Source organism: Furipterus horrens, unplaced genomic scaffold, assembly GCF_987537825.1.
Source record: "Furipterus horrens unplaced genomic scaffold, mFurHor1.1.pri manual_scaffold_5, whole genome shotgun sequence".
NCBI classification, from domain to species: Eukaryota; Metazoa; Chordata; class Mammalia; order Chiroptera; family Furipteridae; genus Furipterus; species Furipterus horrens.
The window spans coordinates 109427948-109499042 of NW_028327175.1; the positions used below are offsets into that span (position 1 = coordinate 109427948).

Consider the following 71095-nt stretch of genomic DNA (forward strand, 5'->3'; position numbering starts at 1 on the left):
GGAAACAGTCAAAAAACAGATAAGTAACTTCTAGGCCATACCACAAACATTCTGCTCTTTATCCTGTGGGAAAAGGAGAGTTGGTACAGAGGATTAAATAGTGAGGGCAGGTGTACATGTGATCAGACCTGGGGCTGGAAAAGACTCTGAGCTGCACCCAGTCTGCCAGCAGGCAGGGAGGAAGTGGCACCCCTGGGCCTGTCATTCCTGGGCCAGGGCAGAGCATGACACCCAGGAAAGTGGAGCAGATTGTCAAAAGAAGATGAAGCCCTCCTGTAGGTAGCCCCCAGGGTCCCTGTTCACTTGGCTGAGGACAGAGGGTACATGGGGTGAGCCCTGGACTTGTACCCAGATGGACCTCAGCTGTGCCTAGGCCTCTACTTCCCCATCTGTGAGAGGGGGAGAGAATCACTTCCTGCACACTCAGGCCAGGGTCCTCACCTACCCATTGTGTGCTAGATACACTGGTCCAGGCACGGTGGTGCAACATTCAGCGAGACACATAAGATACCCGCCCTCTTTGGCCAATGTTATAGTTGTAAATGGATGAAAACAACCAAGTTAAAAAAAAGAAGAAGAAGAAGTCATAAGAGCTTTTAGAAAAGTGCACTGGATGCCACCAAACAAAGCTGTGCTGTCTAATCTGGGAGCCCTGAGTCACTACAGGCCCTGGCAGTGGGGCGAGGCCAAATGGACAAGAGTGGTCAGTATAAAACACACACTGGGGCTGGAAGATCTAATAGGAAAAATAAAAGAATGTAAAATACCCTTTTCATGATTTTTAAATTGCTTACATGTGAAAATGATCATGTTTTGGATATACTGGGTTAAAGAAAAATTATTATAATTTTTGAAGCAAATCCCAACATCTTATCATTTCACCTAAATATTTTGGTATGCAGTTCTAAAAATGGACTCTTTAAAAGACAAAACAATTCTACTCCTAGGTAGGTACACAACATAAAACCCTGTACAGGATGTTCATAGCAGCATTATTCATAATAATGAAAAGGTAGAAACAATCCAAGTGTTCACCAATGGAAGAAGAGATAAACAAAATATGCTCTATCCATACAATGGATATTATTTTGCAATAATGAAGCACTAACGCATGCTACAACATGGATGAAGCCTGAAAGCATCATGCTCAGTAAAAGCAGGCAGAGGCAAAAAGCCACATGTGATATGACTCTGCATCTATAAAACGTCCAGATTAAGCAAACCCACAGAGACAGAAAGCAGAGTAGTGGTTGTCAGGGCCTGAGGGGTGATTGCCAACTTTTTAGGATGATGACAAATTCTGGAATTAGATAGTGGTGATAACTGCACAACTTAGTGAATATGCTAAAAAGCCACTGCATGTTATATTTTAAAAGGGTACATTTTATGGTATGCAAATTACATTAAGTCCTCATTTAATGTTTTCAATAGGTTCTTGGAAACGGTGACTTTAAGTGAAACGAGGTATTATAAAACCAATTTTCCCATAGGTTAATTCATTGAAAAAAGAGTTAAGTTCCTATGGCAGATTTCTGGCCACAAAAACATCACCAAATTTCTAAATAAAGAGCCAAAACACTGCTAATATTAAACATTGAAATCAATGTGATATATACATAAATTTACCAAAGATTAATAAAAACAAGTAAGATCATGATTTTCCAATATGCTCATTCTACTTAAGGGTCATGGGGGGTGGGTTGAGGGGAACAGAGTCTATTTCAGCAGCTCAGGGCCCAAGGAAGCACCCACCCTGGACAGGACGCCCTTCCATCACAGGGCCACTCACACACACCCACACTCACTCAGACTGGGACAATGCAGACATGCCAGTACACATCTTTGGGATGTGGGGGAAAACTAAGGTCCCCAGAGAAAACCCACACAGACATGAGGAGAAAGTGCAAACTCCACATGGATGGTGGCCCGGGCAGGGAATACATTTTTTTCTCATTAATGTTATAACAAAACAACACTGCATGAAATGGCGCTTTTTGAGAACCCACTGTATATATTAATTTTTGAAAGTCACAATATCGTTATTGTGCCTAAAAAATGAATAATAATCTTCAGTTCTATCCAAAATCCCATCAGCGTTCATTAGCTGATATCCCTCATAAATATTTTTATTTCCCATGGTTTGTTCAAATCACCTCGTAATAAGGTAAATACGTGGCATGTAATAAATATCTTTAAATCAGAAGGTTCATCTTCCTCAACACTTTCTTGCAATGTGTTAATGGAAGGACCTAGGCCCCTTGCATCTTCCCACAGGCTGTTTTGTTGCATCCCTAGGGTGGGAGACCTCACGTTCTCAGCCTACGAAGAACCTCACCTCACCCTCAGGGGCAACTGGTGAAATGGCAGATGACTTGCCAAAGAAATAGCATTGCTAGGTTAGAGCTAGGACAGAGCCAGGTGCAGGTAAATAGGAAGGGCTGGGTCTTATCTGCAAACCTTTTGCTGGATGAATTGTGGTAGTTGTCAGAGAGACCAGGAGGTCCCCAATAAACAAAACCCTTCCCATGTCCTCTTACCTTTCCACATGGATTTCACAGGTGCCACAAAACCTGAGTCTCTGTCCTCAGTCAGGTAGCTTTAACGTTCCCCTTCCCCTTCCCTTCAGGTAGACACCAAACTCCCCTCAGAGACCCATAAAGCTTTGCAGAGTAGGAGCAGCTTCCCACTCCCAGTTGGCTTCTGTGATACACTCTTCTATTGTAGGCAGGCCAGATGAGATCATTCTCAGAATGCACCCAGGACTTTCCCACCTCAGTGCCTTTGCACCTGCTGTTTCCTTTGAATCAATGCTCCCCACCACACACCGATTTTTCACAGAGCTGAAAATGTAGAGACTCCATGGCCCTTCCTGACCTCCTCCCTAATATCCCATGTAACCGCTGTCTCTACATCTTTGTTCTCTCTGTTTTGAGTTCTTGAGAGACCTTTCACATCTTTCCTAACTTTTTAAAAATTTTTTGCCAGGCTTGGTAATTCTTATTCTCTCTTAACTAGAATCTCAGGTCAGTGAGGGTGGGACCCAAGCACACAGCAGGTAGATGAGTGGTTGAGTGAAGGACCCCAGAGTGTGCAGGGCAGCGATTCTCTCCCCATCTCACAGGTGGGGAAGCAGAGGACCAGGCACAGCTGAGGTTCATCTGGGTAGAAATCCAGGTTTATCCCATGTACCACCTGGCCCTGGCATTATGAAAAGGTGATTATAACCCAGGTTTGGCTGGCTGCTGCTTGGAAGCCAGTAATAGATGAGGGCTGGTGGAAGGAAAGTAGATTTATTCAAGAGCCAGCAGCTAGAGAAGATGGCAGACTCTCATCTTAACAGGGGCAGAGGTTTCTGTAAGGATGGAGGAGAAAAAAAAAACAAAAAACCAAAACATAATGGAGGAATTAAAAAGGAGGGAGGTGAGAGTTTTCTGTCTAGTGGACTTCATGCCAGCCAACACAGTCTGTTCAGATAACTGGTTGAATGAAGGTCAGCAAATCTTCTGAAGCTGGAATGTCTGCAGGTCGGAGTCTGCTTCTTTTGAAGTTCCTAGAATTCTCAAGTAAATGGGTTGTTTATCTGTGGTTACATATTAATTAAGAGATGTCATTTATAGAAATAATGTTAAAAGAATGGTGGGGCCCTGAGGGGAGCCCAGAGGAGGGCCTTCATCCCTCGGCAATCTGCTCTGCCTTCTGGGTGTCAGCGTGGAGAAGGACAGGGGCCAGCTCAGGTGGAAGGAGCACTGAGACATGGCACAGCTTCTGCAGGAGGTGGGGTGTGAGACATCAGAGTGAGTGCCCAGGCCGCGTGGGCCTCGTGTACCCTGGCCTGGAGTTATAGGGTTGACAAATGAAAGACAGAACAGCAGGTACATTTGAATTTGAGAAAAATAATTGATAAATTTTTAAATATAAGTATGTCTCAAATATTGCATGGGACATACTTATACTAAAAATTATTGTTGTTTTTCTGAAGTCCAATTTCTCCTATTTTTACTTGCTCGATCTGGCAACCCATCCAGAAGGGAATGGCAGGGTCATTGCCAGGTGCCAGGTGGGCAGATCTTAGAGACTATCAGGATCTTAGAAATGCCACCCATAGGGAGTCCCAGGCTGAGAGTGAGGAGTGGCTGCTGGCCTGGGAATGACAGGTCTGGGGGTGCCACTTCCACCCTGTCTGATGGGGAATGGGTGCCTCCCAGAGCCTGTTCCAGCCCCAGGTCTGATAACATGTACCCCTGCCCTCACTATTTAACCCTCTGTAGCAACTGCCCCTTTCCCACAGGATAAAGGGCAGAATGTCTGTGTGGCTCAGAGCTGGGCATGGCCCAGCCATGCTGACTCCTCCCGCCTCCCCCAGCTATGCTCCAGGCTTTAATATTCAGCCACTCAGTTCACACCCAAGCCCCTGCCTCCTGGTCCAGGGCCTCTGGGGCTCCATCTGAGGAGAAGGGCTATATGTACTGTCCTCTGTCCCAGCTGTATTTGTCCTGGACACACCCAGTGCAGGGCCCATGGTAAGTACTCAGGAAACAGCCAACTGGGCTTGATGTGCAGCTCCTGTTACCCCATGAAGACAAATGCCCCTCAGTGGAAGGAGTGACTCCAGCATGAGGCTCACCCCGTGTTCTGCAAGGCCCATGGGGTTCCTAAGACCACAGGCCCCTGTGCTGATGACCCCAAGTCACTGTCACCAAGGCAACTATTTTCTGAGCCCCTACTCTGAGGAGGCATTTTACATATGTTTTCTCTAGTCAAGGCAAAATCCCTGCTATGTGGGGGTAGATACAGCCCCATTTTACAGATGTGGAGGCTGAGGCCAGAGAGTTGAAATCCCCTGTCCAAGGCCATCCAACCAAGGAGTGGTGACGCCCCATTCCCAGCCTGGCCTGTCCAACTCTAGATGTTGACCTCCAAGGGCCATCCAGAGGCCAGTGCTGTCTAAGCCTGGTGTGCCTTCCCTGAGTTGTTCCGGCTCCAGGGCCAGGGATCAGAGATGGGGCTGCTCCTCACAGCTCTGCTCCCCAACCTCCTTTTGGGCCAAGACCAGAAAAGATTGACCAGCAGTGGACATTTTCAGTGGTAATAGTGTCAGGGGAGAAGGTCAGTGTTTCCGAAAAGCCTGTGATGCCAAGAATTCCCCAGAGCCCTTAATTAAAACAGATTCCCAGGTCCTGGAGATTCAGGAGCCCGAAGTGAGGCTCTGGAATCTGCCTTTTTACCAGCAGCCTCAGGTGAACCCATGACAACTGGTTTCAGAACCAATGATGCATTCCCTGCAGAATCCTTGAGCTCTCTGCCCACACCCCAAATTCTGGAGACCTCACAGAGGGCCATCCTGTGTGCATGCAGCGAGCATGCTTTCTCCCAGGGAGGGAATGCTAGACTTCCCACGTCTGGTCCCACAATCTGCATCATCAGCCTGTGCCCCCAGGAGGACAAACCTGGGGTTGGAGAGCGCAGCATGACCTCCATATGCCTAGAACTGTGGCTATTTTTTGAGGCACCTGTAACCCTATGGCTGACAATGGCAGTTTGTCCCTAAATGGGGCTTCCAAGGGGGCTTTCCTACCTCCTCACCCCCTTGGGGACTCTCTGAACCCCTGCTTATAGAGATTAACAGATGGTGATTCTCAGCATAGGAAGAAAAGTCCCTAAATGTTCTGCAATGGCTTCTCACCTCCACCTGCCCTCCTCCCCCCAAAACGCCTCCCAGGCAGGTGGGCTCTAGCCTCTTAGTGTGCCATTCTTATGTGCCTGGAGGCAGCTTTGGTCTGTAATAGCCAACAGGCCTTTCTAGGAAACCAGGTTTTCGTGGTTTAGATCCTTACAGTCCAAGGGGTGGTCCAGAGGTCAGCAGCCTCAATGTCACCTGAAGGCTTGTTAGAGCTGTAGCATCTAGGCCCCACCCAGACCCTTTGACCCCTAAAGATGGCATTCAGTCTCCAGGAGAAAGCACCCTCCCTCTACACATACCTGGCAGGTCTTTTGTGGGGTCAGTTTAGGGAATGAAGAGGGAACCCACACAGGGATCAGAACTTAGGCAGCTCTGCTTCCTCTTCCTCTTCCTGGGCACATCCCAGGGCAATCTCCCCCACGGGGGGCCAGCGGTGTGGTTGGGTGTGTTGGGAGCTTGTGTGCCAGCAGCTCTTCTCTGGATCACCAGGGATGGTGGACAGGCACCCACTGCCTGCGGCGGGAGGCAAAAGGTGGGACTAGGGGCCTTGGCATCTAGACGCTTAGCCCTCTAATTCTGGGTGGGAGGTCAGGAGAGGGAGAGGGCAGAAAGGAGGGACAGTGACCTTGTCCTGGGCCAGAAAAGGCTTTCAGGTGGCAAGCCTTCTTTTCTGGGAGATACCTGGAAGGACTTCACAGCCGGAAACCCTATTATTATTGCCAATAATAGTTATTTTGTGCTCAGTATGTGTCTAGCACCCGGATGCATGCAGCTGTCACCGTGATCAGCAAATGATTCCCACGCTGTGGCTACAACAGAGTCACGTGTTAAAAGGCAGATTTCAGGGCCCTGCTCCAGACTTCTGACTCTCCAGGCATCTGCTTTTAGGAAGGGCCCTGGGAAATTCTTGGGTTCAGAGACTTTTGGGAAACACTGACCTTCTCCAAACCCTGAATGGGGCTGCTCAACACTGACATTCATTCATCCATCCATCCATTCATTCGTTCCTTCGCTAGCTCATTCGACATTGATGAAACACTTACGAAACATCCACTTCATTCACTGACCACACCCTGTATTCCTCTGGGTATCACCGTTCATGATCCCCAAGCCCCTCTGAGCCCGAATAGTCCTCTCCCTGTCACCGCTCCGTCTACGCCCTCATCTCTTCACTCTGAGAACCTGCTCTTTCTCTCCTAGGCCTGGTCCCCAGTGAGCCCCAGGGCCCAGGGACCCTTCATGCCCCGCCCCCTCCAGGGCCGGGGAGCCCCCCTCTCCAGCCCGCGACTGCGCTCTGGGGCCCGCGCGCCCCGCCCCTTCAGGAGCCCTGCGCGAGGCCGCACTGCGGTCCGCAGGCTCTGACCCCTCCAGGTCTGCGGCCAGTGGCCTTCGGGGCATTGCCAACTCCTTCGAGGTCAGAGTCGGAGCCGGAGCCTGGGGTTTGGGGTCCAGGTGGGCTCTACAGAGGATGAAGCAGGTAGGGCCGCAGGGATGCTGTGAGTGGAAGGATGGTGGTGAGGATGGGAGGAGCCTGCGGGAGCGATAGGAGAAACTGCGGGGAGGGATACGCGGGTCCCGGGCCTGGGCCGGACTCGAAATGCACATGAGGGTAGAGAAGGCCTCGAGTCTCAGACGCAGGGGAGGGGCCCCGCCTCCGGGGAGGGTGGGGGTGGGGCTGTGCACTGCAGGCAGGTCTGCCGATCACCTTTGGTGCCCCCTCTCCCAGGCCCTGGTGGACGATACTGAGGATGTGTCCTTGGACTTTGGCAACGAGGAGGAGCTGGCCTTCCGGAAAGCCAAGATCAGGTATGTTTGGACTGGCTTTGGGCAGGCATCCCCCAAAGCTGCAGATTCATTCATTCACGTTCATTCACTCACTCACTTATTCATTTATGCAGAATGTATTAAGCACCTATGTGTGCCAGGCATGGGCGAGGGGCACACCCTGGACCGATCAGACAAAAATCCCTGCCCTCATGGATCCTGCAGTCTGGGGGGCGGGGGAGGGAAGGGGAATGACATTGAACAGGTAAACAAAGATGTTAATAAGATAATTACTGAATGTGAGAAGAGTTGGGGAAAAATCAACAGGGTGATGAAAGAGGAAGTAACTGGGCAAGGCCACTTGCCTTAGTGCAGTCAGGGAGGGCACCTCTGAAGAGGTGATGTTTGAGCTGAGACCTGAATGATGAGAAGCAGCCAGTCATGGGAGACTCCGGAGGAAGTGTTCCAGGTGGAAAGAATAGTAGGTGCAAACGTCCTAAGGCCCTGTTGGAAGGTCAGAGGAAAGCCTCTATGCCTGGAGGATGGTGGGAGAGGAGAAAGGAGATGGCAGGAGGCTGGAGAGGTGGACATGGGTTTGAATTTTTGTCCTAATTCTTGCTCCAGTTCTAGCCAGACAGACATAGTGTCATCGGTCAAATCACTTACCTGCCTGAGACCTTCAGCATCACAGAAAATGGCAGGAATAAGGTGTGTAAAATGACCCATAGATGTGATTGCTGATGACTCAGGCAGCTGCCATATCTAGAAACACATAGCTCAGCCATACTCACCCACTTCTGCACCATTCTTCCTTCCAGCCATCAGAGCCAGCAGGCATGGGCACCTGGCAACTATATACCTTTTCTTTTTTATTCTCTCGTCCAAATTCAATAATGAAATAGGACAGTATTAGTTTCCTAGGGCCACGGTAACAAACTACCATAAACTTGCTGGCTTAAAACAACAGAAATTGATTCTCTCATAATTCTTCAGGCCAGAAGTCCACAGTCAGTGTCACTAGGCTGAAAGCAAGGTGTGTCAGCAGCGCCACACGCTCTGTGGAGCCTCTAGGGGAAAATCTGTTCTTTGACTTTTCCAGATTCTGGCAGCTGCTGGCTTGGGGTCCCTTCCTCCAGCCTCAAGGCCGGCAGTGTAGCATGTTCCAATCTTTCTCTGCTCCATTTCCACATTGCCTTTTTCCTCTGCATCAAATCTCCCTCTGCCTTCCTCTTATAGGATTACTTGTGGTTGCATTTAAGGCCCAGCAGGATGATCTGGGATAATCTCCCCATCTCAAGATCTTTAATCACATCTGCAAAGCCCCTTTCTCCATATGTGGTAACACTCCCAGGTTCCAGGGATTAGGACCTGCATATTTTGAGGGGGGGGGGGCATTATTCAACCTACCACAATGATCAGTGACTGTATTTAAGGAAAGACATTGTAAAAAAAACTGGGATCCTGGGGACAGAATCTTACACAATATCTAAACTCATTGTATGTTCAGTCTCAATTGAGCACCTGCTGTGTGCCTGACTCTGGGCTGGTGGCTGGGGATATGCGGTATAAGGACACACCCCCTACCTTTATGGAGTTGCCCAGTCCAGAGCAGAGATGGTTAATCTCAACACTGTTGACAGTCTGGGCTGAGTACTTCTTGCTATGGGAGCCACCCTGTGCATTGTAGGATGTTTAGCAACATCCCTGGCCTCGACTCACCAGATTCCAGTAGCACCCCACCCTTAATGTCTCCAGTCACTGCCAAATGTCCCCCAGGAGGCAAACTTGTCCCCAGCTGAAAACCATGGGGGTGGAGGTATAGTGTGGAGGTATGCCCATGACTGCTACGACTCCATGTTTACGTACTTGGGCATCGTTATTCAGGTCAGGGGAAGAATTGACAGCTGAGCTGAGACCTGAAGGCTGGGTAGGAGTTAACTAGGCAGGGAAGGAGGAAGGGTGTCACCTGCAAAGTCTTAGAGGTAAGATGAGTTTAGGAACTTGACAGTGGTTTCCTGAGGAGAAGTCTGGGCAGAGACTGGGGCCGTACCCTGAAGGGCTTATAAGTGAAGTTGTGGAGGTGCAATGTCCTCTAGAACTTTCTATGAGGATGGAAATGTACTATATCTGTGTTGTCTAATATGGTAGCCACCAGCCACATGTTGCTGCTGAGCACTTGATATATGGCTAGTGTGACCAAGGGACAAAAATTTGGATATTTAATTTTAATTTAAGTAGCCATGTGTGGCTACCACATTGGACAGTGCAGTTCTAGAGTTGGAATTCGTGCAGGGCAGTGACATCAGAATCTTACTTAGCTCTAAAGATGCAGGGCAGTGACACAGCATCTTCATCTCATTGGGAGACCCAGCCTCTACCCCCACACATATGAGTATTCCTGGTGTCCTCTCAACTACATGGGCCATGTTGGGCTCCAGAGGCAAAAGCCAGAGTGTTTTGAGACACCATGAAGTCTAGAAGTTTCAGACTTTTATTTCCTGCAAACTTTTCTATGATTCTGTTCACTGAGATCCATGAGATCCACGGCCTGCTTGCCAGCCCACAGTTCCCCGACCCAGGGGCTGTTCTACCCAGGTCACTCCCAGGCAAGTGTGATGTTAACCTTTTTATTCACAGTATCCTTGAACAAGTCAGGGCACCTTCCGGATCCCCCATTTTCTCATTTGTAAAATGGGGAGGATGTTAGTTTCATCATAGGATTGCAAAAAAAAAAAAAAAGAAGACTAAATCAAGTGAAACACGTGTAACAAAGACTAGTGGGATCCCTGGTCACCTGTGTGGGTTTGTGAATGGTACCTGTTATCTGGCCCTAAGCAGGACTTCTATATCCTGTCTTTGTGGGAGGACTGAGGTGGAGGCGTGGGCTCCGTTGGACCAGGATGTCTCACTAGGGTTGTCCCTGCAGCTGAAGACGTTCCCTCCTGTGGAAAGTTATGCTTATGCTTTCAAGGCATTGTCTCCACAAAGTTCATTTGGACCCAAAGGTCATGGGTTTCAGTGGCTTGCCACCTAAAGTAGGGTGCTCTCGTCTTGCCTCGGACGGATTTCTTGGGCCTGATTTGGGTCTCCGTTGTCAGGGCCAGTTTGTTGGCAGGGTTCAGTCAGTGCTGGTCCTCATTCAGCTCAGGGGGTGTCAGATGAGAGGAACACCACAGGGAGTCACATGTTAGTGGGGACCAGGTCCCGAGGCAAAAACCACACGAGATCAAAACTACCCTTGCCAATCTCTAGCTACCCTGTCAAGTTGAATCACACTTTGTCTTTCGAGTAGTCTTTTCACTGTCCATTCATCTTCCCCTGTTGGATACAAAAGCTGTATCTCAAAATGAGCTACAGATGAATTTGTTGCTTGTGTTTTAGGGGAAGTTATAGTGAATGAAAACCGATAATAGCAAGTACTTTGTAGTACTTACTACATGCAGGCACTATGCCAGGTACTTTACTTAAAATAATTCATTTAATCTGTATTACAAACCTGTGAGGTAGCCACTATGATTTTTATCAGTTTCAAGAATTAAAAAATTGAGGAAAAGAGTTGAGTGACTTGCAGAATGTCACATAGCTATTAAGTGGCAGGGTGGGGGGTTGGCTCTAGAGTCTGCATCTTCTATTACCCTGTGCTTAGGGGGTGACACTCAGGGATGATCTCCGCAGAGGGAACAGCATTCCCAGGGCTTCAGAGGGCCACCTCCAATGGAGAGCAGGCTTTCTCAGCTGCAGCATAGTTGATATTTGGGGCTGGATAACTCTGTTGTGGGGGTGGCCCTGTGCACTGTAGGACTTTAGTGGCATCCCTGGTCTCTACCCACTAGACGCTGGTAGAAGTGTGCCCCCACCCTTTCACGATTTGTGACTCCAGATGTTGCCAGATGTCTCCTAGGGGCAAAGTTGCCCTGGTTGAGAACCCTGACTTAGATTATTCTCCTGCTCTCTGGGGTGTGGATTTGGATGAGTAAAATTTGCGTTTGAAGGAACTCAGAGCATTCCTGACACCTCTATATTTGACACTGACCTGAGGGAAGCTGGTGGGTTGGGGGCAAGGGAGAAGGGGGGCAGGTGATGGCACAGACATTGCTTTGGTGGCTACGCATTCTTCTCAGAAATTAATGCAAGCGCATCTAATTGTGGCCCCCAACACACACACAGACACACAGGCATCATGCTCCAGCACACTGAGGAGAAGAATAATTTTGGTTTTCTTCGTTGTTATTCCAGGAAGTCTGTTCGCCTCAATAAGTGAGGACTCCTTGCCCTCTGGGGTCCCCCTGTCCCCAGTGACTTTGGGGAACAAGTCACCCTGCCCCTTTCCCACTCTAAAATCTATTTAAAAAATATAGAAATGTAACACATAAGCAGGTCTCACCAATTTTAAGGAAGGTCCACTATTACCAAGGAAATCAACCCACAGAATCAGGGAACTAGACAAATTTCGGTTCTCTTTGATTAAGGCACAGAATTACATGTTTTGAAATTAACTCTTTACAGCCACTTAACTTCCCCTTATTTATATTTCTTGTTAACATGAAATTGATTACATAAGCCATACCAGCTCACTCAAGGGAGATTTCTGCTGAAATGTGATCCACACAGTTCAGGGAATTTGGGGACAGCAAGAGGACATTGGTTGGGTTCCTTTATGTTTGATAATGGACAGTTTAACTGCACGAACCTGGTGGGGTTAGCTCATTCATTTATTCCAGGGTTGATGCTTCTGACATCTGGGGCTGGACATCCTTTATGGCAAGAGCTGTCCTGTGCCCTGAAGGATGTTCAGCAGCATCCCTGGCCTCTGCCCACTAGTCCTTAGTGGCAGCCCCTGAGTTGTGACACCCAGAAATGTTTCCAGACATTGCTGGGGAAGCTCCAAATCAGCTCCCTTTCAAGAACCACAGGTTTATTCTTTTGCTCACTCATTTATCCATTAAAGCAACAAAAAGGTTCAAGGACTTTTATGTCCCAAATACTGTTCTGGGGGACACAGAGGTCCCTGCCTCCCTGGAGCTGACATTTGAATTAGGGGGAAGACAGTGAACTTATAAGCAAATGTCTTAACAAAGGAACATCAGAGCGTGGTAAGGGCCATGAAGAGGAATGTGAGAAAAAGGGGTCCAGAGACGAGCTTCTTTAGAACGTGGAGGGCTCAGAGGAGACCTGAGGGGGTGCATTGGTACTGAGACTCAGTGTGAAGGAGGAGCCAGGTGTGGGGAGTTCTGGCAGGGGAAACAGCAAGTGCGCAGGCCCTATGGACTATGGGAACCAGGCCAGGGTGTAGAAAGTGGGGGAGTGGGAGGAAGAGACGCAGTTAGAGGTTTGGTAGGGGAAAGGGTGTGGAAGGCTCTGAAGGTTCCAACGGGGAATTTGAAATTTCGTCTGCTTTTGATGGGCAATCATTGCAGATGAGCAGGGGACTTGCATGATCCGGCTGACACTTGAAAAAGTTGCCCATGACTGCCGTGTGGCTTGTAGGGAAGAAAGGAAGCAGTGAGGTCTGTTAGGAGGCCAGTGAAGGGTGAAAGATGCTGGTGGCCTGTACTGGCTGGGTTCCAGGGACGCACGTGGGAGCTTGGTTCATACTGACTTTTGTCCAGATTCTGCCAGCTGCAGGTCTGGGACTTCTGAGATTGGAGAGAGATGGTAGAAGGCAAGGGGTCCCAGATGCAGGTCTCAGGATCTGCATTCCCAGGGAATCCCAACTTCATCAGCACCCCCAGGGAACACAGACAAAGGGAGGCCCAAAACTTCCGGCTCTCTGTCTGGAAGGTGCTGACTCAGTGAGTGTGAAAGGCTCCTGCTATGTGATTCCGCTCTGCTCCCAGGGACTTGGAATATTTTCCTAGGTTGTCTCTTTCCGGGTAAGTAAGGAATACTCACACTAGCGTGCGCGTATTTCACTTTCATTGGGGTGGGGGTGGGTGCTGATACAAGGCCATTTATTCTGGCAAGTGATGCCAATGACTTTCGGTAGTAAAGACCAACTTAACAGATACAGGCTGGAATCCAAGAGGAAAAGCCCCGGGGGTAGCCCTTTGCCAGCCCCAAGGAAACAGTCACAGGGGCTCCGCCTTGGGTGTTCCATGGCCAATGACTCATTCCTCGTTCCTCACAGGGGTAAGGAGGCTTCCAGAATGACTCAGAAACAGCCGCAAACCATGTGAGTGGATCCTCACGTTTTCCTGCCTCTCAATACAGATGTTTCTCTTGCCTGAATTTTAAAATACTTGAGAAAAGAAATTACAAAAAGACTGTCAGATGACTGACTCCAAGCCTCAGATATACTATCTTATTCCAAGGAGGCATTTTAAACATTTTATTTATTTATTTTTAGAGAGAGGGGAAGGGAGGGAGACAGAGAGGGTGAAAAACATCCATCGGTTGCCTCTCACACGCCCCCAACCAGGGACCTGACCCACAACCCAGGCATGTGCCCTGACTGCGAATCCAACCTACAACCTTTCAGTTTGCAGGTTGACACCCATCCCACTGAGCCAGGGAGGCATTTTAAATGAATGTGAATTTAAATCTAAAAATTAGAGCGGGTCACGTTAGAAATGTGATTCACCACGGAGACAGAAGGCAGATTGGTGGTTGCCAGGAGCTGTGGGGAGGGAAACATGGGGAGACACTGCCAGATGGGTGTGGGGTTTTACTTTGTACTGAAAGAAATGTTTTGTAACAGCACTGTGAAGTACTAAACGCCATTAAATTGTTCCCTTTAAAACGGTTCATTTTATGTGGTGTGAATTTCACCTCAATACATTTGTCTTGTTTTATTTTTATTTTTTTAAACTTTCTTTGTTAAGTAGTTTTGGCTTTGCAGCAAAATTAAGGGGAAGGTACGGAGATTTCCTGTATACGGCCCTGCCCCCCGTTATCAACATCCCCACCAGATGAAACCTTTGCTACGTTTGATGACCCCACACTGACACATTGTAATCACCCAAAGTCCACAGTTCACATGAGGGTTCACTCTTGGTGTTGAATGTTCGATGAGTTTGGACAAATACAATGATGTGCATCCACCATTACAGCATCATGTAGACTGTTTCCACTGTACACCGCCCCCATCCTCTGTGCTCCACCTACTCGCCCTCTCCCTGCTCCCTGCTCCCTGGCAGCCAATGATCCACTGTCTCCGTAGTTTTGCCTTTTAGTGTATGGCCTTTTCGGATTGGCTTCTTTCACTTACTGGTATGCAATTAAATCATTAAAAAATAAAACCTGGGTTGCAGACTTTTTTGAGAAGCCGTTGGAGTTGGAAGGGTGGGCTGAGTTGAACTGTGGGACCTGCCCCTTCTGGGTGAGCCCCAGCTCTCGCCCACCCAGTTAACTTATTTACCAGCCCAGCTTGGCCCCCTTAAGCACCTGAGTTTGCAGCCCCCCAACCCCCACCTCTTTAGGACAGTGAGGAGGAAGTATCACCCCATCAAGCATTTCTACACCTTCAAGGGGTGTGAGAGGCTTTGAGTGGGAATTCCTCTCTAATGCTGCGGTTTTCTCCCCAGACCCCTTGAAGCTGCCACCGGCTTCTGGTGCCTGGCTGTGTGTGGCAGCCAAGTCTGTTTGCCCTGAGCTCTCGGGTTCCTGCTCATTCCCCCAGCCTTGTATACACTTTGCTCTCTGCTGCCTGAATCTGTCCTTTGGATATTAAAATGTTTTTAAAAATTCATTTGTTTTAATTGAGATATAATTTACACACCATAAAATTCACCCCTTTGAAGTGTACAACTCAGCAATTTTTATTTAGTATATTCAGAAGGTTATGCAACCATCATCACTCCCTGATTCCAGAACATTTTTACCACCTCCGCCAAAGAAACCTCATGTCCTTTAGATCTGAGTCCTTACCCCTGCGAAGAAGCAGCCCCTCCTCGGAGCCAGGTGCGCCTTCTCTCAGCGCCCACAGCCCTGTGTCTACCCCATGCCTGAGGAACACTTGTGTCCTCATCTTGGATTTCTTAAAACGTCAGTGAACAGCTGAGAACCTTGTAGAGGCCCCGCCTAGCTCCCATTCTAAAGGGATGGCAGCTGGCTGCATGGACGGCTGGGGGGACCCTGCACCGCTGTTTGTTCTGATTAGACAGTGGCCACGCCATGTCAGTTGTTGAAAATTCTGATCATGATTCTTCTTACCCCATTCATGACACTCTTTGCACTAAACTGAAATCTCCCATTTGCTTCTCTGCCTCCCCACTGTCCCTGGAGACCAGTGATGTCCGTGAGGGCAGGACTTGGTCCATTTTGTTCACTGCGCTTGGCCCAGATCTAGCACAGTGCCTGGTAAATACAGTAGTATAGGTGCTTAGTAAATGTGCTGTTGCTGCTTTCAGCTCAATTTATTAAAATCACATATTTCTTAAATAATTTTGAAAATCAAGTTAAGACATTTATGTGTTGGTTACAAATTTAATTCTGTCTTTAAACAATTTAAACTACAGTTTCAATTTCAGTATTAGTTATTTTGAGTACCAGATTCATTTGCAAACAATAAATACACATGTATGACAGTTACAAAACTTTCTGCTTTCAGTGTGATGGAAGTTTTAGTGGCTAATGAAACCTCAGATGAAAGAATTATAAAATATAGCATCAAAATTTGTTAACTTGGAAAATAATATTTTGAATCAATGTCCTTGTAAGGACTTATAAAAAGCCTTTTTACTTTGAAATAATTTTAGACTTACCAGAAAATAGCCAGAAGAGTACAAAGAACAGACACACCAATTGTTATCAATTTGTCGTGTGTGTGTGTATTTGTTTTCTGAAGTGTTTGAGAGCAAGTTGCACGTACCATGCTCCCTTACCCCTAAACACTTCAGCGTGTGTTGTAAGCATAGGACATTTTCTCATATAAGCAGAGTACCACGATCAAAACCAAGAAACTTATCTATAATTCATATTCCAGTGTCCTTTTTACCCCAGGTCAAGATGTAATCCAGGCTCCCCTATTGCATTTAGTCATTCTGGAAAAGTTTCCAGTCTTTCTTTATCTTTCACGACATGAACAGTTCTGGAGAGTAAAGGCTACCTGTTTGGAGCCATGTACCTGAACTTGGGTCTGTCTGATGTTTCTCATGATTAGGTCCAGGTTATGATTTTGGGCCGAAACATTACAGAAATGGTGTTCTGTTTTAAAAAAATATTTGTTTTCAAGCTCTGTCACTACTAAAGGTAGCCCAGAACTGGCACTTTTTTGCCCTCTACCTTCTGCATCTGAGACCCCAGATTTTGGTCTTTGATTCTCTTTACCTCCCCCAAAATCCAAGGCTCCTTAGAGAGGGGCCAGTTCCAAGTTTTGAGACAGAAACCAGTCTAGCTGGATTTGGAACATCCTTTTGTTACCAGAAAGAACAATTTTTTTTAAAACATCACAGACCGTTATAAAGAATGAATACACAAGTTTGATGGGTCCCCCACAGGTCAGGCTGTGGTAGTGATCAGTATTTGCTAAATGAATGAATATGATTTCATTCAGTTCTCCCATTAAATAACATGTAAATTGGGCTTTTTGTTTCTAACATGCTATCATTTTAAAGTGCACTAGTTTAGTTATAGCTTTTGGGGGTAGAAAATAAACACCATACTAATATTTTCAATCATTAGTCGATGTATCCTGATCCAAAAACATCAAAATGTTAAAAGAAAAAAAAATAAAGTAAAGCCCTGGCCAATGTGGCTCAGTTGGTTGGAGCATCGTCCCATGCACCAAAATGTTGCAGGTTTGATTCCCAATCAGGGCAAATACCTAGGTTGCGGCTTTGATCCCTGGTCCAGTGTGTACAATCCCTGGTCTAGGTGTGCACAGGAGGCAGCCAATCGATGCTTCTCTCTCACAGCGATGTTTTTCTCTCTCCCTCCCTCTCTCTCTAAAAGCAATGAAAAAAATGTCCTCGGGTGAGGATTTTTAAAAAATGCAAGTTTAGATAGGATTCTCTTTATTTTTCAGATGAGGAAACTGAAGCTCCCAAGAGCCAAGTAACAGACCCAACTTGCACAAGAGCTAATATTTGGTGCCTTCAAATCCTGCTCACTTTCTAGAAGAATCCAGTAGCTCTTCAGAAACAAAAGCACATAAATGGGTGAATTGTACTTTCTACTTCCAGCGAGGGGAAAACACCCTGCTTAGAGCAGGGGTGAGAACAAACAAGAACCCAGGTTCCTTACTTTCTTCAGCCTCTCCAAGCTGCCACCTGCTCTAAGCACCTTCCTGCTGGCTGACTTCCACTCCAGCCTCTGGAAAGTCAGTCCTTGGCCTCTTTGCTTTTTTCTTCCCCCTCAATTAATAACTCATAGTCTCCTGTTTAAAAGAGGTGAGTGCTCTCCCTGCACCTCCAGCTGTCTCTAGGTAAGCCTGGGACGCTTCACTTACTGCCCTGATTCTTAGAGGAACCTGGTCTCCTTGTCCCTCCTGCCTTTGAGAACCACCTGACAAAATATAACATGGGTTCTACAGAATTAAGACTCTGCAACATTAGAGCCTGTATTATTAGTTAGCTACTGCTGCATAACAAATTACCCCCAAACTTAGCAGCTTCAGACAAAAAAATAGTTATTTTCTTAGCAGCTTCAGACAAAAAATACTTATCTCACACTATGCTTAAAGGTCAGAATCTGGGAGCAACTGCACTGGGTTGTTCTAGTATGTTCTTCCAGCTGGAGCTCCTACTGCCTGTTTGTCCTGAGCTGCTGCACTGTAACATTAGGGCTGCATCACAGTGGTGTTCTAATCCTACCATTCTGTCTTCATTTGTGAGCCGAAGAAATCTAGAAAGAGAAACCCTTCCTCTTCAAATATATAGTCATTGCAAGATATACTTTATAGAGAAGAGGTATAATAGAGTCTTGATTTTTGCCCTTTTTTTTTTCTTTTTTTTGATGAGAAAGTAATGAAATCATTCCCCAGCATCCCCACAGGTGACCACTGAGGGTTTAGTTTAAGTATCACATGACTCATAGATTAAGACATACCAAGTCTGTCTGGAAAAAGTCCAGCCATTGTTACTATAATGAGAACAGTTTGCATGACATCGATGTAACCTGGCAGCCAAGGAGGTGGACTGGAATGCCCATGTGTGAACAATGACCACTTCACAGTACTAGTCAGTGGGGGTGGTAGATGCCGTTGAGTGGGCACATGTACTGTGTGGCCATCACATTCAAAATCACTGAGCAAATAGAGCAATGAATCTGCATCAAATATTGTGTTAAGCTTGAACATTCCTCCACAGAAACTATATACATGACTCAGAAGGCTGCAGCTATGGACAACTGGTGATGGGCAGCTTCATTAGGACAATGCGCCTGCTCACGCATCACATCTCATGCACAGCTTTTTGGTGAAACATCAAATCACCCAGGTGACTTAGCCCCCCTACAGCCCAGATTTGGCACCCTGTGACTTCTTGCTTTTCCCAAAACTAAAATCACCTTTGAAAGGGAAGAGATTTCAGACTGTCAGTGAGCAGGGAAATACAATGGGGCAGCTGGTATCAATTGGGAGAACTGTGTGAGGTCCCAAGGTGCCTACTTTGAAGGGGACTGAGGCATCATTGTCCTACGTACAGTGTTTCTTGTGTCTCATATCTTCTTTAATAAATGTCTCTATTATTCATAGTACATGGGTGGATACTTCATGGACAGACCTTGTGTTCTTATTGCTCCTTGAATTGTCTTAACTTTGGCCAGTGGGAGCCTCTTCCAGTCAGCTTCTGAGTCTTTCTGACCTGACTCTGGGGCTTTTGACAGCTTCCTTGCTTCCTGGGGTGTGTCGAGGTCCCAGCTTCCTTGTATGCACTTATCCATCTGCCCCTGGAACCGCCTTCTCTGCCAGGGGTCCTGGCTCCTTCAGAGAATGGAGTTTAGAAGCTGCAGCATGGGTTCGTCTCCTGCATCAGCTCTCAGGCTCCAGGGCTAGGAAGTGCATCAAGCAGGGCTAATTATCACCTCTTAGTGGATGTATTTTTGGGAGTCACTGTTGTCATCGAGCACATGTCCCTTTCAGTTGATCTGAGGGAAACTCTGGGCTGAAATTGAGTGAAGGCTTCAGTTCTGGTGCTGATTCTGCCATCAGAGCACTGGAAAAGATGACCCTTCCTCAGGGAGTTAGTGTCCCCCAGAATGTGCAGCTGGCCAATAGCACACGTGCCTGATTCCAGCGGTGCATTGCATCAGCTGTGCAATCGCTTCTTTGTGCCAACCCTGCGGCTGTTCACTTCACCTCTTCCAGCATCCGTGTCCTCATCTGCAGAATGGCTCTCTGGCTCCTTCTTACCTCACTTATTTTCTTTGGGTTCCTTTGTCTCAAGGCAGGTGTTATGGGTTAACTTGTATCCTCCCCCCAAAAGGTATGTTGAAGTCCTACCCCCCAGTAACTCGAAATGTGACCTTATTTGGAATAGGGTCTTTGCAGATGTAATTAGTTAAGATGAGGTCATACTGGAGTTGGGTGGGCCCCTAATCATTATGACTGGTGGCCTTATAAAAAGATAGCCATGTGAAGACAGACGTGTGGAGAGGCTGTTTGACAATGGAGGCAGAGATCGGAATGATGTGGCTACAAGCCATGGAGTGCCCAGGGTGCCAGCTGTCCTCAGACGCTAGGAGAGAGGCCTGGGATAGATTGTCCCTCAAAGCTCTCAGAGGGAACCAACCCTACTTACACGTGATTTTGGACTTCTAGCCCCCAGGCTGAGAGAGAAATTTCTGTTGTGTGGTGCTTTGTTACTGCTGCCCTGGGAAACTCACACAGCATGTTTCCTCTGTTCCCTGCCATGGTCGCTGGACCAGCGGCACTTGCATCTCCTGGGTGCTCATTAAAATGCAGATTCTCAGACCCGCCCAGACCTCCTGAACCAGAGGCTTCATTTTAACAAGAAGCCAGGTGATTCCTATGTGAAGCACTGCCTTATACAAAAAGAGGGTGGCGGCATGATCACTCCCCACTGATTAGCTGGCATTAACTGAATATTTGCTGCCCACCAGGCAGTATCCTAAGCCCTTTACATGCACTGTTTTTCTCATGTAGTCTTCCCAGCAACCCCATGCAGTCGGTGCTGCCACCGCCGTGCATGGCCCCGCGGGCGTGCACGGCACTGCTCCAGGGAACGAGACTGATTGAATGGTACCCCCTGGCGTTGTGCTCTGCAGTACCTCAGACTCATCCCATTTACAGATGAGGAAACTGGGACACACACAGAGGTTAAGTCGCTTGCTCACGGTCACACAGGTCCTCAGTGACATACCCTTCCACACACCTCACCCCGCTCTGCTTTCTTCTCTCTCAAGGAGAGCCAGTGAAGGCAGCATCCCTTGTTGTCCCATTTCTTTTCTCTCCCTTTGAAGATGTGGTGAAATACACATAATGTGAAACTGACCATTTTAACCTTGTTAAAGTGAACAATTCAATGGCATTTAGTACATTCACAATGTTGTGCAACCATTACCACATTTCAGTTCCAGAACATTTTCATCATCCCTAAAGGAAATCCAGTGGCCATTAAGCCAGTTGCTGCACTCCCTCCTCTCATCTCCCCAGTGCCGGGCAACCACAGACCTGCTTTCTGTCTCAGTGGGTTTGCCTGTTCTGGGCACTTCATACAAATGGAATCATACAGGATGTGGGCTTTTGTGTTTGGCTTCTCTCACTTGGCAGGACATTTTCAAGCTTCCTTCATGTTGTACAATAGCATACATTCATTCCATTTTTTCACATTTTAAAAATGTGATTAAATATGCATAACATAAAATTTCTCATTTTAACCATTTTCAAGTGTGCTGGTAGTGGCATTAAGTACATTTATACTGTTGTGTAACCACCATCATCATCCATCTCTGAACTTTTTAAAAAAATTATTTATTTTTAGAGAAAGGGGAAGGGAGGGAGAAACATTGATGTGTGAGAGAAACATCCATTGGTTGCCTCTTGCACGACCCCAACCAGGGACCTGGCCCACAACCCAGGCATGTGCCCTGGCTGGGAATTGAACCTGGAACCTTTCAGTTTGTGGGACAATGACCAACCCACTGAGCCACACCAATCAGGGCCAGAACTTTTTTTTGCTCAACCCAAACTGAAAGCTTGTATTACTTTAAGTAATAACTCTCCATTCCCTCCTCCCCACTGCCCCAGCCCCTGGAAGCCTCTATTCTAATTCTGTCTCTATAAATGTGACTGTTCTAGATACCTAACTTGAGTCATACAATACCTGTGCTTTGGGTCTGGTTTCTTTTACTTACCGTAATGTTTTCAAGGTTCATCCACATCTAATGACTGAATAATATTTCATTGTATGGGTAGGCTACATTTTGTTTATCCACTCATCTGTTGATAGACATTTGGGCTGTTTCTACCTTTTGATGAATGGTCTGACTCTGAACACGTACTCAAAAACAAGTTTTTGGTTTGAGTTATACTTTTAGCTATTTGGCGCTACCCCCTTTTTTTGAAACTCTGGGTCTTTAGCTAAGGAATGTGGTCCAGCTGCAGCAGGAGTGCAAGGGCTTGGCAGGCATCACTGGGTGCTCCAGGCAGAGAGGTAAGGATTTCCACACAGGGCCCAGCCTGGGCTATCTGTCCAGGGGCCCCACTGACTTGTTACTGGGGGTTCACTTCCATGTTGCAAGCTGAGCATATCAAGCCTCTAAAGTTGGGATGTCTCTTTAAAAAGAAATAAAGAACAGAAACAAGAGGGAAAACGGCTGTGACCAGAGGGAAGTCTGTTCTTCCATTCAACCCCACATGCAAACCTCTGTTGTGCCGACCTTGCAATCAAAGCTGTGAGGACTTAGCAATCAACATCTACCCGGACATCCGAGCAGTTCAAAAACCTGCTGATCCCAGGCTCAGATGTTGAGGAAGAGGGAGGAGGTGCTGTCGTTTGAAGTGAGAAGCCAGAGTCTGAAGGATGATGGTGCTAACATTACATCTGGAGCATTCTGGAGGAGAAAAGTTAGATTCCACCCAGATGCTTCAACCTCTGTGTTAGCCCCTCCCCATGGGGTTTCTGAAGGGCTTGTAGGGGTCTCTCTTTTCTTTTTTTTAGGCATGGGCTCCTTCAGTCCTTTTCTGCTTTGTTCCTGGAGCTGAGTTTATCTTGAAAATGGAACAGAGGAGGGCTCAATTGTAATGATGTAATGAGCATACAAATCGCCTAGGGCCTTCTTAAAATGAAGGTCCTGCATTCCTAACAAGCTCGGGCACGTGGGGAGCTGATAAATGGAGAAGTGGCTGACTGGGGCAGACAGCGGGCGTCATGCTAGCTGCGTTCCTCACACCAGAGGTCCCCTTCCTCCCACACCTTCAGGGCAGCATACTGCTGTTAGCAGAAGAGACACCTGACTCCAAGTGGGTGTCAGGGCTGAAGCATAAATAGTAGCACCCTAATCATTTTTAACAATGGGGAAACACATGTCTGACAGAGGACACCCACAAAGAGCATTATTGGTCAAGGCCTTTTTTACTTTCCCTGTTCTCAAAAATCTTGACCATTAAGGAGTCAAACAGGTAGACTACTATTAGTCACAACCACCCTCTGGTCTGGCGTCATAGGTATTTTATCTCCTGGAAACCTCAGACGTCTGAAGTAACCGTTCTCCCGTGTTACAGGTGAGTAAAACTGAAGCTCCGAGCAGTGTGGTAGCTTGACCAGGCTGGGACACAGCAAGGGTGGGGCCGGGTGTGGATCTAGGCTCTCTGGCTTTCACTGTACTCACTGTCTCGGTGGGCCTGGGACGGGGGGGCCGAGCAGGCATTTGTACTTTGTACTCCACGTAGTAGTTGCTCTTTCTTTGCAGAGGGATTGGTAAGCCCAGAAGAAAAGATCTGCTTTCTAGAGTTTTCCTCATGCATCCAACTGTAATGACCAATTACTGTTGGGGAATTTTAGGTCCGATTTTTTTTTCCCCACCGCATGGCCCCTAGAATATCCACCCATGGGCTTGGTTTATTCTGAAAGGCACCTTGTCTCCATGCAAAGTTAAGTCTGGCTCTGATGATTTCTTTATCTTTCTACTTTTTAATTCAAATTTACATAAAAGTACAGAGCACAATGAACATGGTGTTCCAGTTGCCCAGCTTCAGTGGTGATCAGCATGTGGCTACCCTGTTTCCTCTTCACCCATCCATGCTGCACCCCTGAATTATCTTGAGGCAGATTCTAGACATCATCGCAGTTGCTTTTTTTTTTTTTTTTTTTTTTTTTTTGTGGTGACAGAGTAAACCTGGGAGGAAAGGTACTATCTTTCCTCATAATTTTGCCACAGAGAAAAGCAGAGAGCTTTCCAGAGTGTCTGAAAGATGGTGGAGAATTTAAAATAGGATGTTTGGTGAGGAATTCAAGCTGGAACGTCTTAAACATCAGAGTACAGTTTACTCATCTGTTCAACAATTAAATAAAGGGCAAAATTTAACAATACTGTTAGATCACTGCTGCATTTAGGATTAAATCACACACACCCCAGTCAAACCTGCCTTAGAAGTGTGTGGGAAAGGGGATATGTGTCCCTGTGGGATGCTGTCTTCCCTATTTTATTCTATGTACTGTCTAGACAGAGCACCCCTGCCCTGGCCTGTATTCATTTTTTAGAGTGGTTTTAGGTTTATAGAAAAAATGAGCAAAAATACAGTTCCCATAAGCCCCTCCCCATCCCAAATTTCCCCTTATTATTCACATCTAGCATTAGTGTCATAATTTGTTACAGTTGATGAACCAATATATTATTATTATTAACTAAAGTCCATAGTTACATCAGGGTTCACTCCTGGTGTTGTACCTTCTGTAGGCTTTGGCATGCCCTGAAAATCCTCTCTGTTCCACCTATTCATCCTCCCTCCTGCCAACCCCTGGCCTTTTTACTGTCTACATAGTTTTGCCTTTTGCAGAATGTCATATAGTTGAAATCATACAGTATGTAGCCTTTTCAGATTGACTTCTTTCACTTCGTCATGTGCATTTACGGTTCCTCCCTGTCTTCTGATATCTTGATAGCTCATTTCTTTTTAGCACTGAATAATATTCCATTGTGTAGATGTACCACATCTTAGCTGCTTCCTATTTGGGGCAATTATGAATAAAGGTGCTCTAAATGTGTGTGCAGCCATGAACTTTCGAATTGGGGAAATACTGAGGCGTGCAATTGCTGGATTGTATCACGTGTAGAATTTTACCGTGACTTGCAAAGATTTTTCTTTGGTCAGTGAATTCAATCAGAAACATTTTTTTTATTGAGGTGTAATGTACATATAGTCAAGTACACTAATCTTAAGCATACAGTTTGATGAATTTGAATACATGTGTGCACACGAGATCCACACCTCCAGCACCCAGATGTTCCTTGCACATCTTCCCCATCACTGCCCCTCACCATCCTGAGGTAACATGACTCTGACATCTAGTGTAATCTGTTGGTTTTGCTAGTCGGGCAGCTCCCATGCTGCCACTTTTGAAAGCAGGTTTTTTTAGGGGGAAAGGAGCTGTTAGTAGCAGTTTTTTCATTTTTGGTTTGTTTTGAGTGGAGCCTAATTTTATCATCAGATTGTTCCTGCTCGTCTGGAGCAGGGGTTAGCACACTTTCTGGGTGAATATTTTTGACTTTGCAGGCCAGGGAGTGAGTGAGCATGGCTGCGTTCCAATAAAACTTTATTAACAGAAACAGGAAGTGAGCCAGATATGGCCCTCGGGCCAGAGTTTGTGAATCCAGGATAGAGCAGTGCTTTTCCTTTGTAAAATTCATATCCAGGCCCCACTCTAAACCTGGACCCATGTGTCTTGGGACAGGAGGAGCCTGTGAACATTTTAAGGCCTCCTCAGGAGACTTTCATGCACATTCCAGGTTGGAAACCTTCTGCGTTTCCTTCTAAGGAGGAAGATAACAATGGGGAACACAATTTCTGTTGAGTTAGATCTGACACTTGTTTTTGACTAACTTTTGGCATCTGAATCCAAAAATGACCCCACATTTCCCTATCACCTCAACTTTTGAAGGTACAGGATACCCTCCCTTTGTCCCAAAAATCATACAAAATGTACATACAAAAGAAAATAAAAAAATTACATGAATATACTGTTTCTTTAGAGTTATTTTATTCTTATAAAGGCTATATATTGTTACTGTAAGTCAAATTGTGTACAAGTAGTAAAGTTCTGCTACCAAACAAACATATTAAGGTATTTTATCTTTTCAAATGACAGGCTAGGAAATGCCAAAATGAGATACTTGAAACAGTCTGCTTCAGTTGGCAAAGCTTTAACAAATTGCTTCATGGGACTCAGTTTTATGTGCAGAGGTGGGAATATAATGTTTTTTCTGTCAACAAGGGGCTCATGTAGAATGTTTGGATCAGCAGGTTTGAGGTCAGATCTTGGAGGTCAGTTCGACTCCACCCAATGCTTCTCATAAGCTGCGCTGTCCCACATACACAGAAAACAGGGATACTAGGTGTATCTGCATTGCTGACCAAGAAGGAAGAAGACCATTTTAAGGTCAACACAGATGATCCAATTGTGTTTGTGATATTGCAACAGATCAATGACTCTCTTTATGTCTTCATATTCTTCACGAATACAAACTGAATGGCCAATTGGGACTGCACCAAATAAATTGCCATTGTGGAGGAGGACACACTTCAAGCTCCGCTTTGAGCTATTGATGAACAGTCACCATTCAGTTGCATTTTGGATTGGAATTCCCAATTCCTCCATTAAACCATGAATGTTACTTATGGCAATACACAAAGCCACCATCACTTCAAAAGTACTGCAGAAATGCATTTCTCTTGGTTGAAAGTAGGATAGCTTTGGTCCTTTTTCAAGCAAGTTTTTCTCATGCAGTCTTGATGCTAGGAGTTCTGAAGCCTTTTTAGATAGTCCCAAATCTCATACCAAATCATTCAACTCAGGCTGATCAAATCCCTTAAGAACTGAGTCATCTTCAATTCCAAAATCTTCATCATTGCTGTCACTTAATTCTTCACCATACTTCTGTTTTTCAAAAGAGGGTAGTTCAATGAAAACTGGCACTGGGATTTCAGCTGAATGAGGAACTGGGCGTATAGCTGATGGTAGACTAGGATACTCTATTTTACATTCATTTTTCTTGTTATATCTTGACGTTTTCACTATACAAAAATAACAGTCACCTGAATGATATCTGGGCTCTTGCCAAACCAGAGGTATACCAAATGGCAATTTATCACGTGTTCCCTTCGTCCACATCTGTAAACTCTTGATACACTGCCTGCACACCTTGTGAGGGGCCCAAGACTTATCTTGGTCACTAAGTTTTACTTTAAAATATGCAAAATCAGCTTGCCTGACAAATGCGCTGATGTTTGTCTTTTGACTGGGAATGGTGAAACTGCCACAGATATAAAAAGATGAATCAGGTTTGTTTAGGCACTTATGATGAGGAACAGCAGAGGCAGACATGACCTGAACGGAAAGAAGTTAAGTACGTATGTAAATAAAAAATAAATTCTGCTAACTCCTTGTATACAGACAAGAACTTGGACTACACTTTGGAATATGATTCATTATATAGAACAGCACACAATCTCTCATCACACTGTCTCATGTGTAACTGAATAGCCTAGACAAGTATGAACCTGTCCTTGGTCTCCAAGGTTGTTCCCCCACCCCTCCCCACTCAAGGGAGGTTTGCTCTCAGCCAATAGGAGAGCACTAGTGTTTCCCTTGATCCAGGCTCGATCCAGCCTAGAGTGGTTGTATTAAGATAAGCTGTAGAGAAAAAACTTTACGTGTTAGAAGAAAACTAACTGCAGTCTTGAAATCACCATGCCTATTTCAGTCTAAAACAGCTGAAAAATCGAACCCAACAGGAATTATGTTAAAAATTGTTCCCCTGTGTGATAGATGTCCTGGGACCCAGAACTGTGAAAGTGGATTTAAACTTAAACAAAAGCCCATGAGACTCTTCCCACCTTAACACTTTGATTAAGTCGTCCCATTACCCCCTTTTGCCATCTGTCATTCTTTCCACCTCCTCTGCTTGAGATAACAGGCTTCTGCCTGGCCAGGTGGGGGGGGGGGGGTTGGCTACCCAGTGTAAAAGAGTCCGTGTTAAAGCAGAGGAACAAAGGAGGTTTTTCAATGAAAGCATTGGGGCTGGGGGAATATGGAACCTGGAGTCCTGGGGGATCCCTGAGATGAAAAGTCTGCCCCCGGGGAGTGAGAGAGGGAAAGTTGTGGTCAGAGGGAATTTTCCAGTGTGGCTCCTCGAGGTAGAGCAGTCTTGAGTGACTCTGAAGGCTGAGGTAACAGCCGCTCAGTTAGCACGGTCTGTGCGTCAAGCATGTCACATGTGCCGCTTTACTTAATCTTTTTAGTGTCCTGGGCAGTGGCTGCTGTTGGTGTTCCCACTGTAGGGAAGCAGAGACTGAAGTGTCGAGAGGTTATTATGTAGCTTAGGGAAGGCCATGGGTCTCCTCAGAGTTTGGAGCCAGGACTGGAACCCTGGCAGCTGGGCACCTCTCAAGAGGCGACCAGGTGGGTGCCTGGGAGGGTGGAACCGAAAGCCAGTGGCATGGAGAGGTGAAGGTGGCAGTCGGTGTTGTGTTTGCTCTGCAGCTGCGGAGGTGGCAGGAGAGAACGCTGGGAGGATGGAGGACCCCATGGCAGGGAAGAGTGGGCAGGCTTAAGCCATGGCGTTCAGAGCTCTCAAAGCTAGAAAACTGGTCCGAGACCACCTTAGTGTTAGCTGGAGGCAAAGGCTGGGCAAACTCCAGAGAGGGGCTGAATGAGGGTTTGCAGGGTTGCCCAAACAGCAACCTGCATAAAATAGGGTTAAAGCAATATTTGAAAATGCAACAGATATCATTTTCTACTTGCTTTGGGCTTTGTTTGAATAATAATTTGATTGAATAATAATAGTAATACCTCTCAACGAAGCAGAACTTTCCAACAATTGAAATTTTTTCTGTGTTTTATTTCAGGAAACCACAGCCAAAAAAAAAAAAAAAAGAAAGGAAGGAAGAAAAACTGGTGTGCAGGGGATTTATTTGAACACATCAACTTCCAGGTTTTACCCTGGATCACTGCACACTTGGGTCTCTCATACATCTTTTAAGTCCGTATTATTCCACAAAGATGACAGATGTCCCAGTGATTCTTAATAGACCCGTTCACAAGTTTTGACACAACAAATATTTGCCTAGAATCTTAAATGTCACTCACTGTTGGGATATAAAATTATCTCAAACATGGTTTCTACCTTCGAAGAACTTTCAGTTATGGCAAGAAGACTCATTTATCTTCAGCGTGAAGGGGTAAAATTGCATTGAGACGGTTTATTGAAAATCCTCAATAAGAGTTAAGACAAAAAGGGTATAAGAGATTCCCAAGAATCTCATCACCTGGAACAGTCCAGATTTGGAAGTTCTATGTGATCATATCTAATTTTTTTAAGTATATTTTATTATGTTGCTACAGTTGTCCCAATTTGTTTCCCCTTGGCTCCCCTCTGCCCAGTAACCCCCTTCCCTCCAGCAATCCCACCCCCTTAGTTCATGACCATTGATTGTGCATATAAATTCTTTGGCTTCACCCTTTCCTATATTATTCTTAACATCCCCCTGTCTATTTTGTACCAACCGATTATGCTTCTTAATCCCTGCACCAAATCCCCATTTTTCCCCCTCCCCCTCTCAGCTGATACGCTCCAAATGATCCCCATACCTATAATTCTGTTCCTATTCTGGTTTGCTGAGTAGGATTTTGTTTTTATTTTTTATATTCAGTTATTGATAGTTGTGAGTTTGTTGTCATTTTAATATTCATAATTTTGATCTTCTTTTTCTTAAGTAAGTTCCTTTGACATTTCATATAATAATAGCTTGGTGATGATGAACTCCTTTAGCTTTACCTTGTCTGGGAAGCACTTTATCTCCCCTTCCATTCTAAATGATAGCTTTGCTGGATAGAGTAACCTTGGTTGTTTAAGTCCTTGCTTTTCATCATCTTGAATACTTCTTGCCAGTCCCTTCTTGCCTGCAAAGTTTCTTTTGAGAAATCTGCTGATAGTCTTATAGGCACCCCTTTGTAGGTAACTTTCTGCTTTTCTCTTGCTGCTTTTGAGATTCTCTTTATCTTTAACCTTTGGCATTTTAATGATAGTGTGTCTTGGTGTGGTCCTTTTTGGGTCTAGCGTGTTTGGGACTCTGTGCTTCCTGGACTTATACATGTATTTCCTTCACCAAATTTGGGGAGTTTTCCTTCATTATTTTCTCACATAAGTTTTCAATTTCTTGCTCTTCCTCTTCTCCTTCTGGCACCCCTATGGTTCAGATGTTGGCATGTTTAAAGTTGTCCCAGAGGTTCCTAAGCCTCTCCTTATTTTTTTTCAATTCTTGTTTCCTCATTCTGTACTGGTTGACTGTTGTTTTCTTCCTTATGTTCCAAACCATTTATTTGAACCCCGGTTTTCTTTCCTTTGCCATTGGTTTTGTGTGGATTTTCCTTTATTTCATTTAGCATAGCCTTCACTTCTTCCCTTATGCGTTTGCTGTACTTAAGCATATCTGTCAAGCCTGTGAGCATCTTTATTACCAGTGTTTTGAACTCTTCATCTGTTAGGTTGGCTATCTCCTTGTTGCTTAGTTCTCCCACTGGAACCTTGATCTGTTCTCCCTTTGGGGCCCTACTTCTCTGTCTCCTCATCTTGACAGGTTCCTGTGTCTGTTTGCCTCTCCGTATCTAAATTTAAATGCTGGCTACTCTTCCTAGGCTGGCTTTTCACCCAGGCTGCCAGGAGAGCTCAGCGTCTGAAAGGCACAGTTGAGAAGTGTTCTGGTGCACAGCTAGTGTTTGGCCCTGGCCCCCTCCGTCCTTTGAAACATGAGAAGTACATGCAGAAGTCATTATAAATTTTGCTTCTGAATCTTAGTTCACATTCCCTTGGGAGTTTGAAACCACTCAATTCTATAGGAGCTGCTAGTCTGCTATTTCTGAGCACACTTCTTTTTGGGAAGACCCAGCGGACTCATCCCCATGCAGGTCTGCTGGCTGCCTCTTTGATCACCCCAGATGTTGCAGTCTGGTAGCTCGTGGGCCAGGATGATACATAGCCTGCATTATTTTATTAACATAATTAGTAGCCATCATTTAAAAATTCTATTTGCCATCACACATCTGGATTTCTAGCTTCTTGTGAAATATTGAATCTGGCAGGAGTAGGGCAGGCTGGCAGAGCAGAGTCACCTGCCCTGGAGGGACACCTGCCCCTCCCTCGCCTCCCTCCTTAGCAATGGGGTGGCACTTTAATTGCCATCGTCATTGGGCTTGCACTGTTGCTTTCTTGATCTTGGTTGAGTGTTTTTTGTTTTTTTTTTAACTTGTGCTCTATCAAAAGAGGACTCTTAAAAAAGAAATAGAAACCCATCAGTGTCTTTACCTGGCCATGTCACCCGCAGCTGTCACCTGCCTGACCCCTACAGGCACTTGTTCTCTGTCTGCTCCAGGTAAATGAGTGTCCCTTGTTATTGACTGCCCTTGGAGCTCTCATCTTTCAGATTCATTTCTAAAAGCATGTGATGTAGGATGAGCACATTCCCCTTGGTTCTGTCTCTTCTTTTGTGCCTGTAGGCCAAGTGAACAAAAACCACCTTCCCCTAGATTAAATTTTATCATTCAAGTACCACTCATTATGAGCAACTACAAGTTAGACCGGTCGTTGGCACATCATTCTCATTTCCCTCTATCCAGGAATATGTATTCCCCGATGACACAAGACAGCACCCATGACCACACGTGGACTCAATGCTCCCTTACTGGGTAATAACCCAAACTTTACCTTTAGGGAACTGGTGAGTATCACTGCTAGGTGGGAAGGCAGTGAGTGATCGGTCACATTTCACTTCAAATGTGACCCAGTTTCAAAGAGGGCAAGTGATATTTGGAATCAAATTAGGGGAAAGTACAGGATTCTTTGAGAGGGAGAAAAAACAAGCCAGTATAATGGCAGCTGTTGTGGCCCTTCGCGTTTGGAGTTGTGTCTGTCCGTGGAGCTGCAGCCTGATTGAGTTTGGTTTGAAATGCACTAGGGAGAACATGGAAAGTCAGAAACCATGTAGTGAGCTCAGCGACTGCCCTTTTGGCCCTTGGAGTGAGGGGACCTTCTGGGTTCTTTCCTAGGCACCCCTTGGCCACCTTTTTCCATCTGTTTTTCCGAGTGAGTGCCATCATCACCTACGTGTGCTGTGACTGGTTCAGCAGAAGCTTTGTGGGCTGTTTTGTTACTGTGCTTCTCCTCCTGTCCTTTGACTTCTGGTCTGTGAAGGTAAGGCCTCTCCCCTGTGATGCTGTTGCTCCCAAAACATGTGGGCTGAGTTTCTGGATGGTGACTGTGCTGATGCATGTGGCTGATTTAAGCCAAGAGGTACTCCGGTTGAAATTGCTGACACATAAGAATACTGAGCCAGGTCACTTAAAATTAGAAGAAAAACTACATTGTTCATTGTTGAATAAATGGCTTCAGGATATAAATGGTCATGACTACAAATATGTACCACGTGAGGATGACAACGCCATATGGCTTCAGATTTTTAATAAAATTTAAATATAATACATAAATATTTAAATGTTCTACATAATATGAATATACATATTTGGGAAGTCTGTCACTTTTTTTTAAGTACACTTTATTGATTATGCTATTACAGTTGTCCCAATTTCTTTTTCCTTTGCTCCCCTCCATCTAGTACCCCCTTCCCTCCAGCAATCCCACCCCCCTTAGTTCATGTCCATGGGTTGTGCATATAAGTTCTTTGGCTTCACCCTTTTTCCTATATTATTCTTAACATCCTCCTGTCTATTTTTTACCTACTAATTATGCTTCTTTAAGTCTGTCACTTTTTAAGGTAAATTTAATTAAAAATTAGAAGCCTTGAAAAATGACTTTGAAACCACCACAGTTCAGTTCCCTCCTTCTCTGCTCCCAGTACAAGTTTAACCTGAATTGGTGGCTTTTTTTTATTCACCAATAAACAGGTGAGGACCTTCTCTTTACCTATGATGTGCTTAGAGCCATTTTGTCCATTTTTCTCAGAATGTAACTGGAAGGCTCATGGTGGGCCTTCGCTGGTGGAACCAGATAGATGAAGATGGGAAAAGCCACTGGATTTTTGAAGCCAGAAAGGTATTCTCCCTGAATGGGGAAAATGGCTGTGGGAAGTTTCTGTGCATTCCTTCTGGGCTTTGTGCAGATCTGATGTCCACCCTGCTCAAAGCCCGCTGCTGCTGGCACCCCAGCATGCTTCAGAAGCACATATAAAACGAATAGAAATTATATCATGAATCACTTTCCCACAACAGGTCTCTCCAAATAATATTGCTGCCACCGAAGCTGAAGCCCGAATCTTCTGGCTTGGCCTCATTATTTGCCCGATGATTTGGATTGTGTTCTTTTTTAGCACCTTATTTTCCCTGAAGCTAAAGTGGCTGGTAAGACAACACCTTGACTCTGACGTTGCTTTGACATCCATACAGAACCAGGGGTCACAGGAGCAGATGGTTATTTATTGGTGGTAGATTTATTGAAACAGCTGTATTGAGATAATTCACATACCATACAATGCACCCATTTAATGTGTATATTCAGTGGCTTCTAGTACATTCAGTTGCATAACCATCACCATGATCAATTTTAGGATATTTTCATCACCCCCAAAAGACACCCTGTACCCTTCAGCCATCACCACCTCTCCCATGCCCCTGTTCACCTAGCCAGTACCCACTCATCTTTCTGTTTCTATAAATTTGCTTATTCTGGACATTTCCTGTTAAGTGGAATCCTACAATACGCAGTCTTTTGTGACTAACTTCTTTCACTTAACATGGTGTTCTCAAGGTTCATCCATGTTGCAGCATGTATCAATACTTCTTTCCTTTTCATGGCTGAATAATATTCCATTGTGTGGATAGGCCACATTTTATTTATTCCTTCATCCACTGATGGACGTTTTGGTTGTTTCCACCTTTGGCACATAAGATTAATGCTCCTAAGAGATGAGTTTTTAGAAAAAGCATATGACATCCTACCTTGGACAGAGAGCTGGTTCATTCATTGAGAAAACAAAATATCCACAGATGATATAAGCAATAGTGTGATTAAAGGTGTGGGCCCTGGAGTTGGGACCCTGGCTTGGCCATGCATCAACTCTTGGACTTTGGGCAGCTTTAGTTTTCGGGGGATGATAATGGCACCAACATCTTAGGTAGTTGATCATTAAAAGATGTCAATGATTATTTGTAAGTGCTCAGTAAACGTTGGCTATTACTTTAGGTGTACCTCTCCTTGGTTTGGAAGGAACATTTCAATATATGCTCAGAAAACTTACTTTGCTTTGTCTGAGTGCAGGCCCTCGTGATAGCTGGGATTTCTCTCCAGGCTGCTAACCTATATGGCTATATCCTTTGTAAGATGGGAGGCGAGAGTGACATCAGCAAAGTCACCGCCAGTTTCCTGTCCCAGACAGTGTTCCAGACGGTGAGTTACTGGAATCTGACTCCTGGACCCCTGTCCTCCAGGAGCTCAAGTAAAGGAGACCTATTGGCAACTCGTTTTTAATGTTTTTCTTATCAGCCAGGCTGCCTCTATTAGTTTTTTTATACTGTGTTAAAATATACACAAAATTGAGCATTGTAACTATTTTAAGTGCACAGTTCAGTGTCATCTAGTGAATTTACATTGTTCTGCAACCATCCACCTCCATCCAGAACTCTTCCATCCTCCCCGACTGAAACTCTGTCCCCATTGAACAGTACCTCCCTGTTCCCCAACCCCCAGCCCCTGGAAACCAATATTCTACTTTCTGTTCCTATGACTGTGACAACTCCAGGGACCTCACTTAAATGGAATCATACAGTATTTATCCTTCTGTGATTATCATTGTTAAAGTGATTTTAAAAACCATAGAATTAAGAACCACAAAAATTTTTTTTAACCTTGCATGTTTCTAGAAGTGAGAAATAGAGCTTTTAAATTTGACCAGGCTCATCCTGAAGTGATTTGAACCATATTAGATATTTATGGTGCTGCTTTATGCAGACATTGAGCAAGCAGCTCTGCAGGCTCCTGGTACATCGTGGGTTTGCTCTGGCCTTGAATCAGAACCAGGCCGTGCACATGTGGGGACCGGAAACAATGGCTGACTTTCCCCTTGCAGGCCTGCCCAAGCGACTTTCAGAAGCCTGGCCTTGAGGGGCTGGAGATCCACAAGTGCTAGGTGAGAGGCGGGATCAAGGCAGAGGTCTGGACGGTGCAGGGCTGGGGCCGTGTGAGAAGTGCAGCTCCCCTGGGCTCAGCTGTGCCAGGGGTCTGGGTGGGCTTCCCCCAGTGACCTGAGGGCCAGGTGCACAGCCAGGCAGGAACCAGCCTGGGCGTTGGGCATTCCTGAGGCTTTGTGATCTCATCGCCCTTTACCAGGGTCTCACCTTCCTCACATTGGACGTGTGCAAATTCGACCAGATGTGCAGGCATGAAGGGGAGCGGGGAGGGAAATGAAAGAACAGGAGGGAAAGAACAAGGGGATTTTCCCACCCTTCCACTTAGGCCCCGAGTGAGGTGGAAAACAGGGATTTACTCTTCCCTCGGCCGTCTCAGTTCCTGTGCCTCTCCCATGCGCAATGAGCATCTCACGGCAATGTAGATAATTCTGGAGTTTACCTCTGTCTTTCCTTTCCATTAGTTAACACAAACCTTATAAAATGTCTTGTATGACACTGGAGGTTGTAACATGACTACACACGGTAGACACAGATCCCCAGTTCTGTGTATGCGGGTGACTTCAGAGCTTCTCACAGGTGTTTTGACGACACCAGCTGCATCGTATGCTTTCCCTCAGAACAAGTCTTAGCTTGAGGCTCAATTGATATTCTAATTTTTCCTCACACTGAAGAATAATGATGGACTATGCTATTTAAAACATGACTGTGTATTTTGCGCTGAAGCCACACATCATCTCTGTTTCCTTTTCAGGCTTATCTTCAGAGGCAACAGCAGCTGAAGTGACGGTCTAGAATCAAACAAGCTTCCAGCAGAGAAGAATTCCATGACGAACAAGCTGCTGGTTTTTCAGTGAAGCAGGGCCGCAGGGAAGGTTTGAGAAGATGTTTTTATTTTTTAAATGGGACATTTGTACAGAACGCCCTTCACATATGTTCTAAAGAAAACTGTACAAATATTAGATGATTAAAGTGTCTCTGCAAAAGTGACTTTGCACCACACCAGAGTCTGGTCCCTCTGCCTGCAACCCCCACTCTGTGCCCGAGCCAGTCAGGACGTGCTGGACGTGCTGCCTGCATCCATAACGTTCCTCTGTGTTTCAGGAACTAATGAGGTTCTCTCTTCTTCTGGCTGATGGAGACTACAAAACTCTTGGATTCCTGGAAAACAAGACAGCAGGCAGAGAAGCAGTGATGGGCCTAGTCCTCCAGCCAGCCCTGCCCTGTGCAGGCCAGGGTGCTTCTAGACTGGGGTGGAATCCCCAGGTGGCTTATTTCTCTAAAAAGCCCCATTTCTGTTGATGCCCTGAATCTTCAAAGTGATCTGAATACCATACATTCCCATCCGTGCTTATAACCACCAGCTAGAGGCCTTTCCTTGGTCCATTCTACAGCTCAAGAAGCCTGGGAATGATGTCTTTGCCCCTGACACCACTTGACTAGGCAAAAGGAACCCATGCAAACCCAGCCTCTGAGCTATACTACTGGCACCTCCGCCACACACCTGAGGCCTCTGGTGGCTGCCTGCCGGCAGAATCAGGTCTGCACATGGGTGTGGTTTGGCTCACTAGGCTTTGTGGTTTTTTCCTTAATTTTCTTTTTACAGCCTTACTTAAATGTATTTCCCATAAAACTCACTCTCGCATTGTCTTTTAAACTATAACTTAGTTCACAGTATTGATGTACTGAAAGATTTCTCATTGATTTCTGGTTCCTGGGCTGAGGGAGACACTTTCCAGGCCATCCCAGACCCCACTGTCCCTACTGTCCCCAGCTGAGGCTGCATGGCAGTGACCACTTATGATCCTAAATGGGATCTCACACCCCGCCCACTCTGCTCATTTATGTCGCTTTCTGGCTCCACAGCCATCTGGATTCACAAGACCCACATAAACACTTACTTTGAATTATGCTTCTGTAGGCCAATGTGGCTGGTGAATCCGGCGCGTCAACCAAAAAAGACCGTCCTTCATCACAACTCTTACCTTAAAAACAAATGAAAGAAAATTAAATCCCTAAAGAAAACAAAGTGGCAACATGACCTTGGGGCTCTTTCTGTGCCTGTGACATTAAGATCTTGAACCCACTGCATTCATAAAGAAGAACAAAGCCAAGAAAGAATGTCAGGGGTCTCAAAGGACCTCACCTTCCTCCCCTCCATCCAGCAGGGACCCCAGCTAGCATTTCAACATGGCTCTGAGCCTCACCTGGCGAATAGTGTTTAGTGTGTGTGCCTACAAATCATCTGGGTAGTGTATGGCAAATGCAGGTTCCAGGGCCCCACAAAGAACAGATTCAGCAGCTCCTGGGTAGGCCTCGGAACCTGCATTTTAAAAGACTAATTAGTTCTTTTGAGTAAAAAGATAATGAATGCACATGGTAAAAAAGTATGGAATACAAAATGTTATACTATAAAGGGTGAGTCCAAAAGAAACTGCCAGTGTTTCAGACATCTTTCTAGAAATAATATGTGCATATCAATATGGCACATATATGCACATACACACCCATATACTTAGGAAATAAAATGAATGGGAGCATAAAATACACATGTTCTGCCCACTGCTTTTTCCAGGTATAATTTCATCTTGGGGGTCATTCCACACATCAGTATTGATCTGTGTGCTAATCTTTCACAAAACCATCCACGCCAGTGCCCTACTATGGACACACAGGCTGCCCCTCGGACCACATCAACCCAGTGTCCAGGAGAGCAAGATGCAGGGGCCTGCCCCAGCAGCCACATGGTGTTCTCCCCTCCCCCAGTCCTGGGTGGGTTCCTGTGGTCGGCATCTCCGCCCCTGCTCCCCAGATGCTGAACACTACTAGAGAAGCAGCAGCCATGGCTCCATGACCCAGAGCTGCTTCCCAACCTTAGGTGGACCTGGGGAGGCCCACGGTGGAACTGTCATTTCCTCGACTCCCCTAATGCACTGCCCCAAGGAACAAGGAAACCCAAGCGAGGGAAGGAGCCCAGGGTGAGAGGGGGATGGCAGCGGTGGGGCTACCATGGGAATGTGGTGCAGGCAGCTCAGGAAGCCCGAGTTCACGGTAGCAGGACTAAGTCTAGGAAATACAGGTCCCAGAACAGTCTCCTATGGGTCACTCTGTTCCTTTCCTAGTGCTCTCCTTGCACCCCGGCATCTCCCTGACCAATCTCTACTCTGCTTTTCCAGCCTCAGCTCTACCAGCCTCTTCCTCAAGGTCTGCCTGCTCCCTTGGCTACCTGTCCACATGTCTCCGTTTCTCTCTGCTGGTGGGTGAGGTCCTGGAGGATGGGTTCTGGGGCCAATGTCCAATGTGGGAAGGCCCACTCAGCAACCAAATTAGGGCATTTAGACTCACCCACCTATATGTGGGTCCAGAGGCACTTTGCCAAGGAGAGGTATCTTCAGATCCTGGCACATGACCTCGGCACCCCCGGTCGTTGGTGGGAATATTTGAGACTCTTTCTGTGAAGCAAATTAAATGGGGGAAGAATCATGACTTGTTTCAGAATCAAAACACTCAACCACATTTTAAAGAAACTTTTCAAAAACCTCTATTTTGAATGTGAAACACTACCAGAAGAATTTTCATTAAATCAATCGGCAATGGAGAATTTTAATTGTAACCCCACCTCTGGAAACAATGGGGAAAGCAGAGCCAGTTTCACAGAGACCCACTCCCATTATTGCCTCAACCGCAGAAGAAGCGGCTGGTCCGAAAACATGCTCACCTTACACTTAGGGCAGACGAAGCCGCTCATGTTCTCCACCACCCCGATGATGGGCAGCTTCACCTTGTGACAGAAACTGATTTCTTTCCGGACATCCTGGAGGGACACCTCCTGTCAAGATTCAAAAGACCAGCTGTTTCAAAGTCAAAGTACAAGAAAGAATGTTTGTGTGGTCAAGGGATGGTTGCAAAGCAGTGGATTATGATCATAAAGCCTTAGAGATATGTGCCGTTTATTCAATGAGTATTTGTTTAGTGCCGACCATGTGCTAGGCCCTGGTCTAGGCAGTTTATTTTCCACAAAGCCCTGAAAAAATAACCCTGAACAGACAAATATCAAATGTACAATGAATATATAGAAAAGTGACCTTTTAACATATCTCAATGTCTACTTTCTTGTCAGCGTACTATGCTGAGCAAAGTGCGTGCTCTTTCTTGGGTCAGACGCTGGATGTGAAGGGCTCGGAGGAAGTGAGCTTGCCTAACCTAAAGTCACATTTCCCAGAGAAGTTCTGTACAAACGGTGCACACACATGGCTTCCCCATGGCTTCCTGAGGAAAGGCCAGCTCCTGCTCGGTGGTCCCCTCTTCTTGAACACTAGGGGAACACCTTGTTTCTGTTCACAACAACTGTGATATTGGAGAAGCCATCTTTGTGCCAACTAGATTTTTTTTTTTTTACACCAGGTTTATTGAGGGAAGGGAGTGAAAGGGTTAGAGGTAAGATGGAAGCTCCCAGTGCCGTAGGAGCAAGGGAAGGGGGAAAGGAGAAATGGGGAAGGGGTAAAGGAAGGGGGAGAGGAGACTCCTACTCCACCTCGAGGGCCCATTGGAGTCCCCTCTGTGCCAACTAGACTTTTGTTGTTTCTTTCTTAATACTTTATTTTTAGAGTGGCTCTATACACACAGCAAAATTGAGCAGAAAGTGCAGAGACTTCTCACAGGCTCCTTGCCTCCACACAGAAAACCTTCCCCAACATCCACACCCCTTGTGGTACATTCCAGCTAAACTGTTTTCCTTTTAAGTAATTTCGTTGGTACCCTTGCTAGGGCCAAATGAAATTGCTTTTTAAAAAATTCAATAGAAAACACTGCTAAAGACAAATTCATCTTCTCTCACGTCTGCCCCCCAGGCCAAGGGCCCCCTGCCTCTAGATACCAGTGTTGTGCTCCTCCACATGCCCCCAACATCTCTCTCCACAGGGACCCCGAGTGATCTGACCAACACGAATCCCATTACACCACTCCCAGACGCAGGTGCCTTCATGTGACCCATATGCCATGTTCCCCAGTGAACTGCATGGGCCATGAGGGACCAGTCTGTCTGACTGCCCTGGTACCTGGCCCAGGGCCTGAACATAGTAAGTGCCCAGTGAGGGCCTGGTGAAGGATGAGGGGTCGTACTAACTGATTTAAGAGGCAAACTAAGATATTTCCTCTTCATTATGCTTTCTTAGGAGTGGAGAAGAATATTATGAAGAGAAACACCACTGAAGAAAATCATCTGCTAGTTTCCGGGGACCCTTAAGGTCAACGGCAATAATAAAGCACAGCACAGACCTGACCGCTTTCACTGCCTGCTGGGTCTTCTCAGTTTAGGCCCAGCACAGCCTCATGGCACAGCCTCTACGGGACTGGGACACAAGGAGCTGGCAACAACCAAGAAGAGGCGAGGACCACAGCAGCTTACCCAGAAATCCCGCCTACACCCCAGGCTGGCTCTGTGGAAACCTGGGGAGAGTTCCTGAATTGTTCTGAAATGTGAATGAAAAAGCCCTGCAGATTGTGGGGACCTGAGGCATGAGCACAGTAAGGGTGAAATGACCATGAGGGATAATTCAAATTGTAACAGCACCAGTGGTCTCCCTGGCTTTGTGAGGGGAAATTAAAAGGCAACTCTGAACCACTGTTGTACCCCAAAATCCCATTTTGGAATGCTTATTTGTCAATGGAAAGTCCCTGGACCAAAGATAAATGACGTTTCTGCAGATACATATCAGGGCCTGTTTGTTCTGAAGAGCCATTTGGAGACAGGGTCTCAGGGCCCTGCGAGGAAGCAAGCTTTCCCCGCGGAACGGGCTGGACCCAGCTCCCTCCGGGCGTGCGCACCTGAGGGGTGGTGATGATCACGGCCCCGTCGACGTGTGCTGCAGCCAGGTACTGGATGACTGAGAGGTGTTCGTCCGAAGTCCCAGGAGGGGTGTCCACGATGAGGTAGTCAACCTCTCCCCAGTCCACGTCGCGGAGGAACTGCTTGATCATGCCTGAAAGGAGGACCCTGCACTGACGCCAGACTGCTCTTTTCCCTTGACTGCGTTTGGGACTCTTTACAGAAACACAGTTGTGATCTTCATGTATATTTGGTCTAGACTCGAAATCAGTGGTATCTGGCAACGTCTGGAGACAGTTCTGGGTGCCATGATGCGGGAGGGGGTACTACTGGCATCCAGCACACAGGGGTGCCCCTAACCTCCGTGGTGTAGAGCCCAGTCCACCCCCCTCCTAACAAAGAATTATCTGGCCCCAAATGTCCACTAGGCCGAGTTTGAGGAACCTTAGCCTAAATGACACTTTGTATTATCACCCTAAGCCTCAGTGCCCAATCAGCCTGGTATTGATTTCACCTCACACACTTCTGTCTCTGACAAAAAAGAAAAAAAAAAAAAAAGCCACTACAAAACCACCATATGGATAATTTCAGGGCTATATAGGTTTTCAGAAAAAAAACAACCCCATAAAAGAATTTAAAATCTGTAAAACAAAAAGTGATACTCCTATTAGCTGTTTTCAAGCAGCAAAGAAAGACGCAGCTGGATGCTTAAAAACCCTGCCCTACAGAGCCCAGGAAACCCCAGAGCAGCTCTGCCCTTGGAAGGCTGTGATAAAGACAGAAAGCAGAGTGGCAAACCGTTTTTCTTTGGTCCTCTCCAGATAACAGCATCGTCGGGACTGCTGAGTAAGAAACCCACCGACATCACCCCCAGGTTGTCTTCCAAGAACTGGAGAGGATGAGGCAAGAAACATTTTACTTAAAGCCACAGCACAAGGCACTTCCCTATGTCTTTTTGGCTGAAAAGAAAACATTTTGGGGACAATATTACTGTATGATTTATGAGTATATTCACTCTGAATCCTCAAATCATTTTTGAAAAAAATAAAGTCACCATATTGAGGGGGTAGAAAGAGGCATCGTGTGGCCCTCAGCTGCAATGACAGTCTACTTGGCTGAAATTAGCATCATGTCCTCAACTAGCTGAACCTGGCTGGCAAACTATGGGCCCTGGGCCAATGTGGTCCACCATCTGTTTTTGAACATGAAGTTTTAACTGGAACACAGCCATGACCATTCATTTACATGTTACTACTTTTGGCCTACAATAATGGCCTACAAACTGGAAATATTTATTGTCTGACCCTTTACAGAAAGTTTGCCAGTCCCTGGTCTTAAATGTAGTCCCTGTGCTCAAAAAAGTGTCTCAATAAGTATGTATTAACTGATAAACAGGTGAGCTGAGAACAGTGCTGCCAGCCTGCCATATACACATTATGCACACGAGACCCATTATTCACTACCTTGAAAATAAGGCAAAGAGGTGAAAACTCACCACTGGAGACCAGCCCGAGCCACTCTGGTGAACCTGTGTGAACATGGGCATCGTGATTCATTTGTAAATTCTGCACCTGGGTCACACTTCATGCACAAATTTTATGCAGTAGGAAGACAGTTTTATAAAATACAATTTGTCTAAAATGCTACTATAAATTCTTAACAGGGAGTGAAGAGCTTGGAGGGGGGCAGGGTTAATGAAAGCCATAATTAAATACCCTTTTGTCCCATCAAATTGAGTTATTTTTAAACTCTGCTTAGACATATAGGCAGAGAACCAAAGTTACCTGAGTTCAAATATAATTTGGAGCCTGAGGTATTTTCAAACAGTGACAAGTTGGTTGTGGGGATATTGAGAAAATGCAGGTAACTGTGGAGCAGCGAGGTTGCCTCTAAAAGTCTGGGAGTGCAGAAAGGACCTTCAGTGAGCCAGGTGATCCAGCACCTTCCCTGTCAGTGGCCTGAGCTTCCGCTCTGGCCTACTGACCCCAGGGGGCAAGAACTGGGAGAAAGGGTGTCAATGAGAAGCTCACTGGGGCTACTTCAAGAGTCAGACTCTCCCTCAGAGGTGTTCGTCAACAGCCAGGGTTCAGCTTCACATTTTCTCTGTTTTAAAGCTAGAGCTTAAGCAACTCCCAATTACACATCTATCTTAGAAATTAGAGCAACACAGGAGCCAAAACAGAAAGTCTGTTTTTCTTAATGAAGTCTTATTTTTTAAAATAGCTCTATTGAAATATAATTCACATACCATACAATGCACCTATATAAAGTGTACAATTCAGTGGCTTTCAGGGAAGTCACACAATTGTACACCCACCACTGCAATCAATTTTAGAACATTTTCATCGCTCCAAGAAGATGCCTTGTACCTCTTAACTGTCACTCCCAGTTCCTACGCTTCCCTCCAGAACTAGGTGACCATGGATAGGCTGTCTCTCCATGTGTGCCTGATTCAGAATCTCATAGAAATGCAATCATATACAGTATTCCCTCACTTTTCACGGGTATTCTAGACTGCCACGCGAAGTTGGAACCTTACATTTATTCTGCACTCTTAAACCTACGTAACTTTAACAACATACGTATACAGTACTGCAAAGTCCCGCGATATAGCGAAAAATCTGTGATAAATAATTAAATATTTTTAAAAATCCTGCGATATAGTGAGGCTGCAATAAGTGAACCGCAATAGAGAGAGGTACTACTGTACTTTGTGTCTGACTCTTAAGTCTTTTTTTTTACCCATTTGTTTCTACCTACCCTTGTACTTTAAGTCACTGGTCTTCAGAGAAGGGTAAACATGATGATCCATAGTTGAGATTCTGTTTCAACTCACCATTTAAAAATTTTGATTTTTATAAACTACTTATGTACTGGTACAGTAGTGTATTTATATAACATAAGTAAAGACAACAAAGGTACACCCGCACTGCGGGTGTGTGCCACAAAACTTGTTACTCGAGGGTGCGTGGTCACAGACTTTTGAACCTGCTGCTGGACCCTGACCCTGCAGGTGTCACATCCTCCCCAGTACCCTCAGAAACAACCCCAATCCTGAGCAGAGCCCACCAGAACTGGCCCCAATTGTCTCTGGCTACTCTCCAGCTCCCCACGCCCCTGCCCTACTGACCATTGTGTGGAGGAAATGAGGACTCTCCTGCCTCAGGGCTCTTGCACTTGCTCCCTTAGCCAAGAAGGCTTGTCTCAGGCTTTCTGCAGCAGGCTGCTCTGGACCACCCCCTCCCAAAGAGCAGCTCCCCGTGCCCGCCTTGCGCCCCCCTGTCTGGCCCTTTACCCTGCTTTAGTTTTCTATTATCCCATGAGGGCCGGGGTTTTTATTTGCCTTGCTCACCACTATGCTCTAGCACCCAGAACAGAGCCAGCACTTAAGTAAAGAATGAACCAATCCTGACACCCCTGGAACAGCCTAGCCCTCCAGCCAGATTTAATGAGCAGGCCCTGGGGGAACCCTTCCTTGGATTACTTCCTGCTACTCTGAAGGGAGAGAGACTAGCACCTGCACAGATTGCGCTGGCCCGGCCCCTACCCCTACACCACGTCACTTGCTTGCTTCACAGTCTCAGTTCCCCAAAGGTGACCACAGGGTAGAAACATTCCCTTGCTTCCAGGGTACAACCCCCCAGCCACCCCTGGTCTAGCTTTCCCAGTCAGAGCTAAGTTTCTGTGTCTTACTTCTTCATTTCGCTTGCTGTTTCCCTTCCTCTCTGAGAAGATATCAAAACCAACTTCTTGAATGGTTTGGATGAACTTTATATATAATCCCCTCTACCCCCAAATCCACAGTTGTTAAAGTAGACAGGTGGATTAGTGAACATTTACCTGGCTTCCTCATATCCATGTCAGAATGCATAGGCTCTGCTACCCGCTTTGTTTAGGTTGAAAAGTTTAGCACTACAGTTTGCTGTATTTTGTAATATAGCTCTTACCTGTTCTCCTTCCAATCCCATTATCTTGGGAATTGACGGACCACATATGTCAATGTCTAGAAGAGCAACCTGGGGAACAAGAGACCAGAGCAGTAACAAAACTGAATATACAATCCTCCACATACACACAGTGGGAGGGGAGCAGGGTTCTAGGAAAAGGAGGAAGGGGAGAAGATGGAAAGAAATTGGATTAAATGTGGACCAAGGAGAATCTCATGAGAAAGAGTTACAACATTTATCTTCCCAGCCACAGAGACACACAGTCCAAGGCTCTGAAGAGAACTTGGCAAAGTACAACAACACTGACTCCCTCTCTCCTGACCCCAGCCTGACCTAGCTCCAGGGCGATCTGGTGGACCTGGGTGTCAGGTCACTCGGAAATTCAGGTCTTGGCATGGCTTACTTGGCCTTTATCATGTGCCTGGGGGTGGGTGTCAAGATCTCTGCTTTACAGAAGAGGAAACTAAGGTTTCAGAGGGGCCCAGTGACTTGTTCAATGAGCAAAGAGCAAAACTGGGACATAAATCGAGGTCTCCCGACTGCATCATCAGGATTTTTTCCACTACCTAATGGGGCCTGGTGAGGAGCTGAGCTCTGACCAAACTCTGTTTTCCTATGATCCTGAAGGTTAATAACAGCATAGGCTCAACTTCCAGAAAATAAACTAAAAATAAGAAGGAAATCTAGAAAACTTTGTTGCTAGTGGTAAGTGTAGCCTTGGGTGCCTCCTTCCACCAGTAACAGACAAAGAAACTGGTAACTCTCAAACCGGTAGGGAATAATTAACAGCTAAGACTAACTCTAATTGAATTGTGAATCGGGGATCAGTCTCTGAGTCAACAGTAAATGGGAGAGCTAGAGACAGGTTTATCATCAAACCCAAACACAGGTCGACTCTTCAAAGGAGAGCCTAGGGACAGCTTAATCACCAAACCCAAACACAGGGCAAGGGAGAGCTAGAAACAGACCCCTCACTAAATTACCCTTACCCTTAGTTAATCGCATTAAATTGTAACTCCTGAGTATCCAGTAATAAAGAAAGGGAGGAAATGGAGGTGCGAGGGAACTACTCGCATTAGTATAAAATCAGTTTGCTTTCTCTGCTTCAGCGCACAAGCCCCTGCCTGTGCCTGGCCCTGCAGAACCGGGAATAAACAAACGCCTCATTTACCACTGAAGTCCTGTGTTCTGGTGTTTTTATTGTGAGCGTTTCTCACACACTCTAAACACCCTTTCCTTGTGTGATAAATGAGGTCTGAAATGGCCTTCAGGAACTCTGAAAAGCAAGCTAGTATTCGTCTTGAAAGCTCTAATGTCTTGGATGCGAAGTGCAGCATCTCTGGGTAACTTTTTAATTGCCTCAAATTCGCTTTTTGCTTCCCTCTTCAAGCCCGTCAACAGATCCCAACCTCCTACTTCCCCACATGCTCTCAGACCCCGTCAAGACAGCTTTTCATACATGAGATCAGCCAGGTACCTCGGGCGCCCTCTGCTGGACTAAGTGAGGAGGGCCACAGGGCGACACAACTTGACAACCTGACTTCCCTGGCCTTCTTGATCCCTGATATTTGGGGACCCATGTATGTTAATGATCCACAGACATTTTACACCACAACCTCATGATTTTAGAAATCATACCATCAGTACGACCCTAACAGAGACTTTCATCAATACCCTTTGATTTCTAGCCCGGCCTCCTTGTTCTTTGGGGAACAATTTAATCAGTTTACTTTTGAGGCATTAAGTGAATCAAGAGTGAAATGATACAAGGACGCAAGAAACAGATTGCTTGAACTCCTGTGGTGGCGCCCAAAAAGGCCATGACATGCTCCTGCTATCTAGGTCTCCAAAGTGACTCTGTGTCCTGGCTCTTCCAAACTTTTTGTTGATCCTGTTACTATCTCCAATATCCATCCAATTAATTCACTTTCTGCTCAAGCCAAGCCACAGGACCCTAGATGAGACACGTGCCTGCGTTCATTCTCACCAGGGCCTCTGTGGAACATGCTAGAAGACGCGGGGGGCGGGGGGAGGGAAGCCCTGACACACCTCTCCCACCCAGAATGGTGGAGTGGGGTGCTATAGTGCCATTGGGCTCCAAATTCCGCCTTCAGAAGAGGCCATGAGAAATGGGGTCTCGTCCTAACTCCAAGGCTATCATTGTGCACACTGTTTCTTTTCCCCAAGCCCTCTCTGTCTGAGCTTCTGTCCTGTGAAAGAAGTGTTTCAGGAGATTGTTAGGACCCTTTCAACTTTAGTCTACAAACCCCAGAGACCAGCCTAAAAACTCCAGTCCTGAAGCACCTAGTGTGGACCTTTTAATGATTGAGTTCATCTTTAGGCAAAATGAAGTGGTAATTTATGGAAGCTAGCGACTTGCCGTGGAGAGATGGTGTGTGCTTCTTTGATGTCACAGGGTTGGCTCCTCCATCTCCCTTAACCACAACTTAACTCATTTCCCAGCCTGCTTATGAGTAATCAAGAACGTTTCACAATTCTGCTGCCTCTTGATGCAAGGCCCTTTGCAAATGAGCTGTTAGAACACCTGCCTGCCTTGAGTGCTAACACAAACAGCCTTAGAGAGTCAGAAGATGGAGTGTTTCCACCATCCTCCTGAATTCAGGGCAGGGAGGAATGTGTGTGACTTGACTATAATCTACAAGATACACTGAGTGTTTATCATGCGCTGAAGCTGCGCACCTTCTGGAGACAGTGATGTTTTCTTTTTTTTTTGTCTTTGAAATATATGTATTCAAGTTACATATATACTTACAAAATGAAGCTAAATAACAACACTTAAAGATAAAGAAATTAAGTCTATTCTTTGATTCAGATTAGAGTCTTGAACTGATATCCTTGCCGACTGAATTGAATTCCAGTCCTGACTCTTCTACTGATAATTATAATTTTTTTTTATAATTTATTTACTTATTTTATTTATTTTATTTTTAGAAAGAGGGGAAAGGAGAAGAAAGGGAGAGAAACATCATTGTGTAGCTGCCTCTCACTCACGCTCCCAACTGGGGACCTGACATGCAACCTAGTAATGTGCCCTGACTGGGAAACGAACCAGCGACACTTGACTCGCAGGCCAACGCTCAATCCACTGAGCCACAGCAGCCAGGGCTGAGACAGTGATGTTTTCAGTGTCAAGTAAGTCTGCTGGGGAAAATACACTTTCCTGATTGCTGACATTTTTTAGAAGTACTACTGCATAAAGAAATTCAGCTTACCTAGCCATCCTTCCACACTGGATGGTGTGCTTTCCTTCAGTATTCTGCAAAGTCTAGACATGTGTGCAGTGGGGGCTTCTGGACATAATTATATGAAAGTTTGATTATATATAAACAGCTGTTGATTCACAAGTGGTTATATGCAACTGGCCTGGTGAAAGCCCATCTCCATAGCACTGAGAAGAATATGCCCAACAGCTTCTAAAAGCCATGATTATTCTGGGTAATCTGGACAATCTGAGAAAACAGCTTTCTTGGCTAACCAACTAGCCAATACAGATTTGACCCTCAAATGGCAAGAGATGGTTAACTAACAGAAGAATGAATCGACAAGTATATTTTGAACCTGCTTAGCACTGTACTTTGGGTAGGCTACCAACTCATTATCACTAAAGCAGAAATATCAGCAGTGAAACGAAGTAATAATAATGATTGCTATTGAGGACATTTATTGAGCACTTACTACAGGTCAGGTGCCGTGTTAAGCACTTTACATTTACACACATCATCTCACTCAGCCTGAGTCTCATTTTACCGATGAGACAACCAAGGCAGAGAGAGCCTGGTAACCTACCCAAGGTGAGAGCAGTGGTGTGGGTGGGGCTGGCATGTGAACCTGAGTAGTGTGACTCCAGAGTCTGTGTTCTTGGTCACCACACTAAACTGCACCCCAAATGCTCAACCAGAGTTCTGACTCCTCTCTCTCCTCCAAAAGTTGGGAGGTTCTGCTTCTTCAGTCTCCCCAACTTTGCCCTCATTTGTTCTCTGCCACTTGGTTCAGCTACTGCCCTAGTTCGGACTCTTGGGGCCTCTCATGGAGACACGAGCAACACCTCCTGGCTGGCTTCCCATCACCCTCTAATGTTACTCAACCACACACTCAGCTGGCTGTCACAGCGGTGCTCCTAAAGCACTGGGCTGGCTCAACCTCATCCTGGCTCCCTTTCCTGGAGCAAACCCCCCAGACCACCTGCCCTTCCACGTCTGCCCTGGCAGTCCCACTTCTGTGCAGCTGCCTCCACCTCAGCCATCCCCATTCATCAGTGTCTATCACAGTCCAGACGCAGCCTTCTCCAAGCCCAGTGTTCCCCACTTTCTCCAAGTCCCTGGAGCACATCTTGGATGGCAGATACAAGATTCTAGAGAAGCCCACATCAGCCGTGTAGGCCAGTGATAGCAGCTCCACGTTACAAAATTATCAGAACAGAAATGAGGGATAAGACAGAATCCAGAGCCCTATTGAGTGACAGGAATATGCGTTACAGATCACCCAGTCCAGCCACTTTGCTGCCCCAAGAAGGCTGTGGCCTGCCCAAGGTTCCAATCCTCCAAAGATGTTCTTCCCTGGCCAGCACTGGTGCTTCCGGTGTTACAAACCAAACCGGGGGCCAGGAAACTACAACCAGAGAGCCAAATCCAGCCTGCCACCTGTTTTTTACAGCCCACAAGCTGAAAATGGTCATTACATTTTTTGAGGGTTGGGAAAATAAAAATAGAAAGAATACTTTTATATCATGTTGTAAAAATACGTGATATTCAAATTTTAATTGCAATAAAGTTTTATTAGGACATGCCCAAGCTCGTGGTTTACAGATTGTTTATGGCTGCCTTCATGTTTAAGTGAAGAACGGAAGAGCTGCTACAGAAACTGTATGGCCTGCAAAGCCTAAAATGTTTACCATATGGCTCTTGATATAAAAAGTTTGCCAAACCCTGAAGCAAATTCTATTCTAATTTTGTAATCCAAGGATTTTAAAAAATGTATTTCTGGAGTTCTTAGATACTGGTGAGGTATTTCACTGTGTGTGAGTTTGTTGAGGGCATGTGAGAATAGTGGGCCTGATCCCCCTTGCCCACTGTGGCTGGATTTATTGGTTTGTTTTCGTGGAGGAAATAAAGTCTTGATCATATTAAGATCTTAGGGTGCTAATGCACAGTGAGGTAGAATGGTTTCTCTCACACATGAGCACTGAAATTTATCCAGCTTTTAGAATTTTAAAATAGGCACTATGTGGCAGTTTTGAAATTTCAATATTAAATGTATCTCTATAGTCCCTTCTAGCACTACCTTACTCTAAAAAACAAAAAGTCAAACAGAAGTAAGGGCTGTTTGTCAATTAGTAAGAAAAGAAACGTGAAGTGAAAGTGTTAGCCCTCATATATTACAATAACTTTCAAAATTCAAAATGTTAGAAAAGCAATTTTCAGAAATAAAACAACGTATGAAAGGCACACACAAAGACCACAAAATGGTAGGGAATGACTTTCAACACAAACAAAATAAAATTATTTCTGTTACACAGAACTCTTCTGCAGACCCCCAAAAGTGTTTTTATGGAAAGAATGGTGTTTGGTTGGGAATTGAAATGGAGTGACTAGCAAGCTCTCTAACCCAGAGCATACACAGCACCGATACACAAGTCCTCAGCAAGGTCTGTCACTCCAGGGGTCAACATGTTGGGCAGCTGGGTTCTAAGAGACACCCATGCCATTCTAGCAGTTCTGATATGTATGAAAACAACAAAAGGTGGAATGTGTTGTGTTTGAAAAAAACAAAAACAAGAAACCCCCTGAAAACTGCAATAGTCATGGTTTTATTAGATATAAAATGATAAAGTGAATATTGGCATCATTTTCTGAAGTCAATGCCAAATGAATAAGCCAAAATTTTTTTAAAAAATTGCCCTGGCTGGTGTGGCTCAGTGGACTGAGTGCTCACCTGCGAACCAAAAGGTCGCCAGTTTGACTCCCAGTCAGGGCACATGCCTGGGTTGCAGGCCAGGTCCCCAGTTGGGGGTGTGCAAGAGGCAACCACACACTGATGTTTCTCTCTTTTTCCCTCCCTTCCTCTCTCTCTAAAAATAAATAAATAAAATCTTTAAAAAAAAAAAAAATCCAGAGAGCAGCACTGGGTACTTTGAGTTTTCCTACTCATCTGTGTACCTGGGCATAAGTTAGTGGCCTAGTACCAGGGTCAGCAAATGTCTTCTTCAAGGCCTAAACAGAAGACATTTTAGGCTTTGTGGGAAAAATTAAGAATACTATATAGGCACTTATGTAACAATTTAAAAGCAACCATTTAAAAACAAAAACTGAAAATAAGAAAAAAAATTAATATACAATAAAATAAAAGCAACCATTTATAAATATAAAAATCATTCTTAGCTCACAGGCCACAAAAGACAAGAGATAGGCTGGATTTGGCTATGAGCTCTAATTTGTAGACCCCTGGCCTAGAAAAAGGCAGAAATGGGTTAATGAGTAAGAAGTCTGAACTTACTATATTAAATAATCAGCATGCCAAGAGAAATGTACACCTGCTACCCATTTTTGTAACTAGAGCATCCAATGAAATACTTCATTTCACTGCTTGACTGCTAAGTGTTTGTTTCCTCATTCTCTCTGCAGGGAGTTAAATTCAAAGAGGCCAATTCAACTCAGTCTAAGGGACCAGTTCTCTCCAAGCCATCATGCGCCCTCAGACAGGAGCCTCTCCCAGTTTCCCGAGTCCCACCTGCGTGTTTTCATCCTCTGCTAAGGCATGAGCAAGGTGGGCGCTGAACGTGCTTTTTCCAACGCCGCCTTTCCCGGACAACACCAAGATTTTGTGTTTCACGGTCTTCATTTTCTCTTTGATTTCCTCCACGGCTGCCAAAAAAGCAATTCAGGTGATAACATTCTCCAACTAAATCCCTAACATTCTCCAACTAAATCCTGAATGTGACTGTTCCAATGGGCTAGAAGGAGCCAAGTCCTCAGGGCTGTTTCAAAGGATCATGTTTGAAATACTACCTAGTCAATGGTAGTAATAAGAGCTACAAAGAAAATAAGGCTATTATCATATCTGACATTTTCTTATTGACTTACTTGTCATCCCTTACTAAAATATTAGCTTCATGAGGTTGGGACTCTGTCCTGAAGTGTTCACCCCTTTATTTCTGGCTCTAAAACAAAGCTTTGAATATAAAGTAATGCACCACTTAATGAGAGGGATACATTCTGAGAAATGTGTCATTAGGCAATTTCATCCTGCAAACATCACAGAGAGCCTGCTACAAACCTAGGCTCTATGATATGGCCTATTGCTCCTAGGTTACAAGCCTATACAGCATGTCACTGCGTGAAACAACACAAGATTAAATCAAGCACAGGAGGAGATGATGTAATCAAAAGATAAACATGAGATATATGAGGCAGTTGTCAGTGTAACATAGCATACTGCTTTAAAATAATAAGTATAATATACAATAGTAAATACATAATCAGCAACATGGTTATTATCATTATGTACTGTATATAATTATATGTGCTATACTTTTATACAACTGGCAGCACATAGGTTTGTTTACACCAGCATCACCAAACATATGAGGAATGCTTTTCGAAAGGAACTTTTCAGCTCCCTTATAATCTCATGGGACCACTGCCATACAGGTAGTCCATCATTGACCAAAATATCATTATTTCGTGAGTGTAGTAATGATTCCCAACCTGGGGGCAAAACACACCAGGGGACATGTGGCAATGTCTGGGACATTTTTAGTTGTCATAAGGAAGGGGTGCTCCTGGCACATAGTGGGTAGAGGCCAGGGATGGCGTTAAATATCTGACAATGCTCCCTACAGCCCCCACAGCACAGAGTTATCCAGCTCCAAATGTCAACAGTGCCCAGGTTGAGAAACCCTGACAAACAGCAGGCACTTGATAAGTACCCGTCTCTGATGACTATCACTTACTAGACATTTGCTGTGCTTTCACTATTTCACTTTATTTCAAATCCTTCAAACGACACTGTAAGGTAACTTTTTCTCCCTATTACTGATGGGGAAGGAAACAGAAGCTCAGGAAGGTTAAGACTCTTGCTCAAGGTCAATACTGGTTGTGGGACCAAGAAGCAAACCCACCTCTCTGTGAACTCCTTCAAAATTCTTCTCGCAGTCTCCTGCTTTTTAAGTTTCTTTTAGTAGGTTCCCAGAGTCCTCCCCACCCTCTAACTTGACCCTCCTAGTACTTATTTCTGTGATGATTAACTTGCTCGCTTACTCGTTCATGGTGAGTCTCCCCTATTAAACCAGCATCCATTAGAGCAGTGTCCTCTCTCTTTTTCAGCTATATTCCCAGCACAGAGAACTGTGCCTAGGAGCCAAATAATGCATATTTTTGTTGAATGAATGGAAGAATAGCTCCTCAAAAGAAATTCTGTCCAAAGAAAGCAGCTGATGGAGCCAGAATTTAAGACCCAACTCCCTGACTTCAAAGTTTATACCCTATTTCCTCTGCAGGTGACCTCGTCCAGGCCAGTTAGTTACTCAAACCTCTGGCCGCACTCCTCAACCCAGCCGACTTCCTCCTATGCCCCGCTCCTCTCACCATTTGACTTCACACTAGTTACTGATCCTTAGGCTCCAAACTCATCTAGCCACTTTCCTTGCTCCTTGCCTAAAGGCTCTGCCCCTCCATCCCCGTCCCTGCCACTCACTTCTGAAGCCCCGCCCCCCTCCGACTTCTCCACGCCCCGCCCCTGTCACTCATTCTTCAGATCATTCCCACCGTCACCGCCAAGGTTTCCCATACGCACCGCCTCTTCCGGGCTCGCGCCTATCACTTCCCGTTGAGGCTTTGCCCCTTTCTCACCTGGGTCCGGAACCGCGCCGGCTCCTGAAGCGCATATCCGCTGGTTGGGGCACCCTTGACAAGCGGTCCCTCGGCCTGCCTGCGCGCTGCCAGTTCCGGGACAATCTGCGTAGAGACACATTCCATCACAGTTAGAATCGCCCCTGTCCCTTCATCCGACCACCCACGCCCCTCCCGCGCGCTCACCGTGAGGCGTCTCCTCCATTTTGCCGCCTTAGTCGCAGGAATTACGCAATCACCGGAAACTCCTTTTGCGTATATCCGCTTGTGGCACCCAATCAGACCTTCCGGTAGCGCTGTCTCAGAGAGAGCAATGCGCACGCGTGAACCTTCTGTAGGTAGCTTGAGGCTGTTCTTTTATTCTGTCAGCTTTGAAACTGCTGCAAATGTCTATCACAAGTACTTAAGTATGTGTTTCTCAAGAACAAAGGCGTTATCTTACGTGATCTCCATACCATTTTGATGCCCGTGAAATTGAACATTGATGCGAAATTATTATCCAATATACACTTTATATTCACTTTGCTCAATTGTCCTAAATGCTCTTATACTGGATCCAGTCCAGAGTCGCACCATACCTTTTGTTCGTCTCTAGTCTCTTTTAATCCAGAACAGCTCTCCTCTCTCCCCGTTCCGTCCCCTGGCCACATTTTTGCCTTCTGTGAGACTGATATATTTTAATAGTCCAGGCCAATTGTTTTACAGAATAGCCATAATCTTTGTTTGTTTGATCCCCCACCCCCATCCCTTGTGATAAGATTCAGGTTGAAAGTTTTTGTTGGAAGACACTTGAGTAACATGCAGTTCTTGTTTCACAGCAGGAGGGACATAATGCCAATTGTTGGTGTAAAAAAAACCAACTGAGTACATTTTAAAGATCTTATTTGTTAGGGTAGTTGGTGAAAGAATTCACAGAGAAGAAAGTGTAGAGAGTAAAGCTTTTATTCGCTCTCCAAAGAAAGGAGAGGGTGTGTGTTGGGGGAGATACAGCACCTTGAGGGGTAGGGGCTTTGAGTTTTTATTGGATTAAAAAGGGGGAGTGGGGTTGTTGCTGTTGTGTGGCCCCTGGGCTGTTGGGGTGTTGTAACAGGAGGCTGCAGTTTGTTTCAATGTTATCTTCTGCCTGTGGCTGTAGGGAGCAGTTAGTCATGTTCTGTTCTTGATTTCCAGTAATTTCCAGTCCTAGGTAAATAAGCTGAGAAGAGTAAAATGGCAGTTGTGTTTAACAAGGTCATAGGCCTGCTAGGCAAATGTCACATAGCAGATGGCACTGACTTATCCTTTCATTATTGGCTTTGTTAACCAATAGTCTTTGGCGCCAACTCAATGCCAATAGGAATCTCCAATTTGGGGTGTGGTGAAGAAGGAAACTTTATTCAGTGCAAAACAGCTCAATTGTGACACAACAAGGCTGTGAGGCACCCAGGGGGTCAGGCCCCTTTCTGGCTAGTAAGTTCTGCTATGCCAGTTGGCTCTGCTCCAGTGAGATAGCTTCAGTGCTTCAGCTCAGCTGGGGAAATAGTTCTTCAGCAGAAAGGGAAAGTGCACTCCCAAAGCCATTGGGGAGCTGGCTTATATAGACAGAAGTGCCTGCACCTGCTCCCTGATTGGTCAGTCCTCACGCAAATGACACTCCAAATCCTCTCAGTTTGATTGGTTTAAAATGCACAGTCCTGATGAATCAGAATAGTGATGCTCTGTTGGTTGGAGCTTCACAACTCCAATTGGAGGGGAAAGCCTCAGTCCTATTGGCTGAAATAGGATTCCAGGAACTCCTTTATAAGGGTTGGTTCAGATGGCAGAAACACAGTGCAGGCAGGTAGGTATATAGTTCAATGCAGGGTTCTCCCTGAAGTGCAGTTTGTGTGAGAGGCCCTTGTGTAGAAATGACTGCTAGGCTCTATGTTTTAAAATTTGAGCCTAATTAGCCCCCAGGAACCCTTCTTAGTAGGTGTTTCCTTTCTCAGGGCTCACAGCTTTATTCAATGATTAATTAATTGAGCAGCATCCTATCTAGCAAACAGAAAGTAGATCTGAGGAGCTGTGTACAATGAAAGACTTACAGACAGAAGGGAGCTGGACAAGGAAGTTATAGTAGCAAAAAGTGGATTTGTTACAGAGTGGGGGGTCTCCAAAAATCCCCAGAGCCTGCAGATTGAGGGATGGGGAAAAGGAAACCGCTTTTAAGATGCCTTTGCCTGACTATGGCTAGTAGCTTAGTTTCTCAGTTATGCAAATGGATTTGGTTCTTCCAAAGCCCCAAGAAAATGGGAGGGGTTTTGACCATCGAATGGTGCAGAAAGAGCATACAGAGCCTGTGCAAGGTTCTGTGAATGGTCAGAACTGGGTACCACACCCACTGTGTCAGAGGATGCAGTCATCATCGTCATCGGCAGCCGTCCGTCTCGAGAGACGATGGCGTAGCTTCTTGAGAGTCTATCTGCACCGCCGAGAATGACTGTGCAGTCCGACTCAGGAGTGACAATCCCTGCCGCACTTGTTACAGGTGAAGGCAGATGGCCGTTGTTGCTGCTGTTGACGCTGCTTCCGCCTCGATCTTTTCTGGACCGCCTCCACGTTGCGCGCAGCCTCTGCGCATGACGTACCTTGCCTGACCGCGAGCCTCCAGGCTAGATGGTCATCTGCTTGAACTTCCCATGTGTTGAGATTGATGGAGCATTGTGTCATGTCCTTTTTGCAGATGTCTTTGAACCGCAGTTTTGGGCGCCCTGTCATCCTCTGGCCTTCTGCTAGCTCGCCGTAGAGGAGGTCTTTGGGAATACGGCCTGCATCCATGCTTTTGACATGGCCGAGCCACCTGAGGCATCTCTCACTAAGAACTGCATGCAAACTGCTCATGTTGGCTCGCTTCAGCACCTTGGTGTTGGGAACCTTATCCTGCCAGGCGACATGCAGGACGCGTCGCAGGCACCTCATGTGGAAGCTGTTGAGTTTCCTTTCGTGCCTTGCGTAGGTGGTCCACGTCTCGCTGCCATAGAGGAGAGTGCTGAGTACGCAGGCTTGGTAGATGCGCAGTCTGGTTTTCTCAGTGAGGCTGGAATTGTTCCACACTCACCGGTTCAGTTTGGCCATAACTGTGGCTGCCCTGGCGATTCTCCGGTTGATCGCCAAGTCAACTGACAGAGAGCTCGAGATGGTGGACCCGAGGTAAGTGAAGTCGTTGACAACCTCCAGGGTGTATCCGTCGATGGTGATGCATGGGGGAGTCCCCGTGCCTTGAGCCATAACGTTCGTCTTCGTCAGGCTGATGGCTAGTCCGAACTCCTTGCATGCGTGGGAAAGGCAAGTGACTAGCTGCTGGAGTCCCTCTTCGGAGTGTGATGTCAAGGCTGCGTCGTCGGCGAAGAGCATCTCACGGATGAGCACCTCTTTGACTTTGGTCTTGGCTCGTAGACGGGCCAGGTTGTAGAGCTTGCCATCGGATCTGGTGTGAATGAAGACACCCTCGCTGCAGTCCTTAAAGGCGTATTGGAGGAGCATGGAGAAGAAGATTCCGAACAGCGTAGGCGCGAGGACGCAGCCCTGCTTTACTCCGCTGCTGACTAGGAAGGCCTCAGAGGTTGCGCCGTTGTAGGACACCGTGCTGTGCATGTTGTCGTGAAAGGACATGACCACAGCAAGCAGATGTGGTGGACAGCCAATCTTCCATAGCAAGCTGAAGAGTCCGCTTCGACTGACCAGATCAAACGCCTTCGTGAGGTCGATAAAGGCGAGGTAGAGTGGTTTATGCTGCTCGTGACACTTCTCCTGCAGCTGGCGTAGGGAGAAGATCATGTCCACTGTTGATCGGCCAGCTCTGAAGCCACACTGGGACTCTGGGTAGACGCGGGAAGCAAGGGTCTGCAGGCGGGCAAGAGCGACCCGGGCGAATACTTTGCCGACGACGCTGAGGAGAGAGATGCCCCGGTAGTTGTTGCAGTCGCTGCGGTCTCCTTTGTTCTTGTACATGGTGATAATGTTGGCGTCTCTCATATCCTGGGGGATATAACCCTCCTTCCAGCAGAGACAGAGTAGATGGTGGAGCGGCTGTAGCAGGACTGGTTTCCCGCTCTTTAGGATTTCTGGAGGGATTCCGTCGCTTCCTGGTGCTTTCCCGCAAGCGAGGTGGTCGATGGCTTTGCCGAGCTCTGCCGCAGTAGGTGGGGTGTCTAGCTCCTCCATGACTGGTAGGTCTGGGATGGCGTTAAGAGCAGTGTCTGTTACGGTGTTCCTCGTCGCGTACAGCTCGAGGTAGTGCTCGGTCCACCGCCGCATTTGCTGTTCCTGGTCAGTGATGACCTCACCTGTCTTGGACTTAAGGGGGGCGATCTTGGAGGGGATTGGGCCTGTTGCCTTCTTGATACCCTCATACATTCCTTGTGCGTTGCCTATATTGGTGGCTTCCTGGATGGTTCTGCACAGGTTTAGCCAATAGGTGTTGGCACAGTGGCGGGCGGTCTTCTGGACTTTGTTCCTGGCAGCCCGTAGAGCTTGAAGTGTACTGGGAGTGGGCGTGACCTTGTAAGCCAGTAGGGCCTTCCTCTTAGCCTCGATCACGGGTTCCATTTCTTCCCAGTGAGCCTCGTACCAGTCAGCGTTCTTCCGTTCTTTCTTCCCGTAAGCAATAATGGCGGAGTTGTATATGGGACGCAGTCAGGGGTTTAAAAATAGGCAGCAGACATTTTATCAAGGAGAATCTCCATGCAGTTTTGAGAAAGGAGAGAGGAGATCCATGTTGTTTGCATGGAACGAGGAGAACATCTATGCAGCTTTGAAAGGGCAAAGGGAGAACCATGTGTGATCCAGTGCAACCTGGCACATGTTTTCCTGGACTGTTATATGGAGACTGATTACATTGTACCCCAGTTCCTGAAGGAGACTTCTGACAGATAAGGGAGGGGGAACTTCTGGGCATGTTTTTGGCTTCTAGCCTTTTGGAGAGCAAGGGAGGTGCTGGGTCCCATGGGAGAACAGGGCTCTGAGCTAAACTGCTCACTGTCCTCCCCAGGTTGGAATATTGTAAATAAAGACCTGTTTTCCTCAACACTAGTTGTTGGGTTTTACACCAAGGTGCCACATGAAAGAACCCCTTTTCGCTCTGTAACAGATTGGTTGTGGCAAGGTCACTTTTCTTTACGGGATGGCAGGGGTCTTTCATGCAGATTATCTCACTAGTGTTGACCAGGTAATATCTGCTTGACTGGTTTAAGATTCCATTTCTGGAAGAGACCAAAACTGTAAATTAAGTCTTGGTTTGGTGATGTGGGGCTTAGCATAAGAGACCCCATTTTGGGCCTGTATCTTTTTTTTAACTGATAAGTGAACCTTGATTACTTTGTAAACGTGACCTATGCCCTGTTTCGCCAATGAATGCCATCCTTTTCCATTTATAATTAATAAAGTCTCTCTGGTGTGATTTGTTGAGATTGTGTTCATCGACCTTTCACTTAGTGGTTTTAGCATTATTCTTGCCTGAGTCGATTATATCAGAGTTTGCACAAGTGTGCTTTTTGCTCACTCTATCATTATCCATTATCTGCATTTATTAACTGACATTACCTCTGTAAATGAGAGCTCCCCATCCACCCCCTTTTGGGCAATCACTATAGATTTATGGACTTTTTAAAAATTCTGTTTTATAGTTGTAATGCAGGAGGTCAAGCCTGGGGCTCTTCACTGTTCATTCAGATAAACCAAAAAAAAACAAAAAACAAAAAACCCATAAAGAGGACTGGGTGGAATAGACATTGCCTTTATTACTCACATTACAGGGAGAGCACCTACAGTGGTAGGTCACTGAAGCAGGACCACACCCCTCTTTGTCTGAGGCTTGTTTTAAGCGGTTCCAGACAAAGGACCCATGTGTCCTACATGTGACTTTAAACTATATTACCTCAGTGTAAAGAAAAAGTCAAGAAGCAGCCGTAGGACAGGAAACCACTCCCAAAAGGTGATAAGGAGGAAGTTACAATCAATTTCCAAAACAATACACATTCCTTCTGGCCAGGAGCCCCCTGATCAGCTCTTAGTCATAGGAGGGGAAAGGGCCACATCCACTGATCCCATACTAGTACATTATCATTACCCCCAACCCCCAATTAGGCCATCGAAGACTCTTCAAGCCAACTTCTGTGTTTTGAATACCAATCCAACTTCTTTGAGCACTTTCTTGCTTTCTGACACAATATGATGTTCTAGGCTCCCCTTCTATTTTCCCTGCTGCAGCCATCTCTCCAAGGAACCCAGTTGAGTGTCCTACAACTCAACTCAATTCTGACACCATCTCCTTGAGATAGCATCAAATTCCATAGGTTAAGGGTTCAGTCCCACAAGACTGTTTTCTCACTCCATTCAGGCACCAGTCGCAACCCCAGGTTGCCACCTCTGCTTCTGATCTATCGGCTATTGATTGGGTATTCCAAGGATCTCCTCTTTTTACTTCAGGCACCAGTTTAAAGTCTAGGTTGTTACCCATGCTTCTGATAGACTAGCCATAAACCAGAGGTTCCCAAGACCTTTTCCCTGTTTGGATTTTCTTGAGTGGCTTATGGAACTTGGAGAAACATTTTAATTACTAGATTATGGTTTATTATAAAAGTATATAACTCAAGAACAGCCAGATGGAAGAAATGCATAGGGCAAGCTATGGGAAAAGGATAAGGAGCTTCCATGCCCTGTCCAGGCTTACCACGCTCCCAACATCTCCATATGTTTACTAACATGGAAGCCCTCTGAACTCTGTCCTTTGGATTTTTATGGAGACTTCATTACAAAGGCAGGGTTAATTAAATCATTGGCCACTGGTAGCTGATTCAGCCTCCAGGTCTTCTCTTCTCCCTGGAGGTTGGGGTAAAGTCCAAAAGTCAGTCATTAACATAACAAGGACACCTTTATCACTCTTAACACTTAGGAAATTGCTAGGGGTTTAGGGGCTCTGTGCCAGGAATGGAAGGAGAGGACCAAAAATATATTCTCATTATAAATCACAATATCAGAACTTCCAGTCAATATGGAGGCATGGGTAGGCAGACTCCACCTCCTCATATAACCATAGAAAGAATTACAACCAGATCTCAAAAACAAACAACTAGAAACATCAAAAAATCGAGCTATATGGAAGTCTGACAACCAAGAATTTAAAGAAGGCACATTCATCCAGATGGGTAGAAGGAATGGAGTCACAGAAATGGGGTGGAGAGGTGGTGTGGCTCAGACAGGTAGTGGTTGCATTGAAATGGGTGGTCCAACATTCACCTGTGGTAGATAAAAATCAAATCATGTGAGATACCCTGGGAGCCAGTGATCCCAGCCCCAGGCTAGACAGCACAGCCCAGGGTTCCACCACCAGGAAGATAAACTCCCATTACCTCTGGCTTTAAAAATGAGTGAGGGTTGGGCTAGTGGAAGAAACTGTCAGATTTTCACTGTCTAAAGGACCTGCATGGCTATTGAACATATAGAGATACCAGGACAGCAACTGGAAGGGCACCAATTGCATACGGAAAGTGGGTGAAGTGACTGGAAGTGCGTCAAGAGCCGGGCAAATCACCAGAAGTCAGACTGTGGCATTGTCCTGTCTCTGAGCGCCCCTCGACACAGCAGAACCACAAAGCAGTGAAGCAGGTAGCTCCACCCTGGCAATTACCTAAGGCTCTGCCCCATACAATTTACAGGTGCCTTTGCTACATAGGCCATGCTACTAAGATGGAGTAAAAGCAGCCCTACCTAATACACAGAAACAAACACAGGAATGCTGCCAAATTGAGAAGTAAAGAAGTATGACCCAAATGAAAGAACAGGAAAAAAAAAAAAAACCCAGAAAAAGAACTAAATGAAATGGAGATAGCCAACCTATCAGATACAGAATTAAAAACTCTGGTGATAAGGATGCTCAGGGAACTCATAAAGTACAGCCAAAGAAGGAAAGGAAGAAATGAAGGTTGAACAAAGTACAATAAAGAAAAATATACAAAGAACCAACAGTGAAGGGAAGGAAGCCAGAATTCAAATCAATGATTCAGAACAAAAGGAAGAAAACAGTCAACCAGAACAAAAAAGAGGAACATGAATGCAAAAAACAAAAATAGGGGAGGTGTAGGAACCTCTGGGACAACTTTAAAAGCATCAACATCCAAATCATAGGGTTGGCAGAGGAGAAGAGGAAGAGCAAGAAATTGAAAACTTATGTGAAAAAATAATGAAATAAAACTTTTCCTAATTTGTTGAAGAAAATAGACATACAAGTTCAGGAGGCACAGAGAGTCCCAAACAAGTTGCACCCAAGGAGGACCACACCAAGACACATCATCATTAAAATGCCAAATGTTCAAGATAAAGAGAAAATCTTAAAAGCAGCAAGAGAAAAACAGAGGGTTACCTACACAGGAATTTTCATAAGATTCAGCTGATTTCTCAGAAGAAACTTTGCAGGCAAGAAGGAACTGGCAGGAAGTATTCAAAGTGATGAAAAGCAGGAACCTACAGCCAAGATTACTCTATCCAGCAAAGCTATCATTTAGAATGGAAGGGCAGATAAAGTGCTTCCTGGACAAGGTAAAGCTAAAGGAGTTCATCATCACCAAGCCCTTATTATATAAAATGTTAAAGGGACACATTTAAGAAAAAGAAGATCAAATCTATGAACAGTAAAATGACAATAAACTCATAATTATCAACAACTGAATCTAAAAAACAAAAACAAACTAAGCAAACAACTAGACCAGGAGCAGACCATTGGTATGGAGATGATTTTGAGGGTGATAAGCTGAGAGGAGGAAGGGGGAGAAATGGGGAAATGGTGCAGGGATTAAGAAGCATAACTGGTTGGTACAAAATAGGGGGAAGTTAAGGATAGTATAGGAAATGGAGAAGCCAAAGAACTTATGTGTATGACCCATGGACATGAACAAGGGGGGGTGGAATTACTGCAGGGAAGGGGGGCGTCCATGGGGGAAAAATTGGAACAATCATAACAGCATAATCAATAAGATATACTTAAAAAATATATCACAGCATGATTTAAAAACCTCTTTGGGGGTTCTAGTGATGGAACTACAGACTTCCATGGTGGAGATGGGTGAGGGAAGATTACATAGTTCATATAGCTCATGCTCTGAAATTGTATGACGCATGTTCAAATCCTACTCTAACCAACCATTATGAGCTGAAAACACTGTGCAAGTCCCTTCATGTCCCCAGCCTCCTTTTTGCTCACCTGTAAAATACGGATCATAAAAGCATTTTCCCTGTGAGGTTGCTGTGGAGATAAAATAGTTTAACTCTTGCAAAGCACCAAGCATGGAACATCCAGAGAACAAAGCTTCAATAGCAGGCATAGCTCGGAGATATTGCAGTTTCATTTCAGAACACCGTAATAAAGTGGGTATTGCAATAAAACAAGTCATAATCATATTTGCTTTCAAGTTGTGAAAAATGTAACAAAGTAAAGGGAAGTAAAACAAAGATCTGCCTGTGCAGTTTGTAGGGTTGTAGACAGCAGTTGCCGAGATGAGATCCTGCACTGTTATTTACAGATGGGGGGACTGAGGCCTACACAGGGAAAGTTACCCCAAGTCATGTGGCAGGTTAGTTAGTGGAGGAAACAAGACTAGCACTTGGGTCAAACTGAGATAGGAGAATAAGAGGCTAGGAAAATTCCTGGGCAAGCTGAATGGGGAAACTGAGACAAGATTATTAAACATGGCCAAACAGTTTAAGCAACTTACAGCCAGCTGGTGAATGGAGAAAGACCTTATCTCCCCTAACCAAGGACACTGGAGAGCAAATGGTTTATACCTCTCCTCCCTAAGCAGAGAATACATAGCCTCCCTGCCAATTAACCAGTGTCCAGGGAAGAGGGGAATGCTAATGCAAACGGAGAGATAACACTGGAACAAAGGGAGGAGCTCTGGAAGAAGCTGGAGACTCCCCTTTCAGCTCGTCCTCCCCTTACTCCCAAGAGAAACAGCATGCCTGCATTCCCCCTAGGAACTTCGCCCCCCCAAATTGTCACATTTCCCCTATATAAACTTGCTTCTGAAAGCTCAGGGGGACGTGGGTGTTAGGGTTTTTACCACCTTCTCAGATTGCTGGCCTCTGAGATTAATAAAAGCACAAGTATAATCCAATCCCTGTCTCTGCTTTTGGCTGAGTGGTGACAGGCAGCACGAGTCCCAAACTCAGTTGCCGTCCATTTTCAAAACTAGTTAAGAATTTAGATGCTGATTCAGCAGGACAGGAGCATTTTAAACACATGCAGGCGGTTGGTGAAAACGAAGTGCTCAGGTGGGGCCTGTGGTTTTGCATTTCACCACTAGATGACAATCTTCCTCTATCTATGAGGAAAATAGGAAATGGGAAAAAAACATTTAAGAATAGAGAATTTTCTACCTCTTCCCTATATCCAGCAAAAATATTTAACAAAGGTCTATCTACATACATCACAGGCACTTCGTATATAATTGAGATGGAATATAAGGTTTAGATTTATTTTTACAAGGGGAGGACCCCCCAAAACCCGAACTTTACTCATAAAAAATTGTTTACTTATTCTTACATGTTTAAACTTGTCACCTTCAAAATATTCTCCATCTGATATGATACCCCTATGAGATGTTTTCTCCACTGCTCAAAACAGATTTGAACTCATCAATTTTGATGCCTTTTAGTGCTTCTACTGTTTTTTGTTTCACCTCTTCCACATTGGCAAAATATTGCCCTTTTAGGATGTTTTTCACCAGAGAAGACAAAAAAAGTCCCTTGGGGTGAGATCAGGTGACTAGGGAGGGAGGGGCACCAGAATTATGCCATTTTTGGTCAAAAACTGCTGAACACCCAGTGCGGTGTGGGCAGGTGTGCTCGTAAATCACCTGTCATGCAGTGGGCAAATGCGTCAAAAGAGTCTTCAAATTAAAATTCACTGAAGCAGAATGCAGCCTCTCACAGCAACACCAACTGGTACACTGATTCAGGTGGGTTCCTAGAACACTTGCCTTGTGGGGGAAGCCTGTACTACAAGGGGCCTGTCCTCCAGAAGATAATTCTGTTTTGGGAACGGGTGTCCCCTGTTGTATATGGAGAAACCAACTTCTATGTTGGTTAAGAACATGCATTCTTGAATGCCAGGTGTCTACGTTCAAGTCCCAGATCCCCATTTACCAGCTTTCCAACTTTTCTTCATACCTCACTTTTCTCCTCTGTAAAATGGTAGTAATAATATTAACTACCTCAAAGGGTTATTGTTGGGAGGATTAAATAAGTTAATATGAGTAAAACAATTTTTTAAAAGTGCCTGGCACATTTGATCCCTGTATATGTTTGCAATTATTAGTTTAGTTCTAATAAAGTTTTGTTGAAACCATCATCACAATTAAGACAGTGAACACATGTGTCATCATCCCCCAAAGTTTTTCATGACCTGTTGCAAACCTGCTCTTGTCCCTGTTCTTAGGCCATCACTGATCTGTTTTCTATCTCTATAGATTAGTCTGGATTTCCTAGAGTTTTGTACAAATGTAATCTTATAGTAAATATGTGCTCTTTTTGATCTGCCTTCATTCACTTAGCATATTTATTTTAGATTCATCAATGTTGTTGTGTGTGTGAAGTTCATTTATTTTTCTGGTTGCTATGTAGCATTTCATTGTCAGATTATAGCACACCTTGTTTATACATTCACCTGTGGGTAGACATTTGGATTGCCTTCAGTTTGGACATGTTACAAATAAAGCTGCTATGAACATTGTTGTATAAGTCTTTGTAATGACACATACTTTCATTTCTGTGGAGTAAATACTTAGAAGTGAAATGGTGAAATTGTAGGAAACTCAAACACTTTGCCAAAGTGGTTGTACACTCCCACCTGCAGTGTGTGGATTTTAGTTTCTCCATATTCTCACCAACAGTGGGTATGGCCAGTTTTTAAAAATTTTTTACCTAATAGGTACATAGTGGTATCTTATTGTGGTCTTAATTCTTGCATTTCCCTAGTGAATAATTATGTTGAAATTTTTTTCATGTGTTCATTTGCCATCAGTGTATCTTCTTGGTTGAAATGTCTCTTCAAACCTTAAGCCCATTGAAATTTTGGGGCGTTGTTTGCTTTATAATTGAGTTTTGAAAATACTATAAGTATTTTGGATACAAGTCCTTTATCATTATATGTTTGGCAAATACATTATTCTAGTCTATATTTTGTCTTTTTATTCTCTTAAAAATGTGTTTGAAGAGCTAGTCATAATTTTGATGAGGTCCAGTTATCAATTTTTCTTTTATGTATTGTATTTTTGACATCATATCTAAATATTTTCTAAACACAAAGAAATTTTTGCCTAAGCAAGATTTTCTCCTGTTTTTCCTTCTAAAATGTTTATAGTTTTAGACTTATATTTAGGTCTATGGCCCATGTGGAGTTAATTTTTATATGTAATTTTTTTGTATATGATGCAAGGTATGGGTTGAAATTCATTTTTTAGGTATGGATATCCAATTGTTCCAGCATCTTTTGTTGAAAAGACTATTCTTTTCACAGAATTAACTTTGCACCTTTGCTGAAAATCAATTGATCATGAATATGTGGATATATTTATGGATTTTTATTCTGTTCCACTCATCTTTATCTTTATGCCAATACTATGCTATTGCATTATAATAAGTCTTGAAGTCAGAAAGTCTAAATCTTACAACTTCGTTTTTCTTTTCAAAGTTGTTTTTGGCTATTCTAGATCTTTTGGGTTTTCTTATGAATTTTAGAGTCAATTTATTAATTTCTACTCCCCCAAAAAGCCTGCTGGGATTTTGATTGAGTTTTCATTGAATCTAACCTTCAATTTGGGAAAAAGTAACATTTTAACAATATTGGTCTTCCAGTTCACACACATGATATATCTCTATGTAGGTCCTTTTGAGGCAGAAAAGTAAGAAACCAGGAAAATTCCTTGGCAAGTGGAATGGGGAAAGTGAGACAAGTAGCTGATTCAAACTGGCCTCATCCAGCACCCTGACTCACCTGCCTCCTTCTCGCTTGCTGGACCATTCCCTTAAGCATTAAGCCCTCAGGACAATGAGCTTCTGGCCTGCATCAAATAATCTTAGGAACAAAGTCTTGAATCTGTTCACCACAGAGACAGAGTTTTGTGAAGCTAGAGATGACATCTAGGCCTCAGTTGTATCTCAGCTCCAGACCCAGAAAAGTAGCAAGACCATGGCCAACACAGGACCAGCTGCAATGACTAAGGACCCACTACCCTAGCACCAACCAATCACTAGAGACCATGATCCTGGCTCTTTACAATCATTTTGATGTATCAGCATATTAAAAGACACACTTGGAAAGCTGGTGAATATTCTATTGAGATCCTCTCTAAGATCACCTCTAAAATTTCTACCTTTAGAAAACAGATAAAAACCCTTAAGACAAAGGGCCCAGTACTCATTCTTCCTGGAGCATGCTGGTGCCTTTCCCCCATTCTTTTCTTGGGTGCATAGCTTTGCTTTCTTTCTCTGAAGCTCTAAGGGTTCCCAGGAGACTTGTAACCAGGGGAGCAGCGGGCAGTGGCAGCTCATCCCCGTCTAACCCCCTGAACCAGTCTCTAACGGCCTTTCTTTAGCCTCTGTAACTTGTTTCTTGAGTCCACACAGCACAGCTGGCTCACTTCTTCTGTCTCTGTGACTTTCTTTCTAAAAGACAAGGCAGCTGTCTGAGCAGCCCACTCAAATCTTGTCTTTGAGTGTACTAGGCTTTGTGCACTAAATAAATTTCCCCTTGCACTAGAGTTCTTGACTCTAAATCCCTTCTTTGCCCAACTCAAGAACCAAAGCTGACATTGCCACTAACACTTCTAAATTTATTCAGCAATATTTTATAATTACTTTTCAGTCTTTTTTCTTCTACAAAGTCTAATCTGCTGTATTATGGATTGAATGTTTGTGTTCCCCCAACCCCAAATCCATATGTTGAAGACCTAACTTCTAATGTGATGGTATTAGGAAGTGGGGCTTTTAGGAGGTATTAGAGTTAGATGAAGTCATGAGGAGGGTGTTTCATGGTGAGATTAGTGTCTCCATACTCAGGAAGGCCATGTGAGGACACAAAGAGAAGGTGCCCATCTATAAGCCAGCAAGAGAGACCTCACCAGACCCCAACCATGCTGGAATCCCGATCTTAGACTTCCAATTTCCAAAACTGGGAAAAATGAATTTCTGCTGTTCATAAGTCACCTAGTATGTGGTATTTTTAAATGACAACCTGGGCTAACTAAAACATGCCTTAAATCCCATCTTGTGTAGGTTTCATCTCAGACATCTCTGTAAGTTCCACAGCTTTTTTTCTTTTTAAAATATCTTCCATGTCTCCATTTGATGTGTCCAATATTCCTACTGATTTGATTATCTCTGTCATTTCTGGTTTGGTTTCAATCAATTGGTTCCCCACCTCTGTCCATCACAGGCCATGTGTTCCTTCTCCTTTGGATGAATAATAACTTATTAATGGATGCCAGACACTGTAAATTTTACCTATTGAGTAATAAAAATTTTTGTATTTTTACAAATATTTTTTATCTTTTTTTCCTGGGGCACAGCTAACTGACTAGAAACATTTTTATCTGTTGGGGTTCTGCTTTTCAACTTTGTTAGGCAGGATTCTTCCAGGTGTCCGATTTGGTGCTGCACAAATCATGAAATTCTCTACTGTGGTTGGTGGTATGCGAAACTATTTCCAGCATCTTGTGAGCTCTGGGGATTGTTCCCTCTAATTCTTTTGGGTGGTTTCTTCCCCTGCACAGGATTGTTTTTTCACATGCAGGCACTGATCTTGCTCAGCTGAAAACCAAGAGACCCCTCTGCAAATCTCCAGAGCTCTCCCTGGGTAGCTGTTCCTCTTCTCTGCTCTGTCCTTCATAATCTGGCCACATTGATGTCCTACCCCCTGCATCTGTCTCCTTACCCCCAGAAGTGATCCCTCCCTGTGCCAAGGACTCACCTCATTTGTTTCCCACCTCTCAGGGATGACTGTTCTTCATAACCTGATGTCACTGCTACCATCAATATGGAAATGAACACATACATGCATGCAGTTCAGCACATGTGCATGTATATATCTTAAGAGACATTTCTGGAAACATTGCTGGGTGATTGGACACCAGCCAGGACCAGTGCTCTAAGCACCAAAAAGACAGCTTTGGAAATTCAAAGTAAAAACGAAAATCCTTTACTATAAAAAACAATTTTTGTTTCTGAATGAGACAAACCAACATGGATGCTGAACTCAAAGTAGCTTCTTTCTGGATTGTCTGTTTTTCCTGTGTGTGTCCCTATTTTGCAGGTTTTCTAAGCACTGCTTAGAGCCACCTCCAGTTACAAATTTGGGCTGCTGGGAAGGCACAGGTGAAAGATTCCTGCCTACCCACAGGGGGCACCCAAGAGATGCTTGCTGACTGGCTGCAGGAAGCTCTATCAGACAGCGTGGCCCCAGCCATTACCTGCAAACAGATGGGTTTTGCTTTAAATTCAGACATGAGCTGTCCCCTCCCAACCCATGGAAGTCAGGCTGCCCAAAGAGCAGAATCAAGACAGAGAGTCCAATAGAATAGTGTCTATGCAGTCCTGGGCCCGAGTCTCCAAAATTTGGGAAGTGGAGCTGGGGTACAGGATTGAAAACTCCACTGGGGTGAGGTCAGTCAGTTCTCCCATCTCACCACCTCCCCTACTCCACTTCCCACAAAGGTTTCAGAAAGAAAATGAGTTTTCGATGGACCTGATTTAAAAGAGATTGAAAAAAATCTTTTAGTAGGCTGTCTAAACATGTACCTGATGGCACACAGAAAATAATTTTATTAAAATCTTCTTTTTCTATACAACAGTATTCCTAGAATAATTATGCTCCTGGTTAGTTTTTAGTTTTGGTACAATTGAAAAATACAAAGATTACATACTCAAAGGGCCTTAATTTTAGTATTTGCACTTTCTAAATTTTTAGAAGTTGATTTCTTGAGTCTTCTGGACTGAGTTATCACGTTTTATTCTTTTTTGGTTGAGCTATGGCCAATTGTTTTCAATTTATTTTTCTCATTTAATGGCATCTGAAGTTCATCCATTCATATACCCACTATCTACTTACTCACTCATCCATCCACCCACCCACCTATCCATTCATCTATCCACCCATCCATCCATCATCCATCCATCATCCATCCATTTTTTCATTCACTCAGCAAACCCAAATTGTGCACCTACAGTGTTCCAGGTACTCTACTAAGCTCTGTGGATACAATGACGAACAAAATCAAATAAGGTCCCTTCTCTCATAGAATTTATTTCAGGGCCTCTGCTACTTCAGGTATGGAGTGGTCCAGTCTCCCCTGGGAGCTTGTAAGAAATACAAAAAGTCCCAGCCCCACTCAATCAGTTTCAGCAAGCTCTCCCAAGGTCCTTTGAGGGCACATTAACATATGAGAGGCACAGACCAGAGGATGCAATGGGAACTTAAGTTTAGGTGATACAGAGCATTGTCTTTCACTACTTAAAACAAATGCATTATAAATTGATGAGACTTCGGGAACAGCAATGGTTTAGGAGATGCTTCAATTTGCCCTCTCAACCCTGAGTCTCTTCGCATTTTGGATGCTCAACAGCACATCAATTTTGCCTGACTTTCTATCACCTAGCATTGTTTCATATTACTTACTGTGGTGGAAAGCATAATTGTCCCCCAAAGATGTCTGCATCCTAATGTCTGAAAGCTGTGGGTATGTTGCTTCACCTGGCAAAGGGAACTTTACAGATGTGATTAAGCTAAAGATCTCCGGAAAGGGAGAACCTTCTGGATTATCTGCATGGGTCTGATATGATCAGAAAAGTCTTGTATGAGGGAGGCAGGAGGGTGAGAGGGGAGAGAGATGCTACGTTGCTGGGTTTGCAGATGGAGGAAGTGGCAGGTGAGCCAGAGGATCAGGTGGCCTCTGGAAGCTGGAAAGGCCAGGAAATGGATCCTCCCCTGGAGCCTCCAGGAGGAACCAGCCCAGCCCACACCTTGATTTAAGCCCTTCAAGGCTCTTCTGAGAATAAGTTTGTGTTGTTTTAAGTCATAAACTTTGTGGTCACTTGTGACAGCAGTCATAGGAAACTAATACACCCACACTCACCCCCAGCACATGCTTCCAAAGGTAATAGAATGCTTTTTGATTACTATAACAATCATATCATTTCTCTAACGATTAATCTGACTTCAGGAAACCTGAACATGGAGTCTGGCTTTCCCACTTCTTGGCTAGGTGACCTTTATTTGTGAACCGGGGCCAGGGGTGACCCAAATCAGGGCTCCCACTGAGCTCCACGGAACCCTGGGGACTCACCTCCAGTCCCTGCAGCCAGAGAACCTCAGGACTCTTTGTGCTGTGCGCCGTGCTTCTGTGGGGGAGTTTATTTGAAGATAACTTTCCACATTAGAGAACATGTTTGAAAATCACTGCATTTTTGAAATTGTTTATAATGTTGGGGGGAAAAAATAGAAATCCAACTTCACTGAGCTCTTCTCTGAGCTCCCAGCCAGCCCCACTGGAAGTACATCCAGGATTTTAATCTGGTTGTCCTTCCCCCCATGGGAAACAGAGAGGGTGTTACCTGAGCCATTTCTGGACACTAGCTGTGTGCTCCTGGGCAAACTAATTCACCTCTCTGAGCCGCAGCATCAGTGTCACGAGCCTCTGTTCATAATACAGTCTTTCCTATAAGTCAGTGGGGCAGCTGCTCACGGACGGCTG

General features: G+C 45.1%; 2 protein-coding genes and 1 long non-coding RNA gene across 8 annotated transcripts; 2 read left to right on the top strand and 1 right to left on the bottom strand.

Annotated features, from left to right (window-relative positions):
* Positions 1 to 6949: 6949 nt before the first annotated feature.
* Positions 6950 to 35514, top strand: TVP23A (trans-golgi network vesicle protein 23 homolog A). 5 transcript variants are annotated; one of them, XM_090277020.1, is made up of 10 exons: positions 6950 to 7157; positions 7407 to 7486; positions 13572 to 13616; positions 23010 to 23066; positions 31606 to 31750; positions 32519 to 32608; positions 32785 to 32913; positions 33830 to 33958; positions 34638 to 34697; positions 35450 to 35514. In XM_090277020.1, the coding sequence occupies exons 1-9, from the start codon at positions 7149 to 7151 to the stop codon at positions 34695 to 34697; spliced, it is 744 nt and encodes a 247-aa protein (XP_090133146.1). In that variant the 5' UTR covers positions 6950 to 7148; the 3' UTR covers positions 35450 to 35514. The 5 variants fall into 5 exon arrangements, with proteins under 5 accessions (XP_090133146.1, XP_090133141.1, XP_090133143.1 ...); XM_090277015.1 differs by lacking the exons at positions 6950 to 7157; positions 13572 to 13616 and adding an exon at positions 7230 to 7289; XM_090277017.1 differs by lacking the exons at positions 6950 to 7157; positions 23010 to 23066 and adding an exon at positions 7231 to 7289.
* A 52-nt stretch (positions 35515 to 35566) lies between these two features.
* On the bottom strand, positions 35567 to 53580 carry NUBP1 (NUBP iron-sulfur cluster assembly factor 1, cytosolic). The gene is made up of 11 exons (XM_090277014.1): positions 53523 to 53580; positions 53337 to 53441; positions 51217 to 51350; positions 44470 to 44538; positions 42018 to 42050; positions 41321 to 41411; positions 40522 to 40676; positions 38414 to 38524; positions 38045 to 38147; positions 36597 to 36680; positions 35567 to 35856 (listed from the first exon to the last, which is right to left on the bottom strand). Exons 1-11 carry the CDS (start codon positions 53539 to 53541, stop codon positions 35747 to 35749), a joined length of 1014 nt encoding a protein of 337 aa, XP_090133140.1. The 5' UTR covers positions 53542 to 53580; the 3' UTR covers positions 35567 to 35746.
* On the top strand, positions 37757 to 41509 carry LOC150009279 (uncharacterized). 2 transcript variants are annotated; one of them, XR_016511152.1, is made up of 2 exons: positions 37757 to 39132; positions 39870 to 41509. It is a non-coding gene; the product is annotated as an uncharacterized LOC150009279 (long non-coding RNA). The 2 variants fall into 2 exon arrangements; XR_016511153.1 differs by lacking the exon at positions 37757 to 39132 and adding an exon at positions 39217 to 39773.
* Positions 53581 to 71095: the final 17515 nt, after the last annotated feature.

Bases quoted from the DNA above. Each gene is read 5' to 3' on its own strand.
- TVP23A (XM_090277020.1), top strand. The intron at 7,487-13,571 runs GTATGTTTGGAC...CGTTCCTCACAG, and splicing joins TTCCGGAAAGCCAAGATCAG to GGGTAAGGAGGCTTCCAGAA. The intron at 32,609-32,784 runs GTATTCTCCCTG...TTCCCACAACAG, and splicing joins GGATTTTTGAAGCCAGAAAG to GTCTCTCCAAATAATATTGC.
- NUBP1 (XM_090277014.1), bottom strand. The intron at 40,677-41,320 runs GTTTGCCACTCT...TCCTCCTTTCAG, and splicing joins GAGAGGACCAAAGAAAAACG to GCATGATCAAGCAGTTCCTC. The intron at 35,857-36,596 runs GTAAGTGTTTAT...CTTGTTTTCCAG, and splicing joins CTACAGAAGCATAATTCAAA to GAATCCAAGAGTTTTGTAGT.